Source organism: Rhipicephalus sanguineus, chromosome 11, assembly GCF_013339695.2.
Source record: "Rhipicephalus sanguineus isolate Rsan-2018 chromosome 11, BIME_Rsan_1.4, whole genome shotgun sequence".
NCBI classification, from domain to species: Eukaryota; Metazoa; Arthropoda; class Arachnida; order Ixodida; family Ixodidae; genus Rhipicephalus; species Rhipicephalus sanguineus.
Genome location: NC_051186.1, coordinates 92,963,763 through 93,021,497, shown reverse-complemented (window position 1 = coordinate 93,021,497; position 57,735 = coordinate 92,963,763). Strand labels below are relative to the sequence as shown.

The 57,735-nt window shown below is 45.1% G+C and overlaps 1 protein-coding gene and 1 long non-coding RNA gene across 4 annotated transcripts; both read left to right on the top strand.

Moving 5' to 3' along the window:
* Positions 1 to 792: 792 nt before the first annotated feature.
* LOC119375542 (uncharacterized) lies at positions 793 to 24,361 on the top strand. Of its 3 annotated transcripts, none has more exons than XM_037645740.2 (6): positions 793 to 845; positions 8,181 to 8,363; positions 9,465 to 9,610; positions 9,683 to 9,780; positions 11,029 to 11,115; positions 24,221 to 24,361. In XM_037645740.2, exons 2-6 carry the CDS (start codon positions 8,277 to 8,279, stop codon positions 24,238 to 24,240), a joined length of 438 nt encoding a protein of 145 aa, XP_037501668.1. In that variant the 5' UTR covers positions 793 to 845; positions 8,181 to 8,276; the 3' UTR covers positions 24,241 to 24,361. The 3 variants fall into 3 exon arrangements, with proteins under 3 accessions (XP_037501668.1, XP_037501666.1, XP_037501667.1); XM_037645738.2 differs by lacking the exon at positions 24,221 to 24,361 and adding an exon at positions 15,450 to 16,536; XM_037645739.1 differs by lacking the exon at positions 24,221 to 24,361 and adding an exon at positions 14,158 to 14,383.
* A 14,647-nt stretch (positions 24,362 to 39,008) lies between these two features.
* Positions 39,009 to 52,516, top strand: LOC119375543 (uncharacterized). Its single transcript, XR_005180379.2, has 6 exons — positions 39,009 to 39,119; positions 41,776 to 41,932; positions 45,290 to 45,435; positions 45,498 to 45,593; positions 47,055 to 47,144; positions 52,280 to 52,516. It is a non-coding gene; the product is annotated as an uncharacterized LOC119375543 (long non-coding RNA).
* The last annotated feature ends 5,219 nt before the right edge of the window (positions 52,517 to 57,735 follow it).

The following is a 57,735-nucleotide window of genomic DNA, read 5'->3' as shown; positions in this document are numbered from 1 at the left end:
GGTTCAAATTTTTTCAATGCACATCCCAGATTGCACTCTACAATTTTTCTTTTTACGAGTTTAGAATGGTCCGACGGGTAGTTAAGGATCAGCTTTATAAATGTGGGTTGGCCGTGCCTGCAGACCTGATCTGGCTAAGCTATCAATAATGGTTAAAAAAATTGTAATTGACAATCCTGGGCAATCTGCAACAAAAGTTTAACGTTATGTCAATTTGCAAAGCTTAAAACGCCTCCAACGCTCTGGGATAGTTTAGTAGAATTATAGAACAGCAGCGGATCATCGACTTATCAGAGCAGATACATTATAGATGACTTGGAGTGAACACCTTTGCGTTCAGCGGTGACACTTGCATATGATCGCTATTTTCTCCTAAGAGAAGCATTTTTAGACACAATTTTCGTAAAGCTACAACGTCATCTATTAGGAGTACATGTATGTATATTTGAGGCATAGAAATCGTTCGATGCAGAGCACGCAACAACACAAGCAAACGACGCCGGAAGTGTGTTTCGTGCATTTGCCTGCAAGCTGGATATTCTGCGTTGTTAACACATCTTCATGATAAAGCAAGGAATACAAAGCCTCAATGGTACGATACAAGGTGAGGCATATGTCGCTTTCGAAACGCTCTTCGCTTGCATATAAGCGTATTTCAGAGGAAGAACACATATTGTCTTCGCTCGTGGGCGTAGCACAGTGCGGCACAATGTGTGGACGCAATGGGCATAGCAGATGCGCGTGGTCGGACTGCAGAGGCGTTAGTGACCTACATAAATTGTCTCGCTATATAGAATTTAGTTACCTTTCGCGAGCGCACGTCGTACGTACCTGTACTCAATGCGGTAAGCATGTATAGCGCTACTTTTGTGGAGGGCCTCTCACTGTTATCATTTTTCTTGTCGTCAGTTCCGGCTCGTTTCTTTTACGGACAGTGGGTTCAAAAGATATAAGTGCAAACGCTTATTCAGTGCGCAGTAACTAACGTCCAGAATTTTGTAGCATGAATTATATTAAAACAGAGGTCTTAATTATCGCATAACTCTGTTACAATAGAGAGTTTTAGTTTAGCGCGCGCAAACCTGTACGTACGCAACGGCCTGCGCGCTGCGTACGTTAGAGTTGAGGCTGTCTCCTACATTTTTAGTTTACCGTACGCAACAACCGAAACGTGGACTGCGTCTAGGCGTCAGTGCCTTCGTCTCGGCGTGTTTTGCTGCGCCATCTAGTGGCTAAGAAATAAACTACAATATCCGATCATAGTTGACACAAGTCAAGGCACGAGACAAGGCAAGATTTTACGATGGCGCAAATTTTGTTGAGGTGATCGGTGGTGAACGGTGACGGTTGGTACGACTTCTACGAGGCGAGCAGCAGCGAGGGAGGAAAAATGCCTTCCGAGAGCGGTGGCTTTTGAAGGGCGACTGCAGTTTCGACGACATCGAATATCTCCTACATCTTTGCAGCGATCACTGTCCACTGCACTGGGTCCGCGAACGGATTCAAGCTACTCACGTAGGCAAGGAGCTCCAAATCGAGGGCAGTTCCGAAATGGACACGGTATTTATTCGCTGCCATGACCGCCGTGCTAGCCGTGCCGCTTGTGCTGCTGTCGGACGCAGCCATTTTGCTTGTCTCGACCGGTCGAGATCTCGCGAGAGAAGCGCCCGTAAGGTACGCAACGGCCGTAGCGGGCGCAACGTAAGCGCCGAGATCTAGCGTGCGCATCTCTTGCGCGCGCAAACGCACGCATCTCTCTTAGGTTAAGCGCATGCGCAGTCTTGCTCTCTCTCACCCGTTGCGTGCGCAAGGCCGTTGCGCGCGCTAAACTAAAACTCTCTAATTATTCATCCAGGCTGAACACAAGTACGTTGTACTGTACGTAACTGTAGAGGGTTTGATGTTCTGCATATATGTTATCATTTACTAAACTTAGCGCAAAATAACATGCACAGAGTGAAGTGGTAACATACACAGCGCAGACTATCAACTGAAATTTATTGAAGAACATTCACACATATATACACAATGAACAAGACACGTGATGAAAGAATAAAAACGAATTTTAGTGACTAGCACTCAAGTAATCTATTTCGATAGGGTGCAACACTATCGATGGCCTCGCGACACATGCCTCACCATATCTGTAGATACAGAACGCTTCCTCAATTTCTCGCTCCGTTTTTCCGTTAAATCTTGCCAGCACACTTGCTTCCGTCAGCCTGGGCGCGCAGCCGCAGTCCCTACAATGAAGCGAAAGGTTCGAACATGGTGGCCCATTCAAAGAGGCTCTGTGGTCAAATAACCTAGCTGCTTAAATAATAGGTTATTTGACCACAGAGCCTCTTTGAATGGACCACCATGTTCGAACCTTTCGCTTCATTGTAGGGACTGCGGCTGCGCGCCCAGGCTGACGGAAGCAAGTGTGCTGGCAAGATTTAACGGAAAAACGGAGCGAGAAATTGAGGAAGCGTTCTGTATCTACAGATGTGGTGAGGCATGTGTCGCGAGGCCATCGATAGTGTTGCACCCTATCGAAATAGATTACTTGAGTGCTAGTCACTAAAATTCGTTTTTATTCTTTCATCACGTGTCTTGTTCATTGTGTATATATGTGTGAATGTTCTTCAATAAATTTCAGTTGATAGTCTGCGCTGTGTATGTTACCACTTCACTCTGTGCGTGTTATTTTGCGCTAAGTTTAATAATGGAATATTACCAACTCGCCCAGCAAAACGTCCTTCTGATTATCATTTATGTGGTGCTGATTTTTTATTTCAGTACTGTTTAAAGGATCAATGGAAAACAAATTTATTTCTAGGTAATTGTTGCGTCATATCTCAATATCAGTCCTTATTGCAGAATGGAGTGTAGCGAAATGCACTCGTTCGTTAAGATCACACTTGTACACATTGCAGAAAATAAGCAAGCGATTACAATTACTTTTTTTAAAATGTAATCGATTGTGGTGGTCAGTTACAGCCGCAGACAAGTAACTAAGTAATTACAGAAAAGCTATCGATTACTTTTGGGTTACTTTCCTTGAAAATTTTATTGTCGTAACACAATGATACAAGCTTGCTCAAACTACCACGAACTGCTGTGGCTTGCCTGTTATAGAGAAGGCTGGAGGCTTGCGTGAAGGCTGGGAGGCTTACTGCGGCTTCTGTGCTATAGTGTTACACGTGTTAACTTTCAACAGGAGTTGTTTTTCAAAGTTGTCGTTTCTGATTCTTCCACGTTTCCTGGTTAAGGGGTCAACTGCTACACTGAAAGCTCTCTCGATGCATGTGCAGTAGGGAAGGGCGGTATTATGACGCAGGAGCACCTTGCGCATCAGCTCGTAGTTGCACAGTGCTTTGATGCTCGCGTCCATTTCCTCTATGAAGCGTCGCGCTTTGCTGTTGCTGGCGCTCGGGCAAGGCGTCGCAGGTAAGGCCAAGAAAACGGTGAAGAAATAGGCTCTGTCAGAGACTCCCCGTCTGACAGTATGGGGTGTCTCTACAGAGCGGTCGCACGTTTTTTGGATGTGAACTGCCACAGAAGACTCGTTACAACTTGATTTTGGAAAAAAAGTTATTGATTACCGGTAATCAATTAGAAGAATATGTATTCCATTTGCTCAGAGGTTTGCAGTTTCGAAAAATTAATCGATTATATTATGAAAGTGCAACAAAATGTATTTGATTACAAGTAAATGATTAATTATAACGTGCGTACGACCCTGCTTCAGATGGAGCACTCAGAATTTCTTGTGTGCTTTCTACAGACGGGACAAGTACACGGCAATACTGAGGGATGGTGATTTGGACAGCTTCTAGCTTTAGATTTCATTAGTGCGTCTACATGTTGCGATGCAGTGCCAGCTCTGCGACTTACGAAATATCATCACAGTAAGAAAACTTGAAAACCCTAAAGCCAGGCAATTAAAGGATTGAAAGCGCGTGCATAATAATATAGCCAGAATTTGTAAACGAAATGAGAGGGGAAAACAAAGTTGTTAGGCGGTTCATCCCGCCTGTCCCACTTCCTGTGCAGGCATTTATTGCGAATTCATCATGAGGCAATTTGTCCATAGCTAAGGGTACACTCAAAACTAACGCGTTTCTAACTGTCGTTTATTCCATTTAATTTGTTTTTCACAGGAATTACAATTGCACGTTGTCAAAGGGGTCAAAGAAGAAGCCTTTACTTGATTACTTTGCACTTGAATACGTTGAAGTAAAGCACGTAGGCCAGACAAAATACCCATTGAGATAGTTGAAGAACTTCGATCAAAGTAAATAAAAATTCGTCACGAAGGCTGTCAACAAAAGTGGAAGACAGAAGAATAGCCAATGGACTGAAATTGATCTCTTTTACTCCTGCTGCGCAGATAAAGGAGACCTAAACAACGACCACAGTACAGAGCGATTCCTTTGTTACGTCATATGCCTGAAACAATGATCGTCCGCACAACAAAGAAAAAATTTTAACAAGTGCTGAAAATAAGAGGAGGCGATAGAGCGAGTGCTGTTCAGAAAAGGGCGCAATACCAGATCCCATATCGCAAGCATGACACAGTTTACGGAAACGTGTAAAGAATATAAAAAAAAAACATTCGCACGTTTGTTTAATCTACTATAGCATAGCTTTTGACTCCCTTGAACATTTAAAACTGAAGCCATATGATTGAAAATTGGGAATTTGCCTTACACTTCAGAACTCTATTAAAAGCCCCCCCCCCTCCCCACTGCTCCCAAAAAATTCCTTGCTACGGTCCTGCTCCCCATATACCCACACCTACTCAAAATGTACAAAGAAGTTGGTTCAACTCGCCACGTTTGATCATGGCAATAAAATAAGTTCGGTATTGGCCACTGATCGCCTACTGCTCCGCATGGTGTCGAATCCTACAGTGAGTGGGATCTGCCAAATTTTTTCTCGAAGAAAAGTTCCGAGATAAAGAACAAGGTGCGTCGCTTCCTGGTCAAGCAGGAACTTTTCTTTAAAAGTTTATTCCTGACAAATCCGCTACGATTTTTGGAGCCTCTCACTGCAAACTGATGGATAGGAGCTTCTCTTGATTTTTTTTCCTCTGGCAAAACATTATTCATGTGTTAATGTACAGTACTCACGGAATCAACCGACATCAATTTTTTAGTATAACGACAGGTATGCGCAATTGCTCGAGTTAACCACGTCATGTCGCGACAAGTCTAACCTCTAAGGATAATGTAGGCCCTGATTTAGGCGCTCGAGTCGGAATTACGCTGATATGACCCGAAATGAAGACTGTGTAAACGAAAGTATGAGGGTTACTTAGCCCTAAATTGTAGTGTTTCAATCCGTCAGTACTGTACCTACCAACACAACAAAATGCGAAAAATGATTGCCCTTAACTTAAGGAACCTGCGAAAAATTTTGTTCTGCGTAATTTCGTTATCCGCTAGAACACAACGTGTATAGGTGAATGCAGCTTCGATGAAAAATAAGTTGGTATTTTAAGGTACACCTCTCGTGTCGTTATACTGCATGGACGAGTTGAATTGAATTGATTTTATTCAAGTGCAAAAAGTTACACTTCGGAGAGGGAGGACTAAAGGCATTGACGCCTGACGAGGTCCTCCCACCTGAAACAACAACAGTTTGCACACAAGCACTGACAACAACAAAGGAAGCGACTGGAAACTTACACAAAAGAAGTAATAGTTCACGTACAACTTTGAATACATATAGAAAGATAAAATAACATTTTACAGGTAAATATAAAATCAAACGTATCATTGTTGAGGACGGAAATCATTGAACACAAATAGCGGGCAATATGCACTTAAAAAAAACTATGAAAGAAGTAGTTGACTTATTTGGCGCTTTATTATTTTTCCTAATTTTTCATTTCTTATTATTTCTTCTATACCTTTGTTGTTGTCCAAGAGTGTTGTAATCTGGTAGTGCAACGCTTGTGAACCATAGTTTGTCCTGATCCTGTTATTCCCGTAGCTAACATGGCGAAATGTATATGGCGGATGCGTTTGAGGGTCGTGTAAAGTGAGTGAAAAGGTAGTGTCGTTCTTAAGTGATGTGTCTCAAGAGCCAAGCGCAAGGTTTTCAAGTTGTGTATGTTTAGTATACCCAATTTGCTCCAGCGTTCGTTTGTACTGTCTCGATAATTCATATTACAGATGGCACGAATGGCTTTTTTCGTAAAACAAATAGTGATTGCAAGTTAAATTGCGTAGCGCTTCACCAGACCATTAGGCAGTAATGAAGGTATGATTGCACAAGAGTGCAGTACATTTGTTTCTTAAACCATAATGGCAATAAATTTCTCGTTTTGTAGATTATACCAATCGAACTGGATACTTCATAACACACATGATTAACGTGATCTGTCCAAGTTACCCTTTCGTTAAAAATTACACCTAAAAATCGTATGGAGTCCACGCGCGATAGAGCACTATTGCGAAAAGTAATATTGGGTTCATTGTCCTATAATCTTGTTTTTCGGCTCGAACAATATGAACCTGGACTTGTGCACATTGAGCTCTATTTTATTTGCTGTGAGCCATTTGGACAGTCCAGCCAGCCACGTAATTCGCGTCGCTCGCTACAGAATTTATATCACACACAGGAAAGAAAATATTTCTGTCATCGGCATACATGACCATTGAAGGAGTGCAAGGAATGTTGACTATATCATTAATATGCAAGAGAAAGAGCAGCGGCCCCAAGATTGAGCCCTGTGGTACGCCTGTGCGTATATCCAAGTAGCTAGATGAAACACCATTTACACTAGTACATTGTACTCTTGATGAGAAGTAGCTCTTGATCAAATCCAATGGGGTGCCTCTTATTCCATAGTATGGCAATTTAAGCAAGAGAACTTTATGATTAACTGAATCAAACGCCTTTTTTAGGTCCAGGAAGAGCCCTACTGTGAAACGTTTACCTTCTATGTTATTTATTATTGCATCCTTCACGCGAAGCAAGGCCCTTTCTGTTGATTTTCCCTTCTGGAATCTATACTGTTGGATTGATATTGCATTTATTTTCTCAAGGAAGCTAACTAAACACGTGTTGATAACATTTTCAGCAACTTTGCTGAAGACAGATAAAACAGAGATTGGGCGATAATTCGCAAATGAGTTTCGATCACCTCCGTTGCGTATAACAGAGACTCGTGCTATTTTCAGCTTATCGGGAAAAATTCCCATGGTTAGCATTTGGTTGCAAATATGTGATAGTGTCGGTGCTACTGTATCTGCGACGTATTTGAGTGCCTGCGATTTAATGCCATCACTTCCAGCCGAGCAGTTGTTGCGTAACTTCAATATTAACTGAGCTATTTCATTAGGTGATGTAGGCGAAAAAAAGATTGTCTTGAATGATTTATCTTTCAAATATAATAATACATCGTCCTCACCAACTTTTGTACTCCCTTCACCAATAGAGAGAAAGTGTTCATTAAATTTATTCGATAAGGTAATACCACAGTATATCCTACCTTCATCTTCTATTTGATGCAGAGATTGCTTGTTTGTTTTGCGCATGAAGACTATAAATGCTTTCCATATTTGTTCCGGCGTAAGTCTGTTAGAGAATACTTTGATATGGTAGTCCTCCTTCGCCTTTTTAATATCGGATGATTGTTTATTACGCATTCGCTTAAAAACCTTAAGAATATTTATGTCTCTATACTTTATGAAGTCAGCCTAAAGTTTAATATTGCTAACGATTCGTTTGTGCAATTCCTTATCTATCCAAGGTTGTCTACACGTCTTAAATTTAACATAGCTAACCAGGGGGAACGCGTTATTATACACTTTTAAAAAATTTTCTATGAAAATCGTGTAACTAATGTTTGGGTTACTTTCTGTATACGTCTGTCCAATCTTCTTCTTGTAATAAAGTCCGAAAACGTTGCAATGTATCGTCATTATTTTCCTATACATGACTGGTGATGTTTCAGGCGGCACATTCTTAATATGCGGAACAAAAACATAGAAAGGCAAATGATCACTCAAATCAGATACCATAACGCCCGAGTGCACATCACAAGGCAAAAGATCGGTGAAACACACATCTATTGCAGTTGAACTGTGAGCAGTAATACGAGTAGGAACATTGATAATGTGAGCACAACCATAGCAAGACATTACGCCAGGAAATGGCCAGGAAGCTTCTTTTCCTGTTGTCAGAGGAATGTGATTCGGAATACGCTACTCAGCTGGAGCTTTGAAGAAAAGAAAAATAAGAGCCCCTGGTTTCGCCAAGATTAAAGCTGCCAAAAGACAATGAAGCAGGACAACATCGCATTTGTCATCGTGACGCTATGGTTCAACGAATTGGTTACTTCGCAGGATTCTCCTAACATTGTCGAGGTAAAGTAAAATGAATTCGAGTTTTACTTGTCGGAGCAGTGTTGGACGCACGCAAAGGGCTTTATTATCACCGATTACATTTTACATGCAAAGAACGTCGTTGCAATGATACGAAACATAGCCAAACCACATACCAGACCCTGGGTTTATAATTCAACCGTGAACGGAAGCTTGTAGCTAACGGGAGGTAGCATCTGCGGATGGCGCCAGGGTCAAGAACCAAGCGAGATTCACAGTGTACGCACACACCGATCGCTTTGTGCGTTGTGTGTGCTTCACGCTTGTACTCCAGTTTTCAGCGCTTGTCTCTGCCAAGGTATTGCTTAACTGTAACTAGGTCAGATTCTGATAATATAGCGCTCTGTAGGGAAAATTACCAGATGCATCGTTGACGAAGACTGAGTGTGGCAATGCCTATTTGCTCGTGAACACTGAATTCCAGAATTCAGGGTGATACCAGAGAAGTGATGGCTTCACAATAACAGAAGAAAGCTTGGGGCATCGAGCACTTTAGTAAGCAATACGTGTATGGGAGAGCTGTGTGGACCTATATATATATATATATATATATATATATATATATATATATATATATATATATATATATATATATATATATAAGTCCAAAATAAAGAAATAAAGGCGAACGCGCATCGTGAGTAATAAGTGGAGACCCGCTCTGCGATGCTTCTTTACAATGCAGAGAGACCATTGTAAACGAGCATGACAGCGCGAGTTCCCTCTTCTTGTCGCGTTCCGCGTTCGCGTTAAGGCTACTTAAATGGATGACAGTAAGGTCGGAAAAATTAAAGCGGGGACTCCATACTGCGGTGTTACCGGATGGTACGTTGGCAGTGTTGGGAATTACATTCTTCAACAATACATATGGCAATAGGAGCTGACATTACGCATGACTTCTGTTCGTACAATCTGTTAATTAAAGAACTATCAAATGTGATCGAGATAAGAGGTAAACCTCATTATTTCAATGGGACAGCAAGAACAATGATGTCAAATGTTGAAGAAAAATGTTTTGGGTGCTTGAATAAGATTACGTGCTGTTCGTTCATGCGGTCTTTTGCTGCTTTATGGTATTCGCAGCTTCTCGATAGAAAAGAGGCGATATGGACGTACATGACGACATCAACACATAGAAGATATGACTGCAAAGCGGATGTCATTGATGATATAAACCACGATTATGTCCTCTTTCGAAGTTTTTTCGGCTACAGAAGCGTTATAAAAAGGTACGCTTCATCTTCTTACAAATTTATGCGTTTTTTTGAAGCACTGAATGTGAAATTGTAGTTTTCTCGCAGCGATTGGCAGCAGTTCCTCGAAGGGCGCCTGTGGTACAGCGAAGCTAGAAATAATCCAAGGAACCATGCGTACAATGCCATGAACGTCAGCTACCGAGGTATGCTAATAGCAGCGGAATTGATATTGTGTTGCACAACATTACGGGACCTTCTATCCCCTTTATCGATGTTTGCCCTTCCTTGTTGGAAATTTATTGCGCTGTGCAGCTGAAAGCTGCTTCCTCTAAATCTTTCACACAGAGTGCTGTACAGGTTCTTCCACTGATATTATTTTTTGCAATTATATGCTGTAACTGTCCATTCAGTGTGTTTCTCGCGAAATGCGTAGTCGTTAGGGCCTGTATATGTGTGCATATTTTAAATACGTAAGCATTTCTATTAGGACGCACCAAGAAAATTGCCCGTCCGTCTTTTTGTCACGTAAGATGATCACCACCATAAGAATAAGCGAAAAAAATTCACTCCGGTCGCGAAGCTTCAAATGGGGTCCCATACATAGAAGGCGAGTGCCTTAATAACTAGACTACACAATTTCTGTCTTTCGTTCGTGGTGCACAACATATAATTACTTAATGTATACACAGAGCCGCCAAAATAACCAAAGCCGCCTCTATAAGCACACCGCAAACCTTACAAACCTGTTTCACAGAAACAAATAAAAAAAAGGCTCTTTTCTAAGAGTCTTCATAAGCTCTTCATAAGCAATGAATAGCAGCCTGCATGGAACGGTAGTGTGCAGAAACACCCTTGTTCTCTCTCGTGTTTGCGCTCAGTACCATAATGAACACTTCGTTGAGAAATATTCGCAATAAACTGACCTAGGAAGTTCTCAAAGTTTAGAAATCACTATTTCTCACTTCGCACGTACTAGCTTAAGAACGCTTTTACGGAAACTATTGCTTCTAAACAGCTCTACAGAAGGCTGCTTTAAACGTGTGTTCTAGACTGAATGTTTTGTCAAAAGCAAGGTAACATGCTGCTCCGGTTTCGGAAATATAACATTTTAACCACAACAAACCTTCGATTACTTCAAAGGAAGTGTATGTGACATTGATACTGATTTCTATGCGGTCTTCTGCAGCAAATGAACATGCACGTCGGATAGAAACGTTGGGGACGATATGTGAACACTTGTAGAATGGCCTCAGCTAGCGTTTAAGAAATGAAAGGCAAATATACCTGATATGAAACGCATACCTGTAAGCATACACAGCCTTCTACTTTAAAGAGTTTTCTGTGAGAAATCCAGACCCGACCAGAGCACCCTAGTCGTTCATTTACGGGAGCAGTGTCTCATTCTGCAGGCGCCATTAGATAAATTACAAACTGTTTTATATGCCCTGCAGGCGCCACTCCTTATACGACGGAAGTATTAACTTATCTAAGTCCGAACAAGGAGTGTGGTGTAGTTTCAGTTATTGATCTCACGACTGGTAAGTATATGCTCCATTTATTACATCAGACGTGGCATTGTTCTCCAATCAAAGTTTTTACCTTTCATTGGTTAGAGAAAAGCTTGGCTCAACAGAAAAATATTGTGCCGCTTTCGAACTAACATCTGAGTTTCCTGCGTGAGCAACTGTGTGAAACTGAAACAAGTATACAATAAGCCGTTCCCTCGCAGGCGTCTTAGCTACGTCATTTTTTCTTGAACTTAGTTACACAACCGCCTTAGTCACCGTTGCTTGTAATCTTAATGCAGTCGACGTCATCAGTGCAATTCTTTTTAACACAGCTGAGAAAAAATTACACCATTTCCCGCTCAAGGGGACCATGAGGCGATGCGAAGCCCGAGCACTTGCACGATCGCGTTCCGTTGGCGTTCGTTGGGCATGCTACCGACCTCGCGTCGTGGAACGCGAAGAGGAACGCTACGCGCGTGTTGTCTTCCCTCTAGCCTGGCCGTTAATTCTCACAGGGGGAGCGGGGAACGCGGTCGACAGGCGCGCGAGAGGGGGCAGCGTAGGAGAAGAGAGAGAAGGGGGAGGGGACGCGCATGCGATGGCGCTCATCACGGCGTTGCGCAGGAGAGAATTTCGGCATGTCTATCCCGCGTTTCAGAGGAAGAGTGGAGAAGGAGATGGGAGAGGGGAAATGGAAAGGGGGAGGGGAGAGAGAAAGTGGAGCTGGGAAGTGTAGAGGAGGAGTGGTGAGGCGAAGTGGAGAGGAGGTGTGTGGAGAGAGTATGCGCATGCGCAGTAAGGGTGGTCACGGCGCACACCACCACCACCACCGGTTTGAACTCCGCTATAAGATGCTTCGCACCTAAACCCCCCAGGACTCCTTATGCATCCGCCTAAGTCAACTCGAAGGCGAAATCCGTCTTCTTCTTTTTCTTCTAAGTCGATGTATTGAACCCCCGCCGCGCCCCTTCCGAATGCTTTCTGCAACTAACGTGGTTTTGCAATGCCTCCAGGATCGGGGACATGATAATCCTTCTGCACCTCACCTTGTTTTGCGCTGCCTCCGGGATCGGCCCACCTTTGACGAAGCAATGATGTGATGTGATGGCATCACATATTTTGCAGATCTGTGACGACGCGTTTACATTATATGGTGACGTCCTCACGTGATGATTTTTTGTATCTCTCGTACTGACGCCGCCGACGGGGGACGCCGGTCAATTTTCGCATTTGATGAGGCATCTAAATCTTTCGCCTTAGTATCATTCCCACCATTCACATTTTTCAATGTAAGGCTATCGTAAGCTACATCTTACCGGCATCAAAGTACTGATAGGTGGCCTGAGTGCGAGGTAGTGCATCCTATAATACTTTTTATTTTCAGTGGGACAGTCGGAAGTATTTCGGCTAGAGGAGATGGCGTAGTACATTTGTAAGATGCTTAGCAGCCTTCGGTGCATGAGGCATCATTTCGCCCACGAAAGATTTTCACTACCGCCTTGTTTTTGGTATACAAACAGCATTGTAGACCGATGAACCGAGTGCTCTTATGCTAGATGCCCCGAAGTAAACGTCTTTATAATTACGATAACAATTCTATGGGCTCTCTCGGCGGGCATTTTGCTGTCGCCCTTGGCGTCGGCAGTCTTCGTCGCGTTCTGTATAAAGTCGTAATCGATGACATCGCCTCGCGCATCGTATGTTCTACGCGCGAGTACACGGGCTGGGGACGAACGCGGCTGAAGCAGAGATGAGACAAACCTGGTCATTGCCGTCGCACGAAGGGTGCATGCGATAACATCGCCCCGAGTGCGAGGCGTGCACTAGATGGCTCCTCAAGCAGGGAGGAAGCGCCCCGGCCGTCTTTAGGCGAAGAAGCGTCGGTGAGGGCGGGTGGGGGCTGCGTCGCTCGAGCAGCAACTGCGAACTTTGCTCGTAAGGGCGCGGTCACAAGCGCTGGCGCGCGCACTACCTCGACGGTCATCAGAAGATGGCTCGGGAACTAGCTGTGCTCTCAATGCTTACTTCGCGCTTAGAGGACTGACAGCGCGAAACCCGCTTCGGTCCCTGGGGCGGCCGTATACCCTTAAATCAGCGTGTTGTTCAGTTATGCGGATTATAACATCCGAATTCATTGCTATCGCATTCATTCGTTGGCCCTTGCGGCTAAACATTTTTTTTGTACAAAAACAATCAACAAAGCAGATGCAACACACAAAAGCAGAGGTTGTTTGTGCTTTTGCGTGTTTCTTGTGCATCGTATTTTGGGTTTTTTGACAAGGCCCATGAACCAGCAGTCCCAGATATCGTTTCTTCTGCAGTAAATTTCTATTATTTCTGAGGTGCAAGCTCGAGCGCATGTGCTGTGGCTTACATATTCCGTGGCGCCTTGGGCTGCAAGGCCAAACACTACATTCGATCGATGACTCGCTCCTTCGCAAAACATTTCCCAAGATTTCTATGAACATGGAACCAGGTTGTTGCTCCTAGGGATTGTTCTCCATTGCCTTCCAGTGACCAAACATATGTCGAACGTTCACGACGGCCTGTGGAACAATAAGACGTTAATCAGGTTCAGAACAGTGTTCCAAATAACAGTGTCACGAATACAGGCCGAAGTTTTGGCATTAAAGATGCCCTTAAGTGCCTAAGGCAGGAACATTCCAAATTCAGGCATAGCGTTGTCTTAATCAAGTACAATGGCATGTTCGTAAACCACGGCTGTTTTATGTATGGAATGGGCGAAACAGAGTATCGCGTTAAAGAATATCAATACCATCTGAAAGGCAGCAACTGATAGGCAGCAAATGCAGATTGCCCCTATATAATTTGACAGGGCCTTGCTAGGAACATGAGAGGACTATTTGTTTTTGCAGTCTTCATACTGCACTCACCTGCTTAGAACACTGTTCGTTAGGCTATGATCAGGTAATGAACACCTTTATTTTGAACGCTTCCTGCATGCTTCTAAGCAGTGCCCAAATTGCCCCAGTTTTCAGTTGCCAAGAAACCTGGCATAAATATTTGGCTATGCCACTGCTGTGTACTCTGGTTTTTTTTTTTAAACTTCAGCGGACATATCAGTGTCAAACACACTCCAGCAGCGTAACATGGATCCACTCGTCCACTGCTGAACAGAAGTCCTTTCGTGATCTTTTGCTTTGGACATTGTTCAAGAGCGTGAGACATACGGTAAGGTTCAATAAAATTCCAAACGAAAGCAGCTGACAACGAAAAGGATTGTTCACCAGGTCCACATTATCTGGTGTGCTTCCGCCAATGCTTCCACATATCGTAAAAGTAAGGAACCGATTGTGGCTTCGGAAGAAAAAGAGCGCTCCATAAAAGTAGTTTTGTGTGCTTTAATGAATATTGGTATGGGAAGAAGTAACGAGTTTCATGCGCTTTATTCAATATATGGGAACTAGCAACCACAGTAGAAATTGAACGGTACAATAAAAGAGTGTTAAATCACTTCTTCAAACCTAAAATTTTGAAGCGTCACAAAAAAAGAACTCATTTGCACACACTGCGCGGCTTTCTATGCAGCATCACATTGATCTCAGCTTACACATTTCACTGTAGTTCCAATTTATACAAGGAAACTATTGCGAAGTAGTTATGCGGGCATCTAATTCACTTTTACGTAGAGTCAATATCTTTAGGGTTTGCCCTTTTCATTTCAGCTAAAATAAGCTTTCATTTGCTGTTTAACAAATAATGAAAACTTACAATACTGGCTTCCGTTGCGCGCTCCTCCCAGATCCTTCAGTGGGAGCCGTGCCCTCCGCCCCCCCCCCCCCCTCTTAACAGCACGAGCGCGACGATAGTTTCGAACAGTTCTTTCTAAATGCAAAAATAAAACGAACACTAAGCGATCAGTTTCAATCGCACAATGTTGGATAACTGTACGTACACACTTTTGCCGTGATCGCACATTTCAATCAGCTAATGGTACGCATCAGAAGTTTATTTCTATTGAGCGTACATAGCATGTCAGCTTCAAAAAGGATTGCGCGAAAAAACAAGGGACCCTTAAAAACCGAGTTACGAATACGCAGGCCAAGAATGTACGAATGAATTTCATCAGGGGTGTAGTCAGAAATGTTCTTCGGAGGGGTGGGAGCGGGGAGGGGGGTGTTCAATCAAGCTGTATGCGCATGTGTGTGTGTGTTTGTACGTGCGCGTTTATATAACCATACGTTAAACTGAAAATTTTCGGAGGGGGTAGGGGTCACCGCTCTCCCCCCCCCCCCGAGATTTTTCAGTTTTGCATACCTGCTCCTCCTGGCTACGCCGGTGGGTGCTATCTCACCTAGCTGAGAAATTTATGTGACAAACACATCTTATTACTTTGTTTTCAGGCACAGCAGAGATCACGCATGAATTGCGGGTGAAAAATTCTTCGATAGCAGTAGTCACTGCTAATCCGTGTTTTAAGGCAGTACGAGATAGCTGTACAAGGAAAACAAGCTCGGCTCACCTACGTACCAATATGCCAAGATATACTTATAGGAAAAGACAATATCATACCTGGTCGTCCTATCGAAACAGCTCTAAGCTCAGGCCATCCGAAGACCAGACCAGCCATCTTCAAACCAACCAATGTCCTGCTGCTCTGCCAGCTTCCATCGGAGCCTAAGTCTTTCCGTGCGCGGTTGTCCTGCCAATTGCTCGGAGTTCTTTCGATCCCCCACCCACTAATCTCAAGAAGAGGAAAGCGGCTTTGAATGCAAAAGACTGCGCATGCGTCCGCGGTTAAAAAAATCTAGCCGTCTTACGAGCGACTATGCAGTTGCAATTAGCTGCTTTACAAAAACGACGGCCACTACGGTAAAGAGATAAACATTTAATTTAGCCATTAAAGCTGGAGAGCTTTGCCTGAAAACATGTGCTTCTGTATTTCCGCGCCGTACGGAAGGTGGGAATGGGACAGGCGCATGATAGAATGAGATAATTATAAACCGTTTCTTATAGATGAATATAACGCTACTCCGCTGTCGCCATACACGTAAGTAAATTTGGCGCAACAAAGCGTGCAATACAACACAATGTAGCACAATTTCGATCACAACTAAGTATGTTACCTACACTTTTAGCAAAGATAAAAACTGAAAATGCAGAGGAAGAGATAATGGTGTTGTGTCTTTTTTTCCATATAATACAGATATTTATAATTCGTATGGGAAATTGAACGTTTCCACACGAAATGCGAAAGGGCTTACGGTTGCTGAAAAATTGCCCTATACTTATGTGCAACCAAAGGGAACTCGTTTAGTGATCGAACAGTTGGCGTGGTTGAACTTGCATCGTAATGCATGGGTGATCGTGCTGTTGTATGTATTAATGTGAAGTGCATGTTGTTCTTTAACGTGTAACGTGAGCTGACCATTTTCGACTGCAGCGGAATAAAAACGCAGGTGAATAAACGACCTCCTTGAAACAGTCGCTACGTTTCTTCCTTTTCCCAGGGCTGAGCAAATATACTTCGAAATTGTATCGCGATACGATACAAGATGCTTAGGCAAGAAGAATTTGAGATACAGATACAAGATACCACCGCAATAATCGTATCCGATATGATACTTGCCAATTGTATCTTAAGATAAGACATTAGCAAATTTATTAAGGATCCATATAATGTAGCAGCAAACCTGTATGCACAAAAATGTCAGCTTAAAAATGTCTTACTTGTGACCAACTTTATTTCATTTCAATGAAATGTTTGCCAGCATCCCAAAAGTTTTCTCCTTCTTGCTCTAGGTACATTAGTTTCATTCTGAAGCAACTTATTGATGTTTGTATCAGATGTTTAACACGACAGTTCTTTACACACTTTGTTGACGGCGGTTCTTGCTTGTAATTTTTGCAATTGATGGGAGTCGCTGCTCAGCTTGCCGGCCAGCTAGCGGGTTACCTCCTCAACACAAGAACTCCAATAAGAAGCCTTCGCACGATGGCACAAATACTGGTGTTGAGTTTGACCTTGTCCGTGAAAGACAGTTTACGCAATAGCGGATCAGGACACATTGAACAGTGTATACGTAGAAGACATAAACCTGCAACGACTTTAAAATTCTACTTATCCTCTAGCGTAAAGCGTTCCTTATTGATAACCGCTAGAAAACTATAGCGCCATAACCATGGTTATGGTGCTCAACTTCCGTACGCTCAACACGCTGTACGCGGATAGCGGCGATCACAGACGTCGGGCGTCAACTAGACATCACGGAACACGTCGTCTTTTATATATCAGTGAACGAACCTTGTAGCGTTATCGCTGGTGCTCGCTTAAGCTCCCGAATAAACTCAACTACTCGCGTCCTGCGCGTAATCTTAACAGAGCAATCTGAAACAATCTCGCAGCTTCCAAGGCATTGCTAATAAATTTTTGCGGATTAAAACCGATCAAAGAAATAAGAGCGAGCGCCAGTGTAGTTGCACAAAGCGTGGCAGAACACCGCTGCTGTTCGCGCATTTACCATACCTCTGATTACATGGCGAGTAGTAATAGTAAAATAAATTTAGGGGGTCTAAAAAAGGAAAATGAAAAAAAAACGCGCTTCCATATCAAACATTCTCAGTGAATAAGTACAGAAACACGACACTGGCTGCACCCCTAATAGCTTTGACAATTAAGCCGCAAGTACCGTCGATTTACATGATACAGTCGAAACCCGCGATAACGAAATCCCGAGGGAACGAAATTCTCACCGCAACGAAATATTTTCGGAGCACCGGCGAACGCCCATAGGAGTCAATGCATTTCGTAACTTGCGACTACGAAAGATATTGATACCGCAGTCCCTCATTAACGAAATTTTGAAACACGAGTGCGCAAATAATCTACTCTCGCAACATTAACTACATTCGAAAACTGCTGAAATACATTCATGCTGCACCTAAATTGTGCAAAACTATCGCTACAGCGCACTTGAGAAGAAGCCGCCATCATTGTTTACAAAAAAACATAAAGATGGCGACAATGCTGATGATGATGGCTTGCCGAGACACCTGCTCGTTATCGCGGACTACGTAGCCAAATCCACACATCCTCATGGAGTTTCATTCGTGTTTTGGCTCCGTGCTCGGCTTTGTCGGCTTTGTCCTTTCGGCTTCGTTCTTGGCTTTGTCGGCTTTGTTCGATTTCGCTGCCTGCGAAGATGCCGCCTCCAACGAAAAAGCGGAAGTTCATCACGCTGGAAGATAAGGCTGCAATCATCAGTGAGGTGGAAAAGGGGAGGGAAAAAATGGACATTGCCGAAGAATTGGGCGTTGCGTGCAGCTCGCTGTCCACGATTCTGCGCTGATTCAGCGGAGCCGGAAGAAGGTTCGCCTGTGTATAGGCGCACTTGATGACGGTACTGGTGACAGCGCAGTGCCGCCCTCACTGACCAGTGCATGGGGCGAACTTTGTGCCGTGACAAACGAGATTCCCGATTGAGAGGCATGAAATTGCTGCATGGTAAGGCCCGCCAAAGCAAACTTAGAGACTTTTGGAAATAAAATGTGTTTTTTGTAAATTCCACGTCTTTTCTACCGCATTCTCACACCAACGAAATTCCCTCAAGAGCGAAATTTTGTGCTTTCCCCGGCGATTTCGTTATTGCGGGTTTCAACTGTAAAGCAAGACAATAGACAGCTCAGTGCCTATGGAAAATTGCCCGAAACGGCTCGTTGGGAAGCTCATAAGAAAAACGGAGCATTTGGTATAACTATGTTTATTGAATCCGCATCCTAACACCTTTAAGATGGCTCCCAATAATCATGATTATTTTAATGCAAATTACATTTCGCTATTTCGCTAAGCGGTAAGCAGAATGTTTGGTACTGTATACTCAAGGCACGCCCTCAATATGATATAGTTGCTTTACAAATCGCATTGCCAGAATGGTGAACTCAGTGAAATATAAATGTGTTAAGTAGCAGAAAGAACGTAGACAGCTAAAAGTGGGAAAGAAGCAGAGAGCTTATTTGGGCAGTACGTTACGAAAGACATATTGCACTGACCAAACCGCTAAAAACCAGCACAGATACCTAGGTAATGTAATGGGATGCAAAAAAGGACAGCTAAAAGCACTTGCGCTAACAATCAAACCATGATTCCAAAAATGTTTTGAATAAAGATAGCAGGAAGAAAAAGATACAGTACGCCAAAATGTCTTTGGTTAGATAAACGCTTGCTCTGTTACATCTAGCATCGGTGCCGCTGGCGCTATAGTTGTTAGAATCTTATTTGCGTACAAGTCAATGTTGTCGCGTATAAATCATACTTAGATCCACGAGATCCTTTAAATCGCTAATGTGTGAAAGCTACCACCCTCAAAGCAACCGCATTCTTGCATCCTTTAGATTTCGTAACGAAGCACCAAGCAAGAGAAACGTCGATAACGACACTAGCGGCACCAGAATTTTCGAGATCGACGCCACACGCTTTGGAGTACGCGGAGCAGGAAACTGGCTAAAAGCAAGTGTGATGGCAGTGACCCAACGTAAAAGAACAGAAATCGAGAAAACAATTGGCCGCGTATCTGCGTGTTTCGCTGCAAATGTCGTGTAAAGACGATAGAAGAGGCGCTGTGTGAGATATGGACGCCATCTGGCAATACGTCGGGAAACATGAGTGCTGTGTTGCGTGCTGGTAGTCCCGGCGCAGCAGCAGGCGAAGACCTTTGCAGAGAAACGTCCGCACTCAACGAGTACTATCCACACACTCTTTTATTTACACGTCGCCTGGGTAAAACAGGAACGCCAGAGCGGCGCCCACAACCGGCAGCCTGAAGGCCGCCCACAACGCTGCTTTTTCATTTTTTAAATATTTTTTTTCACCTTCTTGGCCTTCTCAAAACTAAAGTTTTTCAACACCAACTCATGGCATTCGTACAGTGCAATACAGAACCGAAACCGAAACACAACAATGAGCTCGTGCGAAGGGCACGGAGGAAGGCAAATTTCAGCGCAGTCGCATTTTCAGCTTTGTTGAAACAGCGCTTACTAGACGACGACGAAGTAAAAGAAGGCACAGGACAGGCAGCGCCTGTCCTGTGCCTTCTTTTACTTCGTCGTCGTCTAGTGAGTGCTGTTTCAACAAAGATGAGCGCATACCAACTCGCTCAAGCTTCCATTCTTATGCATTTTCAGTGCAGCTTAAGAAACTAGGGTCCTTAAAATTACGTATGTATGCATTTTCTATTAAAGGAACATGCCTCCTAATACTTACCTAGTGATGTTGCACCTCAGATATGCATGATATTTACTTTTTGATCGACAACGTTCACAAGTATGAACAGCCGTACCAGTTCAAGACGGCTGGCCCTTGGGCAAGTGGTTCAACTTTGGCCGAGTGGCTGAATCGAGGGACGTGCCGACAAACAGAAAGACAGACAGGCAGAAAGACAGACCAAAATTTTTGCGTTTAAGTTCCCCAAGAAAGACTATCGTCTTTAATAAAACGTACATGAACTGGGCGTAGACGCTCGTGTGCTTGTTTCTGTCGAGACTGCGTGAGTGCTGTCACGTGACTGTGCTCCACTAATAAGAAAGCGCTGACCTCATCGCGCTGCCCTTACTGAAAGACTCTCGGGCAAAGATAAAATTATGTGATTGTCCTTAGTTTAGCCCAGGGGGCTGAATAGCGCAGTACCAGCTTGAGAAGCGGAGTTCAGCCACCATTTATTGTTTCGTACGGTGTTTTTTAGCAGCATATTTTATCTTAAATACACGACACATTATTGAATGTATCGGAAATACAGATACTGATACATGTCGTGCGAGACGTATCGCGATACAGATACAAGATACCCAAAGAGTATCTAAGATAGTGTCTAAGATACATGTATCTTCGATACTGCCCAGCACTGCATTTTCCTTTGTTTCTTTTTGTTTGACATAAGCGTACTCTTCCCCTGTGCAACAGGAGAGAGGGGATCTAGCGTGCGGAATAATGCTGCCGAGGAAATTCACTGTTACCCTGGCGAAGACAGGTAATACACTTGTCGAAACATTCGGTCCAACGACGTTCACTCAGTGCGAGCATTTGCGGCATTGACTATACCAGTGGTTCTCAGCCATCGATGTGTCGGCGAACCCTTGTGCACTGGTCGAAGTGATGGCGGACCCCTTGAGGTGACGAACCAATGGGGGGGGGGAGGTGTCTGATGTAGCAGGCTTAGTTTTAAATTGAGGCGTTGGGGCAGTCGAGGCGATCTTGTACAGACTGTTGCTGCAGTTCCTGGAGCAGGACCTAGAACTGGGAATAAGTGAAAACTCGCCTTCCAAAACTTCTTTTTTGCGCGGGCGATGGGATTATATATCGCTATCTGGAAGACACGTGAAATGGCAATTATGAAAGGAAAGCGAACTTAGCAAACAATGTGTGCGGATGGAAAAACGCGCTTAGAGGGGTCTTCGAACGCCGCGTCAAATAACACCTAATGACAACGGCGATAATTTGCGCAGCGCCTCCTTACGCCTACGTTTACAGAGGGCGGGCAATTTTCTCTGACACGTCACATATAGTGTCCCCGTAGATGCTCCCGCAAAAACCAGAGTGGCACCTGTCTTTTTCTTGCGCCTTTGGCATCGCTATACTACATCACAATGGCGTGGTACAATATGACGCCACATGTTGCACCTAGCCGCTGGAAAGCTAACACGCAAGTGATGGCGCAATGCGGTTTCCGTGTTCTTCCATGGCCTCAAAGATGTGGCCGCACCACAATATATGTAGCCTCCAACACACTGTACAACAATACCTAATACCAAAACGCCAGCTCCACCTAAGTAAACAATTTTCATACACCTCGGCGAAGATCGAGGGGCCTGTCCTCCTATTAAGCACGATCTTTGCGCACGCCTCCGACAACACATGAAGTGTTCTCTGCACACGCACCCAGAATGTAGTGGACAACAGAAACGGGAAGCCTATATCTAAAATCAACCAAATAAATAGGCACGAACACCAAAATGCTGCGGGGAGAGGTTACAACAATAGCCTCAACTATTACCCTTGGTTCACCATTACTGGTTGCTGCTGGAAGTGCTCATGGTGCGCGCTATGTATGTCATCCTCCTTTGTGTGCGCGGAGACTCGGCGACGTAAGTGCGCGTCATAGCTACGCGATTTATTTGGTGACAACCAAGCGATTTCAATTATTGGCCTTGTATGGAAGCGTTAGAACTCTGTAATGGGCCGTTCTCTAGAGCGGCTTCTAAGGCGTCGTCCTCTTCGCCTCTTCTCTGAGGGCACGCCCATCATGCTGAGAATCCGTGCTCCGTCTTGACTGTCGCCGTGGTGCATCGTCGCCTTGTGCCGTCAATAAACGCCTTTACATCCTGCAGCGAAACTATGAATGCGATGGCGACGTGTCGTAATTACAGCGAAACTATGAATGCGATGGCGACGTGTCGTAATGTTATCCGAACTATGGCTAGCAACTGACTTTTTGATCCGATCTCGCGTAACTCTACAAAACGCTAGTGCACATAAATATGGCCGCTTCCGGGAGAGAAGCGGTTCTCGTGCATTTTGTCGTATCACTGGTCACAGCACGAAGCGGTGACATCACATAGTGTAGAAGGGTATACGTGCAGTTTGCTTATGTCTGCGGAGATAGCTCGCGCGCCAGCGCTCCCGACCGCGCCATTATAGTGAATGTTCGCAGTTTCACTCGAGCCACGCATTCCCTCTCCAATGGCGTCCCTTTATGCTTCTTCGCCCAGCGAAAGACAGGCCAGGCGTTTCCTTTGTGGTTGAGGAGCAATCAGCGGCAGGCCTCACACGCGGGTAGATGTGTTTGTATGTGCCCTCCGTGCGACGGAGGTGGCCAGCTTGTTTCAAATCTGCTTCAGCTGTGTTCCTCGCCAGCGCTCGCCAGCTTTTACTCGCGGGTACACTGCAAACTGGTTTGAGCCTTTTAGGGAGTTTCGGGCTCGACGCATAATGTGCATCCAAAAGGTCCCTGTCACCAAATGCTTGTTTTTAAGAGACGATAGTCTTTCTTGGGATACTTAAACGGAAAAATTTTGGGCTGTCTTTCTGTCTGTCTTTCTGTTTGTCGGCATGTCACTCGTTTCAGCCACATGGTCAAAGTTGAACCACTTGCCCAAGAGCCAGCCATCTTGAACGGCTGACTAGGTTCATACTTGCGTACATTGTCGATCAAAAAGCAAACATTACGTATATCTGAGGCGCAAAATCACTAGGTAAGTATTAGGTGGTGTGTTCCTTTAATACAAAATGCATACATACGTCATTTTAAAGACCTTAGTTTCTTAAGCTGTGCTGAAAATGTGACTGCGCTGAAACTTGCCTTCCTCCGTGCCCTCTGCACGAGCTCATTCTTGTGTTTCGGTTTCGGTTCTGTATTGCACTGTACGAATGCCATGGGGCGCCGCTCTGGCATTCCTGTTTTACCCAGGCGACGTGTAAATAAAAGAGTGTGTGGGGAGTACTCGTTGAGTGCAGACGTTTCTTCTGCTTCAGCGCTTCGCGCCAAACCGCGTGTGCGGGCTGGCTGGCGTCCCCGCCGGTCGCGTTGGTCACCGCCGGTCTTCGCCTGCTTCTGCGCCGGGTCTACCAGCCCGCAACACAGCACTCATGTTTTCCGATGTATTTCAAGATGGCGTCCATATCTCACGCAGCGCCTCTTCTATCGTCTTTAGACGACATTTGCAGCGAAGCACGCAGATAAGCGGCCAATTTTCTCATGAGTGGCCCAATGAGCAGTTTTACGCTATTTTCCCATAGGCACTGAATTTAATTGTCGTAGCTCTTAGGGGTTACTCGCCGCGGTGGTCTAGTGGTTATAGTGCTTGACTGCTGACCCTAGGTCGCGGTGGCCGCATTTCAATGGAAGGAAAATGCTAGAGACCACTGTGCTGATATTTAAGTTTTAGAACCCCAGGTGGTCGATATTTCCGGAGCCATCCATTACAGCGTCTCTCATAATCAATTATATCGTGGTTTTGTGGCGTAAACGCATAAATTATTATGAGCTCTTGTAGGTGCCGCCTGCATCGTGTTTCTATACATATTCGCTGTGTATGATACGGAAGCGCTTTTCTATTTTACTTAGATATATTTCGTTTCTTTGTTTAGGCTTGCCTAATTTCTTTCACTATTACTAATCACCAGGTAATCGGAGCTATAGGTGACAATAGTGTGAACAGCGGTGGTATCCTGCGCCGCTTTGTGCAACTGTACAATACGTCTGAAACGTTCCTGGGCTGCACATGTTCTAGTGACGTATACCTACCCGGTGATCCGTTATTGCGAAAGCCGCTGCCAGCGAAATCTATAAAGAGCTCTCATGTTAAGCAGCTAGAGCAACACCAATATGTTTTTTCGCAATGAAAATGATAAAATTGAGCAAGAAGTAAAAAACTTTTGAGACACTAAGATACATTTCATTCAAAGGAAACAAAATTGGTCCCAGTTAATCCATTTTCAAGCGAACATTTTTGTGCATAGGCATTGAATGCTACATTATATAGATAAGAGATATATAATAACAAATTTGCGCATGTATCGAATTATTTTAAGATACAATTGCAATATACCTTATCGGATACAGTCAGTGTTGTAGTATCTTGTATCTGTATCTGAAATACTTTTTGCCTGGGTATCTTCTATCGTATCGCGATACAATTTTAAAGTATCTTTGCCAAGCAATGGTGAAATCCTCCTACTCTCCCATGCCCATTTTCGTCCACACGAAGGAGTTGATCATGAGAGCGCCGAGGCGTAGGCGGCTAGATAGATAGATAGATAGATAGATAGATAGATAGATAGATAGATAGATAGATAGATAGATAGATAGATAGATAGATAGATAGATAGATAGATAGATAGATAGATAGATAGATAGATAGATAGATAGATAGAAATGCTCAAGGTGGCTAAGGTTCGATTAGAAATGCTTCGCATTTAATAAGACCAGAAATTACAATCTCCCCAATACTGTTCTTCTAAGCATGCGGTATAAGTATATAAACAACGAGACTGGAAGAAGCAGGAAGAAAAGTGTAAAGAGAATATCTCAGCAACCTGCCATTTGCAGATGGGATATTGCTCTTTGGAGACAATGGCAACGCATTGCAAAATATGGTTGAGTACTTAAAACTGGAAAATATTATAGCAGGGCTCAAAATCTATATGGTATGGGGCCTCAGGGCCAGCGGTCGGCCAGTGCCTTTAGCAAGAACATGCTTGTCAACCAGAACAAGCACGTTTACTGGCCAAGATTCGAGCCAGACTGCAAAGCTGCCTTGGGGAGCAGACTCGCACAGAGTAAGAGTGCGAAGCAGGCTGCTCTTCATTCTCTTCTGCTGCTTTTTCCCCGCTTGGCACATGTATTCGGGCCTATAAGAATACCACTTCGCAGAAATGAGCCATTCACCTGTTTAGTGGAAGCGGACAGCATTTTCAGATGGGTAAAAAATGCTTTCATCGAGTACTGTCCTGCACATGCTCAATCCAGCTCGACCAGTAATTCTGTCGATTGACGCGTCCGACTGTGAGCTGGGAGCAGTCCTGCAGCAAAGAAATGGCCACGAGCTCCGCACAGTCGCTTTCGCTTCTCGTAAACTGAGTTCTGCGGAGAAAAATATTCAGGATGTGAACTAGAAGCATTGGCATGTATCTGGAGATTTGAGCGATGACGCGCGCATCTTTGGTGTCCCCATTTCACAGTCCGAACAGACCACCAGGTGCTGGTGTCCTTGCTGTAATCTCACGGACGTGGAAGACGCCCACTCCGAATCACACGCTGGAGTGCACCACTGCTTTGGCTTAATTTCACTGTCGAATACCGCACCGAGTCCAGGAACACAGTAGCAGATACACTTTCTTGGCTGCCAGCGCTAACCCCAGATGCAGAGCTCGCTAAGGAGGAAGAAGTCTTCTCATTGGCGGAGCCAGCCTGTGTGACAAAGGAGGAGTTCAGGCAGGCCGTCCTCGACGATGTTGGCCTGGAAACCGCAAGTTCGTTCGTGATGAGTTCCTGCCTGCACCACAAGTCCATACCGGAAGAGGCGAAACCATTCTACCCTATCCGGGAATAAATTTGTTTTTGAGAGCCTGCAACTATGTGCAGAGCGCCTCGTTGTTCCTTCCTCCCTCAAGGCTTAGATCATCTGCACCATGCACGAGACGCGTCAGGGTATCACGCGCACTAAGGCACGACTTCGTGAGCAGTTCTAGTGGCCACGAATGAACGAGGAAGTGGAAGAGACAGTGACAAACTGCCACATCTGCCTGGATTAAGATAATTTGCTATGATGTCACCAGTGCCATCACAACTTGCTGAATGCGCAGGACGATTAAGGCAGAAGCTTGGCCTAGACATTGTCCCTTGGAGAATGCAACTCACAACAGCAGGTCTAACACTTATTGATTACCACTCTAAAGAGCCGGAGGTATATTTTTGCAGCGAAGTATCCCCAAACTCAGTAAAATACATTTTGACGAGTGTTTTGCCCGCGAAGGCTACTGCAGGACATGGTTTGCGACCATGGGCCTCAGTTCGCTTCTCGTGATTTATCACCTTCCTGCAAATTACAGCCATGCTTCTTTCAAATTCTTCAGTGCACTACCCCCAGATGAATGGGTAAATGGAATGGTTGAAGCGGAGATTGGAAAACTTTATTCAAGTTTCACTTCTCGAAAGACGACCACTCCGGCAAGCAGTCACAGAATCACCTGCCATTTACGGGCGTACTCCGTGGGCCACCAGCGGGGTTTCTCCAGCAGTTCTGCTGCATGGTAGAGTGCCCCGAGCCAGTCTGAATGTCGCGGGACTCTCAGCATCAGTCTTTGCTAAAGACGCAGCTAAGGAGTTGGCACGACTCCGTCGAAGGGCCCACCGTCAACAGCGGAGCAGCATGTGGTACACGGACAAAAGGAGAGCTGCCAAGAAGACAAAGAAACGTACATGGAATGCGTCCAACCGTCTGTGGAATGCTGTGGAATGCCTCCAAGCTTTTCCAGCGTTCTGGATAGGGGCACGTGTGACCCAAACGAACGTAGTGCCGTACCGCAGCCACCTGTGCCGCAGCTTCCTGTTCGATTGCCCCAACCTGCCGTGCTGATTGCCAACCTGCCGTGTCACACGGGCCGCAGCCGTGGTCTGCTGGCGTACTGCAACCTGCCGTGTTACCGCCGCTTTTCCACGGGCCGCAGCCACGCTCTCCTGGCGTACTAAAGCAGCGGTCTACGATCCCATTGCCATCCACGGCAGTGAGACGTAGCGAGCGGCCGACGGGAGAGCACCGGCCACCTGCCTGGCTATTTGTCCCCCAGATCAGTTATTTGGCCATCTGGGGCCGTATTCACAAAACTCACTTACGATCAAATTTTCACGTAAGAGAAATTTTGTCGCGTAAGTCGATTCACGGAGCGACAAAGAAAACGTCGCAAGAGGCCATTGTTATCAGATAGGCGCTGCGATAAAGCGCGCTAGACTGTCCAGGAACATGTCAGCGATGATTATGCGGTTGCTAAATTTGCTGACCTCACCGGAAAAGGCTCGAAAGTGGATTCACGGAGCAAAAATATGCGCAAAAGAGCATGCCTATGAGAAAAATGAAGAGTGCTCCCCCTTAACAACAACATGAAGGTTTAGCAGATGCAACCGCGGCGGGGTATATAGGTGCCGCGGCTTTCGAGCCTTTTCGAGCTTGTTCACGGCCACGCAAGGTTGCATAATGATTGCAGGTATGTTTTACTTCATTTCGGCGCTTTCAGTTTTGTGTGTTGTTGCCTTGTACACAATGGACAATATTTATACTCGGAGTCGTCCAATAAGCTTGGAGCCGCAGTAATCAAACAAGCCTATTCGGCATTAATAGCGAAAAATTATCAATGCAAAAGGCCTGTGTGTGGATTAAAACCGAAGTGCTGTGCGAATGGTCGCTGAAGTCGAAAGCGGCGCGGTATATGCGACACTTTTTTATTATGTTGTTCTGTTTTGTCCCACTTCTTCCAATGAAGCGTCTAACTTATGATGGCGTACGCAGCATTGGTCGAAATTACCAGCAAATAGGTTCCGAGGAGCGCTTCAGATGCAAGCTATTGTAAATAAAATTAAGCTGAATATTCCAGTTAGCTGTTATTAAAGCCTATTATATGGTTCCACAACTTTAGTTGAACTGGCTTTAACTTCCCAATAGACACTATCTGAAATACAGCTGTCGCTATACACTTCGGGCTGATAAAGAATGGGCGCGCACAGTGCAAATCACAGCGTTTTAGAGATGTAGCTTGATTATTGATGAAATCACCAACAAATAGGGCTTTTTAGGCCTGCAATGTTCGGAAACTAAAGCGGAACGCGTTTATATGGCAAGCAGTCAGGAAGAAATGGATCTACCAATTTTAAGTGACACCGAACGTGTGTGCGAAAGTTCACGGCTCTAGAGTATAAAAGAACCTTTTCCGAATTCATCTCCTTTGAGAATTATGTGGCACTTTAATGGGCGTGAGAATATGAAATATAGGTAGTTTTACCCGCTGCTATATATTTTGCTCGAGGCAGCGAAAGTTTGCACAGGAAATCATCGCGTAGCCAAGGCGAAACCCCCGCTGCAGCTCCCTATCGTAGCAGACGACAAGCGCTCGCAGACTTGGGGTTAAGCACCGCTTGTGATTGGTTGGGAAGCAGTACTCTCTAGATGAGGTCATCTTACGACGTTGACATACTCACTTCTTTCATGGCGCACTCCTGTTGTGTTCGTCCTATTTTCCCTTTGGCCCATAAGATAAATTTTTATCTCGCCGTGAAAAACGTGCAGGAGTTTTTTAAGACCTCTCTTAGCGCTTGCCCCTGCTGCACAGTTCGCGAAAAGAACATGGCGACGGAAACAGTGTGTGTGGGTGCCGATTTTTGCGAACGCTTCTCGCTTGAGTTCCTTCAGCATCTGACTGAATTTGTTGCGAATACCTTTGCTTTTTCGGTGTGTGCAAGCCCTGTGAAAACCAACGGCAGTGTCTCTCGGTGGGCGGTGAACCGTAGCGAAGTCTGTAGCTTGGTGTGGTTATGAAGCGGAGATCAGCGGCTCAGTACTGAGGGTAACTAGTACTCGAGGAGCCTGTAATTGTTGTTGAGAGCCGGCAACAGTTCATTTGCTTCGCTCTCCAGTCTCTCTGTTATATGCAGTGCGGCATTTTGAATTGACAGCATTTGGGCACGTTACTTGAGTGATTCCTGGTACGTACTGCAACTCACGAACTACGCTTCGTATTGGGTTTTTGCTTCGCAACTGGTTAGACCACGCGCTTCTATTTTCTTGTGAGCAGCCCAGGAAAATGCTGTGTTCGGGAGTGAAGCGATGTACGTTGTGAACAGTGGTGCTGCATTGACATTTACAAGACTTGTGAAGAGGCTATGCTCGTGTGAAAGAAGATTAAAAGACAGCGTTGACGATATTGGTATGCCCTACGAAGTTGCGATGGTGCTTTACGAGGACTTTGAAGATTTGGCGCTGGGTTTGGCGTTTGTTTTTTAACTCGTTACTTCTCCTTCTTGTGATAGCCGTAATTCGAACATCATAATGTGTCGAAGCGAAGTCGCGTGCAGATACATGCTGCTGCTTTGGCAGCATGCCTTGACTGTTCTGCGGTGAAAACTAGGAGTTATACTTGGCAGTGAGGGCACGTGGATGTCACGTTTTCCTCCGGAAAGAACGCACTTTTCACCGGTAACCTGCCTTGGATGCAGTCGTAGACCAGCACCTGCTAACTATAGATTTGGAGTCCATCTGTGCCGTCGTTTTGCACGGCACTGGAGCCTTGGCCCACGGCGAGGTCTCACGCTTCACCAGTAGACGTACACGTCTTGCTAACTTTGCATTTCTAAGTCAACGGCAGCTTGCAGTCCACATACGTCTTTTGCCTGTTGGCAGCAGAGCACATTCAATTCCTGATGACGCTGACAGATTCTAATGGTTCTGCCACCGGGGAGTTGAACTGGTGCAACTAATTTCGTTGCCATTGGTGTAGTGCTATAACGTTTGTACGTTTTTCAGCCCAGCGGATGTAATGTTACCTCATATTAGGTACTAGTATACCAGTATCAAAAATGCATGTATATATTTTCCAATTTGAGCAAATACATCGGCAGTTTTAGGATTTCACTTAAGCAGGCATTTATCTGATTATTAAGAGGAGTCTGTCTACTTACCGTGCTTTATAGTTGTGAGAAAAATATTTGATGCGAAATTATTTTCCAGGAGCCATATATTACACTTTCAGGAATTCCCTTTATTTTGCAAAAATAGTTGTGTAGAAGATTACCGCTGTGGCAGCATAAGGATACAGATATTGCAGTATGTAAAGCTTGCATGGGGCTTCAGTTTTTTTTTCAACGTGAATATAGCATAATTGATAGGTTTGACTAGATTATACTAGAACAGGGGAGCGGTCGGAACGGCCGAAGCACCAACGTAGAGAAAGTGAAGCCCAAACAGGGTGAATCCGCTTGCGGCGCTGCGATCGGTATTCTGCAATGTGTCGTCGTTTAAGAGTAGCGCGCAGCTCCACCAAAATGGTGCAGGGGTAGAATTCCCGCTTGCCACTAAAAAGACCCGGGTTCGAATCACAGCTGTAGATGGTGAGTCTTTATTCTTAGTGTCACCTTTCCTAGTTGTATTGGTTTTCTTTGTTTTTTAAAACTAGCTCCTGTTGCTACGTATTGCCACAAAAAGCAACGTAAAAGGGGAAATCTAGCTTCGAGTCTCGTATTCGCAAAAATTTTAGAGGCCATACTTCACGTTTTTGTTGAATCCCGGGTGGAGGTGCTGCAAATAACTACACGCTCACTGTCAAACTTATTCTATTTTACTTCACATATTGCGTTACTTTTTGAAGTCTGACTGGCAGCAATGGTTCTTCTTTCACGGCAGACCTGGACGGTGCTTGGCGTTCACCTTACTCTCTTCTTACCTACCTATTTTGAGAAGCCTAATTCTCACTCGATAAGCTGCGCATGTTCGTCTGTGTGAACGAACTAAATATATAAAACGCTTCTTTACGAAATTCAATATTGAACGTTTCGTTGTCGGAGAGAATCTTACTTTGTAAAGCTGATTATAAAATTTGTTGTCTGCATCATTACTCTAGAAAAGTTTGTCGAAAGATGACAAGCAGCTTAAAGGGGTACTGACACCAAATTTCGCGGCCGAGGTAGCCTGCGGGATCGATTGCAGTGAAGATGTGTATGTCATGTGCAAAATACCAACAGCGAGTATAGCTTGGAATTTATTTTAAATGAATTTTGAAGTCCTCGCGCTACTGACATCCTCGCGCTACTGACATCGTCAAAGGAGACCCTTGGGGACCCCCTACTTCCCTCACGTGACCACGCTGCTACAAGTTATGATGACGACATAGCCGGCATGTTTTTTGCCGCGTTCGCTCCGGAAGCCTACTTCTCGGCAGCTGCTCGGGAACCGCGCGGAAGTGCGTCAAACTTCTGTGGGCTGACGTGATCGAGCGCTGCACCCGCTAGGTGGTGATCAATCTCCTTTGCCGCGCCACAGCCAAGTTTTAAAGTGACATACCTACAAGGCCATTAAACCAACGTTATTGCAGTTCGCAGGCCATAAGAATTAGGTAAAGGTACCTATAGAACACGTTAGCCTATGTGGGAGGTGTTGCTTGGCGTGTAATATTATCACGCTCGCTTATTTGTTTATTTGAACTCGTCGTCTGGCGTTTTTGTCACGCATTCTCATGTCTCATATTGGCGTCACGCAGGTCCCACGTTTGATGCTCATAAGCCGAGCAGGCTGTACGCTTAGAACTCCAGCCCGCGCTTACCCGTTAACGCCACCATCGCCGAAGCGCTAATTCGTCTGTCCGAGCAAGCGAAACGCCAGCGTCGGAAGCTAGAGGCATCGCGCTCGGAGCAGCAAACAGTAGAAAAACAGCAGTACAAAGGAGACCGTCAAACAGAAAATAGATAATCATAAAACAAATCAGATAATCACAAGAAAAGAACAATAGGATATAAGATATCACATAATCACGCGAAAAGAACGCAGAAGAGCAGATGAACGGAAGAGAAGAACACAAAACAGGAAACAAATACAAGATAAACACAAGGAATGCTGCGCAGTTCGTACAGCTTCCACTTTAGTTGGAACTGGGTTTGATTTTCTGTGTTATCGCGCTTCACCCATAAAAGCTATTACCACCGCTCGGCGCAGGCCGTGTCGCAATGCTTGGGAAACTTCTCAATGCCATTGGACTATTGTGATGCGATTGCGCCCGTGACGCGAGTGGTCCAGATTGTTCTGGAGCTAGCGCGAGCACCAGCGATAACGCAGGAATATTCGCTCACTCATGTATAAATGACGACGTGTTCTGCGGAAGATCAGATTATCGACAAGCGACGTCCGTGATTGCCGTTATCATGGCAGAGCGCGTGTTGCTTGTACATTGAGTCTTTTCCTGGGCACAAGTTCGCCAAGTGAAAACAGTTTCATCTTTGCCGATTTGAGTTTTACGTCCTTCGCCGTCACAACCACGTGACAATATTTTAACAATGTGAGTTCATGTCTAGAGCACTTATTATGAATCAGTAAGCAACAATTAATAAAGACGATAGTCTTTCTTGGGGAACTTAAATGCAGAAATTTCGGTCTGTTTTTTCTGTTTGTCGGCACGTCACCCGATTCAGCCAACCGGCCAAAGTTGAACCACTTGCTTACCGCCCACCCATCTTGAACTGGTACGGCTGTTCATACTTGTGAACGTTGTCGATCAAAAAGTAAATATTACGCATATCTGAGGCGTAACATCATTAGGTAAGTATTAGGTGGTGTGTTCCTTTAATAGAAAATACATAGATACGCAATTTTAAAGACCTTGCGTTTAACGTTGAGACAGTAACGCGTTTAATAAAAGATTGCCACAGCTGAAGCGATCAGCGGTCCAAGCCGAGCAAGCGCGAGTGCCAACAACAACCGTCTTCGTCTTCTTCTTTCGCAGGCGTTCTTGTCTGCGCCCTACCATATTGTGCCTCGATGCGTGCGTAAACGCGCATCAAGGCACCCTACCCTACCATGTTACAAATCACTCCCCCGCGGAAAAGGAGCCATCCTGGCGACCTAAGGAAGAGGTACAACTGGTGGGTCATAATGCGGCTTCAGTCGATCGACGTGAACAGTCTCGCGGCCGCGACGACGGCGGTCCGTAGAATATTGAACAGGCTCAGTAATATAGTTAACTGGGGATGCTTGACGTAGGACGCGGTAGGGGCCTTCGTACTTAGGCAGTAGCTTTGTGGAAATGCCAAGAGCGGAGGAGGGAACGCGAAGCCACACCAACGTCCAGGCGAATACGACTGAGGAGGCAGGTTTTCGTCGTGACGGTCCTTCTGGCCCTACTCGCCCTACCTTGTTACAACCCTAGTTTCTTAAGGTGCGCTGAAAATGCGACTGCGCTGAAACTTGTCTTCCTCCGTGCCCTCTGCACAAGCTCATGTTGTGTTTCGGTTTCGGTACAGTATTGCATTGTACGAGTGACAGGGGGCGCCGCTCTGGCATTCCTGTTTTACCCAGGCGACGTGTAAGTAAGAGAGTTTGTGGAGAGTACTCGTTGAGTGCGGACGTTTCTTCTCCTTCGGACCATCGCGCCAAACAGCGTGTTCGGGCTGGCCGGCGTCCCCACCGGCCGCGTTGGTCACCGCCGGTCTTCGCCTGCCGCTGCGCCGGGACTACCAGCCCGCAACACAGCACTCATGTTTCCCGACGTATTGCCAGATGGCATCCATATCTCACGCAGCGCCTCTTCTATCGTCTTTAGACGACATTTGCAGCGAAGCACGCAGATACGCGGCCAATTTTTTAATATTGACGTACTAGAGTTCGAAAACATCAAGAGAGCGGTAATGACAACGCTGTAAACGAGCGATCAACACCAGCTTAATTAAGAAAGACGGCGCAAATTCCCACCGATGAAGAAAACATGACGTGGAATCTCATTTCGGTGTTGTCTAAGGGATGCGTAAGCGAGCAGTTTTATTGAAGGAATAGCTATATTTAGCAAAGCCACTATATGATAATGAAGCACGCCATATTGGAGGGCTCCGGATATTTCGACCACTTGGGGTTTTTTGATGTGCGCCTCAATCTAAGTACACTGTCCTCTGGCATTTTCGCCTACGACCACCGCGGTAGTCGCGGTGGCCGGGGGTCCGAAAATGCAACCAGTGAGGCGGAGATCGACACCGCACCCTCCGGTTATGCAGTCCAGTACCGTGAATACTGTATCGCAGCGGTGGTCATCGGCAACACTGTCATTAAGAAGCCCAGAGACAGTGGCTAATGACATGCTTTGCGGAGTCAACAAACTTGATTCAGCCGAGTGATGTTGAGGGCCGGAACGACCATTGCATTATCAGCCACGGATACAATGGTATAGGAAAGGGAGAAGTCGCGGTCCATCAGCACATTAGCTATATGAGACAAGAGGTAATCACCACCGGGATGATCACGTGAAGACAAAGTAAAGTACGTAGCAGCTGGGGGCGGCATGCGGACGTGATGGCGAGATCGCAAGCGTGGAGGTAGGTCGGCTTGAATATAAGAAAGATGTGGCAAATCAAGCTGAAGAGCACCATTCGAGCAATCATCGAACGCCGAATAACGACAACATGCAAGCCGAGGATGAGGTCGCGCGTACACTTCTCAATGACGGTAAATTCGACGGAAGTAGGACGACGATCTACACAAACAAGGGCGATGCACATCACAAAGCGGCAGCGGTTCCTCCATCAGCGACGCCGTGTGCAAGAAGCGGCAGGCGTGAGTACCTTATGCTAGCGGCGGCAAAAATTTGCACTCATCATTGATATAACCAGTTCTTTGTGGATAAGTGCGGAAATAGTCACGCCATCAACATCAGTGGCAATCAGGTTTGGTCTCATGTTCAACGTCAAGAGAAGTATCGTGGAAGAAGTTCGCAGATGTCCTACGCACTTCATTTTGTGCATTTGTACTTTTGTAATGCTGCCCTTCATTTTGAAGCAAAGCAAAAGACGAAAGACACAGAAGAAGACTTAATACCACCAGAGCTGTCTTCTTCTGTGTATTTCGTCTTTTGCGCTGTTTCAAAATCAACCCAAACCAACCATCCCAACTCTCCCGTTTCCTGTTATGCTGCCACCACCTTTCCCTATTATTAAAGACATCAAGTAATATTCGAAGAACAAAAAAAAACCTACTCAATGTCCCACACAAGTGAGTCCACTCACTGTATGTCATGGGTCACTTCACTTGCTTGCGCTGAGAAATTGCCTAAAACATAAGCAAGTAAGGATCAGGTCATCTTTATTTTCATCGGACGCCACAAGCAGCCTGATTCTGTTTAGATTAAAGTGATTTCCTTCCACTTCGGTGCTTTCGTTTCTTGCTTAAATGGTAGCGTCTGTGAGCTGTGGCGATGGTCCTCGTTCGAATCTAACTCGTACTGCCTTTGTCATTCCTTCTGAGTTACATGAGCTTGGTCCTGTTGTTTATTCTCTTTGGCCTTTATTTACCTTTTCTCTCTCTGCAGCTTTTGTTTTTATGGAAGTTCCTATCCTAGTTTTCTTTTCTTAGCCCTTACACGGGTGCCTTCAACGCCACTTGTCCGGACTGCGCTGAGTGCAGTAGCTTAGATCACATGCTCTGGTGGTGCCCGTCATTGCAGCGACCTGAACGATTCACTGAATCATGGCACGAATAAGCAAAAGAGCGCAATATGAGCGAGGAATAAGGAACAGTGACCTTTTGTGATAAGCAAGTGCGTTGGAAATACCACGCTCGTACTTCGAAACCCCTGCTTTCTTTCGATTCTGGTCATTCTCAAATAACAAAAAGAATGGTGTTGCCTTTTCAACCCTCAAGCCTGCAATAACCATGTCGTGTGACCGTAAGATGCGAAAGAGTGGTAAAACACAGATCTTCAGGCTAAAAGAAGCCAGATATCCGGACAATCTGGTATTGGTGTCCTGTCAGAAGCTTATGGGAGAGTTGAAGTGTACCTTGAAGGGTAAACACACGGCACCAGCGAGAGAAAAAGGGGAGAAAAAAATTCTGTTTTACCACAGTTTAACCAACTATCGCATAAGCTGAAAAAGGTGGGATCGTGTCATTGCGTTGATGTGTTTTTTTTCAGCCAAGAATAAAGTAGTCAATATCTGCCCAGCGGTTCGAAAATGTGCAGAAAAAGGCCCAACGGGAAAATACATCCGTATCCTAATAAGCACACTAATTTATTTCTGTCATGTGCCATTAATGTTGTGTACAGCATCCCCCTGGCGTGTGGAAGTGTGTACATAAGTTAATAGAATCGATGTGCAAACAAGCGCCTCAGGGAGCGTCAAGATGCCCTTAGAGGCAATGTTTGCTCGACGCACTTGACCATACATTGCCGAGATGGCGGGTGTACCACGGAATTTTCTCGAAAAAATATTCTTTTCCGCCTTAACAGCCAATTTACATGTGAAATTTTTTAGGCCTACAAAATACAGAATACAGGTCGTGATTTCGTAACTCAGCCCTCAGTCACCCTTCACGAGAAAGGAGGAATTTCCTTTTTAGACTGCTGTAATGGTTGACAGCCCACGTTAAGATCAGTTTCCTTTTGTCTAACCAAAAGTGATCGTCATGAGATTTTTGTTTTGGGCCTTGTGAGAACATGCTCCGATAATAGTATTTTAAGGTGTTCTTTCAATAAAAAATTCAGTTGAAAGACAGCGCTCGTGCTGTGTACACTTTTTCTGAGTCCTCGTTAATTTTGTGCTCTGTTGTTTATACCAGCTATGAATCCATAACAACTTGCCCAGTTCTCAATCTGAGTCGCTAAACATGAATGCAATTCCACGGTCAGGAGTTCCCATTTACTGCCGCAGCTCGGGGCTCTTCAGAGGGCCCACCATGCGGCGGTGAGTCCTGCTCTTCCCATCACCACGTGGAAACGACCCGCGTTGCTGCGGCGATCAAGTAGTACTTCTGAGGTCCTCAAAAAAGCCCTTTGTCTGTCTGTCTTCTTAACTACCTTCAGCAGTTCAGAACCCCAAAGACCCATCTGCTCACGTATGCTAAGTAATTTTGCAATATTTATCAATAACTCAAATCAAAATCTAACCTCATATAAAATATACATACCTAGAATAATGTCTGCATAGATATAAATTCTTTAGGTACACACGGTAGAGGGGACGTGGTGCAAGGCGCAATCGTTTACGATAATATTGTAAGCTGAACTTCGCTCTTGCTGCCTCTTACGGACGCACTTTGCACAAAAAGTCTTGCATGTGGACGCCAGACTTTGTTACACCCCTTGATTAGGCGGCAGTACCCAGTCGGATTCCTGGGGCCGCAGAATACCGCATCAGAAATACCGCACAAAGCCACGGACAAACTGTAGTAGCTCTTTTGGTGCACCACCAGACTCTGGCTGTGGTCCAGATACCGTCTCAGAGTTGACAGAACGCAAGAACCTAAATGCTCAACTTCAGGTAGGTAAATACGCAAGAACTTGCGTATTTACCTACCTGGTAAATAGGAAGCGTTTTGGAAGCGTTCTTCATTAACGGGAAAAGAGATAGCTGTGTAAGTGAGGCCTCGGTATCGCTCTACGGTGCGGAAGTGTCTTTTTTGATGAATAAGGTGCGTTAGCACGTGATGTTCCTCGATCTGTCTGTGCAGCTGTGCGCAGCCACGGGGTGTCTGCGCAGTACGGGTTTCCCTATTTAACCGATGCTCTACGTGCAATAAAAACAGTTGGTAGTGTGCGCTCGATCTGTTGAAGTGTTCCTTCTTTGTGTTGTCATTTTCTAGTTTAGCGCAAATTTTCCTGCATTGCACACATACATCTGCTGATTTCATCAAAAATTACGTAAAAACAAACAAAGTTGCTTTGAAGAACTCCGGGGAACATTTATTGAAAAGCTGTGAAATATAAGCTGATATGGTAGAGAATTTGTGAGAACACTAAATGTTTGGTATTCACCCGCGCTTGTGCCGCTGAAAGTCGTCGGCGCTGTTTGAACCATCGAAAAAGAGACTTCTTGCGGAAGCGCGGAAGGGCACTGCAGCGCTTGAACGAGGGTGTTCCCTCCTTCATTGGCAGAAGGGCAGACTAAATGGCACTTTTTTTTGCCGCGACTAGCGGACACTTTGCCCTTGTGAATGCACGTCTGGGTTCACCTGGGTTTGAAACCTATCGGTCTGAGTCATCCATTCACAGCACGCGGACATCATGTGAGTGTGATGAGCCCTTCGAGCACTTCCATTGCTTCCAGCGCCCCGGCGTTTGCGTGTGTCGCTGTCGTCTCGTTTGCATTTTAAAGATGCGGTTTAGCGAAGTTTGGACCGCTCGAATCTTCGATATGGTTCGCTCAGTGACTCCTGCCGATCGTTGGCGGTGACCAAGGCGTGATTTTGCGTGGTGTATGTTCGGCGCTCCGTAAGTTGACACAGGCCGCAGATTAAAATAAAAGATAGGTGGGGCTTTGTTAACATGGTGCGATTGTTAACTCTTTGTATCCTAGCGTCCACACATGTGGACAGAACATATTAACACATTTTTCTTAGGCTAGCCAACGCCTTGCTTTAAACAGATTTGAAAATCTGGCATTACTCCTGTATGGAGTAATGCCACCGTTTCAAATCGATCTTAAGGCAAGACATTGGCTAATTCACTAATATGTTCACTAATATGTTCTGTCTACATATGTGAACGCTGAGAACACAAAGGGTTAATTGTGCGCCGCCGAACGAAGGCTTTCGGACATACAAAAAAAGGCAGCGACGCGAGCGCTGCATATCGCCATTGTTTAAGATACGTCCTGTTTTCCTCTTGTGTTCGATTATTAGATTAGTGGTTGTTACCATTGTGCCTACTGCACCTGCTAATGTGCGGTCTATCGAAGTACTTTAATGCTGCCGCCACCACAGTTTCTCTGCAGTCCCGCGTGCGAGGTCACGATATGCGCCTGGTTTCGTAGGCGATTTGATGAACTACAAATTTCATCGTGGGTATGCAGGTAAGGCTGACAGCTTGATGGGCGTCATCTTACCGTGAATCCGATATGTGAATTTACGCGAACTAGTCTGTTCTACAATTTTACAGCGTAATCTTTTATAAATTCTGGACAACAGTCGATTGTGGTGATGTAGTTGCCGCCGCCGCCACCGGTGCCCATCACAGATATCGCGAAGCATGAGAAATTAAGAAAATATGGCGTACGCTAACCCCGAACTCCTGCACAAGGTTTATGCGAGATTTATGCGGAAATACAGTAAACTAAAGCATGTTCAATATGCGCGAGTATAGCCAACTTAGAACATATGCTCCGGCGGTGCCTCACGTTACGTGGCGGCGAAGTCCTCACGCCATCCAATTGGGAGGATATTATTACCAGCTCCGGATTCTAAGGACAGCTCTGGGCAGTCCAACAGGCCTGCGGCGCAGCAGACAGACTTGCTCTTTCTGTTCCGATCGAAGAGCGGCCCGCTAGATGCTAGAGCGAGTTGGAGGCACCTTCATAAAGTTTCTTCCATCCATCCAGCCTGGTTTCCATCAGGATTTCAACTAAGCACTCCAAGTGGCAGTCGAGTGTTCCATCATGGAGCCACGCCTGTTCTTTTTTAGGAACTGGCTCGCCAGGTTCTTAAGCTGGGGCGAAGTCCCGCGCCGTAACGTTAGTTCCAGAGGCTACCGCTACAGGTGCAGCTGTGCAATAGTTCATAGGTCACCCGATGGCGCGCCATCTAACCTAACGCGCGCGCTACTTAGCGCAGCTACTCCACATGAATACCTTGAAGGCGATGGAAGCGGCGGCTAGAACTCGTAGGACAGCAGCGGCGCGGGCCCGCTGTCAGGACTCTGCGGTGCGAGCTCGCGAGGCCGAAGAAAGACGCCTGCGTCGTGCGGACCTCGAGAAGAAGGCTCGCGAAGCGGAGGCGGCACGTAAGCGGCGGCAAGAGAACCTCGAAGTGGAGCGGGAAGCGGCGGTTAAGCGCCGAAAGCGGTCGCAAGCCGAAGCTGGCGGCGCCGACGTGAGCTTCAAGGGCGAGTTCCTTGACCGATCGTTCGGCCACAGCTGCAAGGTATGCGACCGCTTGTGGCTCGAAAGATTAACAGGTTTTCCCGATCTTCTCCGAGCCAGCTCCTCAATCATCATTCACTTCGTGGATTTGGCGTGATTTTTTTTATTTCATGGTAATAATTACAAAAGAATTTCTGTAAACGAAGTGAACGAAAAGAGCCAATGAGACATCTACAAGCTCAAAGCAAATGTTGCAAATATACAAGCTCAAAAAGCACGTTTCACTACAAGGGATTCATCAGCAGCGCATACCAATCCGGCTGAAACGGCGGCTAGCGTTTCATAAACTCATTCAGCTTTCAAGTCTCCCGCATAAAACCGCAATGGTACAGTTGGTTCCGCATGCTTCTTTAACATCCGAAGGTTCTATAAACTGTACATGCCTATTAGTAAAAGCATGTTAACAGGCACATCATTCCTGTTGGATGGCAGTAGATAACGTATAGTATGAGAACTTAAATCAAGTCGTTTTTTGAAACCCCTTTGGAGAACATGCCAATATAGGATGTCGTCCTTGCAGCTAAGAAAGCGACGCTCTATAGTTGCTGGAACGACACCGAGGCAACAATGACTGAATATAATAAGATGCGTTTCCTGATTTACCAGGCTTTTGCATGTAGTGTTTTCGTATGCACTTTCTAGAAAAATGCCTTGGAGTTTCTGTAAATTTATTCGTGTTTAGAAACAACGCCTTCTAAAGTCAGAGGATTTTAGCTTCTTTTTTTATCTGCTGTCTTTGTAAAATTTACTAAAGCACACCACGGCCAAAATATTTCGTGCCGTGATGTACTCATGTGTTCATGTTCACATGGACACAAGCAGAACCTCATAAGAGGTGTTGCCCCAGCCTCAACCTCAAAGATTGAGGCTGGGGCAAAACGTCGAGATTGGGCGAAAGTGAAAAATGCGCGCATGAATACGCTGCTAAAGGTAAAAAAACGCTACCTATATACAAAAGCACTGTCGTGAAGAAAACAACTCGTTTTGTCGAAAACTTTTCTCCAGCGACATGTCCAGTTCAAGGACTCCACATCAATTTGATATCAGAAGTGTCCTGTCCTGTAGTGCCACAAATTCCTGACTACTAATAAGAAAAACTGTATTACGAAAATAAGCGGGTGCTTTACCAGCAACATCAGATATTTATGAAGGGCTGATCTCATAAGGCCTCTGGGCTTCCGTTACGTGGCAGAACTTGAGGAAGCAGATTCTATCTGCACCAATGCATGCGGAAATGGATGGTGTTAAATGTACTGATGCCTCTGTACGTATATTTCTATACGTATTATAAGTATCTAGATACTGGAATTGATGAAAACGTGCCCAATAACAACGTGCCTAAATTATATTTTGACTTGTATTACGTGCAACCAATGATTTTTAAAAAATTGTTCAGCTTCTAAGAAATATGAATGCATCTATAAAGAGAATGTAGCGTTACCAGTGCTGTAAGCATGCGGGTATTTGGCTCTACGTTGATATAATGCCGCTGGCGCCTTACAACCGTTATAAAGCTGCTCCGACCATTAGGTTCTTTATTAGATGTTGATATGTGTCACGCGAGTCTAATGCTCGGCTGCTGTCTTTACAGGCTTTAGGGAAGTAACTCACCTTTACACCAGAGCAAGAGCGAGGTGCTCGCGATGCAGAAGGACGGAATTATTTCAGCATTTCTATGCGTGTTCATAATTGCCCCGTTCCTATCACACGGTCGGACTGCCTCGAAAGTCACCCCTGACATGACGAAGGTAGGCTTCGTTAAAAATTTTGCACAGCGTTAAAAATTATTCGAACACTCCTCGGAGCGATGTATCAGCTCACGTACCGCTCATGTTCTTCAGAATTTATTTTTTTGGAATGTCTAGAAGCAGGAACGTCACCATTATGGTAGGTATTAAATAAATAAGTGTATATAAAAGCCATGACAACAGCTGTCCTGTTTGTTTGCCAGGTGTTCCTGGTAGAGTAACAAAAAATTTCACCATCTCCCACTAAACGGAACCATGTAGGAATTCGAAGGAGCGCATGCGTCGACTTATAGTTTCGTTGATCAATGGCACCTTGCCCGATGTTAACGCGTCCTTGCAAGTGGAGCACACCATGAATTCACTGTAGTTGCTGTTGCTGTCACTCGTCCCGAACTCTTATTGGAGCACACCACGCGAGTTCATCGCGCGTCTGCAGCATCTCGTTCCCCGACGCCATCACGTGATTACTAAGAGAGTGTGATGTGGAGAGGCCACAGCGTCTTATCCAGCCCCTTACACAGGCCCGAACGCGCTAACGCGTGCCAGCACACGTGGTTTTGTCTGCATTACGCCAAGATAGGACAGCATACGGGAGCCCGGGCCCCTAAAGTGCTGTGCACGTATTATCATCAAGGCGGTCAGATAATAACACGAAGAAGACTTCTCCTTGGCGCGAGCGCGCCCTCAATATGTTACAGATAGCTCCGGTAGGTTTTAGAAAGCGGTCGGTCACCAATGGAACTACGGACAAAGCCCAGCGCAAAAGCTGCGTAGCATCTAATAAAAGCGGTGGGCTGGAAGAATGAAGCATAAAACAAGTCTGTATGGCTCCCCGTACGTGAAATTAGATTGCGCGCAATGCTATATAAACAGCGCATCGTACAAACCAGGCACCAGCAGAATTTCATTCGGCTATTATTCGTAAAGGTAATTCACAGCGTTCCTGTGTATTAAAGCAAAGAAGATCGTTAAAGCCTGCACCAAAAGCCGACTCTTAAATGAGCAAGACAGTGCACGAAGAGTTGTGATCACACATCTCCAAGATAAACTAAATTTTAGAAATATAGTTGTGCTCACCATCAGCCGCCTTATAAGACGTACCAATGAATTCGACATGTCGCATATTTCGAGGGGAGTACTGAGACCAAGACAAATAGTTGCACCAGATGTCAGTATCCCCTCCGCTTACTCATCAATCCCAATCATGTTATGAGCATGACAAATCTGTCGATTCAGGCAAAATTTTTATATATAGCTTCATCAATACTCCTCCTTAGGGTTTCTGCAATTAAACATCAGTGGGCCCAGATAATAGTCCATCACTGCCGATCTCCTGATGAGGTGCTAATTGGGGCATTTTACTTAGGCAAGAGCAACGAAAGTAGACCATTTTATATGTAACAGTGAGTTAAGAAATAAGAGATAGAAACGGAGAGAACTGAAAACTTTCGACAATTCATATCCTCAGTTTGCTCTTGAAGGTATTGCTTGCGCATACCTTTTGCTTTTCAGGACCTAAACAGCAGAACTGAACATTCTACAAATGAAAACCATGTCGTTTTTTATTATTGTAGTACACATTCGATCAATAATCATTACTTTATTGTCATTTGCTTAGAGTCATATCTCCAGTTCGTAATATTAGGTGCTGAACTGCTGTACTTCTTATACATTCTTGTATTTTTTTCTGTACGTATTGCGCTGCTATACTCCTTGCCACAGTACATTGAAGATATCAGTTTGGAGTAGCTTTTATGTTATTGTTTGGTTGGTGTTACAATAACATCATTTTAACAGCGAAACTGTTTAAGCTAGCCGTAATGTGTCCGACCCTATCTCGAAAAAATAGGCCACAGTAATTGTGTAAATCCCACCACTCACCAATCGTCCACTAAAAAACGAAGAATACAACAGTTAGCCCAACAAACGGGTATGTGCCACAGAAATTTGTGCGGCCTATCAGAAAATTATCATCATCATAAACGGGCATGTGCCACAGAAAGTGGGTAAATACCAACACTCACTACTATTCCACCAAAAAAAGCAATAGTTAGCCCAACACAAGGAAGTGGGAATGACAACGGCGGCTGCGAGGAAGGCAGCTCCAGCTCGTGCCTCGCGCAGGGCTGGCGATGTGGCTGCAGCGCTGGACATTCCTCTTCACTACAAATCAAAGAATATAACAGTACAATGCACGCTGCAGTGAAAATACACGAGAGGGCGCATAAGCGCGTTCAGGACAACACATTCTCTTTCTGCCATAGGTGAAAAAAACCAAACGAGAACGCGCTCGTGCAAAATGCATTTATAGGCGCGTTCTAGACCACGCATCCTCTTTCTGCCATGGATAAAAAAACCAAACGTGAACGCGCTCTCGCCCGCGAAAGGCAACGTCGACGCAGACAAGCTTCCCCGGAGACGAGAGCTTGGGAAGCAGCGGCAAAGCGGCAACGCCGACAACAAGCTGCTACTCCGGAGGCGAGAGCGCGTACATCGGTCTAGCAATGCGCGAATATGAAACAAAGTAGAACAACCCCTCCGTACTAGTCGGTGACTTTAACGTAGATATCATGGACAACGACTGGCTTGTGCGGTATATGACGTCTCGAGACGCTCTACGATGCGTTAAAATTGATGACTGGAAACAATCAACAACCACCAGGCGGACGTGCATAGACCTTGTGTTTGTCAACTTCTGGCTAGATCCGATCGAAAAACTATTGGCTCTACATTTCACGGACCATAGAGCAGTAATATTGAAGGGAAAATGGAATCCGCAACTCAACACGACATACCATTTATGACTAAAAACATTGTATAAAACTGTTCAACGCGTTGTCACTCACTTACATTTGCGAGTGGGCAATGTCACGGGTGATTTACGGTTACTCCGAACGATCCCAGTGTTTCGCCCATTCTTCATCATTAACTTCTTGACGATGCGGTGGTTTTTTTACTGTTCGTTCAGTCTTTTGCATTTCATTGTTTGAATGTACATCATGAGAGGCAGCCCTACAGGCACTTGCTTCACTTCATCGTCTTTCTGTCTACCTGTCATCATGTCAGATGCAGTAAGAAATAATCAAGAATAAGTGATGAAATTGATTCGCTCTCATATGCATATCATTAGGTATATGGTGCCTGGAGATATTAAAGTGCACTTACTTATTGGTATATAATCATTATAATTTGATATCATTGTGATTGAGATATGTCAAGTTCAAATGCATTGTGCCTGTGTAGATGCGGAAACAATGAATCAATATCCCACTGCATAAGCGAGCCCTGTCGGTCTTTGTGTAAGATGAAAATTACGTTCATTCATTCACCTGCACTGTATTTTTTTTGCACTCACAGTTTCTGAATACAAGCGATCCAATATGGTCTTACCTAACGACATCACAGAAGAGAGAGTATGATTGCAAAGTGGACGTTATTGATGATATATTCAACGAGGACGTGCTTTTCCGGAGATACCTTGCTTATCGAAAAGTCATAATCAGGTAATTTTCAAATGCATAGCACCGCGTATTTCCTTCATCAACCTAACCATACTCTTCTTCAGTGAATGGGTGCAGTTTCTCGATGGAGACATACTATAAAAGCGCTCGATACCAAACCGAGATCAAGGCATACAACGCAATGAACGTGAGCTACCGAGGTAAGTTTGTCACGGCTGCTCTTGTCTATTTCGTCTCTGTTTTGCGTACGCATTTTTAGCTCCAGGTGCTTCTAAAAAACACATATTTGTCGTCCTTCATTAGAGCACGGTAGAAATTGGCCTACTATGACGCGTGCTAAGTGCTGCGGTAATATGAAGCATTTCTGCAATTTTAGCGCACCGCCGACTATACGCAGCGCAGGCAGCTAATCCACGGCGTTATCATTTAATCGCCATAACAACGAACACACTTTTGTTTTGACCGAATATTTTTGCGCGCCTTGCGTAAGTTATGCAAAGCGCTTGTCCTTGTTGGGGTTCTGACGTGCCAAAGTCACGATGTAATTGTGAGTGCCCTCTTAGTGGAGGGCTGCTGAAATACGCACCGTCTGATGTTCTGTGCACAGAAGTCTCCGTACATGGGCCTCTAGCATTTCGGCTACATCGAAATATGCAAAGCGCGTAGTCTGGAGACCTCAGGACACGATGCCAAGAAATGAACAATCTCGCTTTTATTTTGGCAACACTGGAGGTGAACGAAATGAAAAACGAACGCTACGGCATGGATAATGACGGTGTCAAGGAGAAAAATAGGCTTTCCATTTTGCTTGTGAAGGCGTCGAACACGGAGACGTGCCCCAACGCTCGTATCTGGCGACTGTTGCCTCGAATAGTTATCATGCGCCGCAGTGGTGCAGTCGTTAAGGTGCTTGGCTGATGACCAGAAAGACGCGGGTTCGATCGCCACCACGGCGAACGCGTTTTGATGGCAGCTGCAGTTATAGAGGCCCGTGCACTGGTCAATACGCGGCACGTAAGAGACGAGAGGTAAGAATTATTATCAATTACACGAAGTTGGCCGTACCAGCTGCGTAGGTTTCTTAAATTTGGTGTCATTGAATCGTTGCACGCCGGTAAACTTTGAGAAAATTCTTGAAGCTAACCATCGGTAGATCTAACACGTAAGGGCCATAAATATATCCCGCATTCTTATGCCTCCTAACCTCGATTTGCATGTGACACTAAATAATCTTGTTCCTTTGCCATGCTTATGCATTTGTAGATTTTGTGTTACGCCCATTCTTGGTACGCCGAAATAGATTCCTATGAACGATTTATGCGTTTTGCGTCTGTGAAAAAACTTGGTAGTTGAGTTTTCCTTATAGGAGAATGATGTAGGATGTGGCGTATTGCTTACTTCCGAGAAACCTAATTAGCGCTCAAGAGATCTCAAACAAAACCAAGAAACATCTGTTTACACCAACATGACTGTGCTCGAGCTTGTGCGTCTGGGTGCAATGTAGTACTATCATTGGGACGAAGAAACAGCAATAGAAATAACCCACTGCGAGGAACTAAGGGGGACAGGAGTTAAGCAAGTTTCTTGTTAAGGCATCGTAGCATGACGCAAAGCCTGCAATTTAGTCCGGTGGCCACACAATTCTCTGATCTCTATTGCAGAACATGGGACTCCTTTAGACAGCGAAACGTTAGTATACCAGAGCGCGGACAATATGTGCGGTATATTTGCAGTTGAAGACACGGTAAATGGTAAGTACATTTTTTATTTTGCATAGCAGAATGAAATATCGTGAAAAGAGAAATTTTGATTAATGACAATTATACCGTTGTACATCAATATTTATAAATGTATCTGCACATCCTCGAAAAACGAATCACCATTCTAGAGTGGCTGATATTCACCACGCTAAGCGCAGAAAAAACGAAGTAACATTAAAATACTGCTGCTTTCGCAGTGCCTGCGACCGCAACACAGTACGTAGTGGTGCTGACCTACTCATATAACGCCTACGATATGGTTCTAAGAAGTGTTGTACGAGCTGGAGGTCGTGGTTTCGGAACAGCCGCAAGGATAACGTCTCGGTGTGGCCAAATCGCAACAAAATGCCATTGCGAAGGGATGTGCAGCTGCAGCATTTTTTAAAAATGGCATCGCAGTTTGGATATTTCTCCAGGCAACACAGATTATATTATACCAGTAAGGAATACCTGTCAAATTCCACACGCTACCGGAAAATACTTCTGATAATATATACATGTATGAGAGACAACGTGGCTATGACTGATGCGTTCTCCTACCAAGTGATACACGTCGTCGTCACGGTGGCCATGAGTGATCGTTGTTGCCTCGTGACTGATCCGCTTCAGGTCTTGAACTAATTTCGAGATGCCTAGAATTTTTTTTTCAAAAGTCTGCCCTTAGGCATAATATTTATTCAGAAATACACATATAAATTTGCTTCGTGTATGAAGTCCAGTAACGAGCGGTGGTGAGGTCCACTAATCCAGCGGTCAAGGTCGGGTGGTCGGCCAGGCCTGAGGCCTGTTGCACGTAGGTGACGACGACGGCTTAATTGTAGACCCGTGCATGTCCACAATAGGTGTGTGACAGTTACATCGCTGATTGGAGCGTCGCAAAATGGGCACGATGTACCATACGGGCCGCGGTACTTTTGCGCCCAAGGGTGGTCACGGATGGGGTAAGTGCAACCCCAACACGAAGCCTCCGCAACGTAACCTCCTCTCGGCGGGTTAAACCACCAGGGAGGTCTGACCCACACGGAGGTATAAGAGCTCGTGTGGTACGTCGGAGGCTTTCTTTTTCCCGTAGCATCTGTCCTTGAGCATCCTCAGGAAAATGCGGTAGTGGGTGCGGTGTGACTTGTGGGTGGGTTGCCAAATCAGCTTTGACAAGGTCCGGCAAAGCGGCCCGAGGCACCCACTGAACACGTATCCGTACAGATGAGGAGGCAGCAAGATGGTGAATACTATCCGAGAGTGACGTAGACCGATACACTCGTCGTATATCGTGGATAGCTTGCGTCGAGTCCGTACGAATGATGAGCTGAGAGCATCTGTCAGGTATAAGAAAAGGTATCAGTGCTGCCAATCCGTCACGTATGGCAGCCAGCTCAGCAAGGTGAGCCGGTGGTGCGGGATCCGCAAAATACGAGCATGTCTGGCAAGCCTCTGGTATTGATGGACATACAAGAGCGGTGTGAATGGTGGTGCCACTCACACTGGCATCAGTATAGGCGACGAGAGTGGCGGTATCTTGGTGATCGGCACGAAGCAAACGGGAAACTTGGGCGTTCGCCTGGCGTGGAACCGGGTTGTAAAGGCGACCAAGAGGTTTGTTTTCAGTGAGTTGCATTTTGTTCCACGGGGCAATAATGCTCGTCTCTGAAGGGGAATGGTGAACTTCTTGGCCCATGTACCGCGCCAATGCAGCAACCGAACAGAACGTTGATGGCTTGAGGTTGCGCGCACAGCGACGCTGGTGTACTAACTCGTCAATGGTATTTAGTTGGGACTCCTGCTGCAGTACTGTTAACGGAGTGATACGTGGCAGTCCAGTTATGGCCCGCATGGCTTCGTGGTTAATCGCCTCTAGACGTGCCCACTCTGCCAGCGTGAGGTGATGAAACTGGGCGCGGTAGACGAGCCTCGGTTGCAATATCGAACGGACAAGGAGGCGAGCCATGTTGGAGTTAGCGCCACCAGATTTCTTCGCAATCCGTCGTATGAGATGGATAGTTTCTGATGCCTGCTGTTTGGCACTTTTGACCCAAGGTCCTGCAGATCCGGTGGCGTGAATTTCCAGGCCAAGCACACGGATATTCGAAGTTTCATGTAGCGGCTGCTGATCCAAAATTAACTGCAGAGGCCGAACTCCCAGTATACGACGTCCATACTTGTTCGCAACCGACATAAACTTCGTTTTTTCTTTGGAGATTTCTAGCCCAATCTGGGTGCACCAGTTATGAGGTTATGTCGAGGGCCTCTTGCAAAGCTTGTTCTTGACAGCTGATTTCAGGGTGCACTGACCAAAGGGTGATGTCATCTGCATACATGATGTATTTTGCGTGGTGTATTAGCGCCAGCTTCCATCCCAGTGGGAGGAGGGCCACGTTAAAAAGAACTGGTGCTGGCACAGATCCCTGTGGGACACCTCTATTGGATACAAACCGTCCAACTTGTTGACCTGCTAGGCGAATGGAAAAGCTGCGATCGTGGAGAAAGGCTTTCACAAACGCGCAGACTCGACTGGGGAATTGGAGCCAGTGAAGAATTTCCACAATAGCATCATTGCTCACATGATCATATGCTTTGCGAATGTCCATAGACAGAATGGTGCGAATCCGTCGAGAGCGACCTCCAACAAGAACCATGGATGAGAGGTAAGCGAAGCCATCCTCAGTGCCCAGATGCGGACGGAACCCAATTTGGCCAGGGTGATACCAGGAGTATCTCTCGAGCCACCACGTGATGCGTGTCGCTAGCATACGCTCTGTCAGTTTACCCAATGTTGAAGTGAGAGCTATCGGGCGCATGTGTGTGATATTTCCTGGAGGCTTTCCTGGTTTGGGAATGGGAACCATTTCTGCATGTCGCTAAGAGTCAGGAATGGCTGATGTAGACCAAGCTTTGTTTATGGCCTCTAACAGGACATGTAGAACCTTGCCTTCAGTGTTTTTGTAAAGTTCATAAGGTATGCCATCCGGCCCGGGTGCTTTGCTCGGTTTTGATTGGTCTATTGCTGATAAGAATTCGGCCATAGTGAAGTCAGCCTGTATGCCCTCTATATCGGCGAGAGTAGGAAGCGTACCTGCATATGCTGGCAAGCAGTTCTGAGCAGTGAATGGAGGCGGTGCCATGTCTAACGCAGGAAAGAATGTGTGGGCAACGATATCGGCGAATGCTGCTGGAGTCTGGCCAGAGGCTAACAGGGCGCAGGCTGCGGGGTCAGGAGGCCGCCGACCGCGTTCCATGGCCTAGAATTGATAGCTGCACTGCAACGTTATCACGACGCCAATAATAGCACTGACGCGGTAGCAGGGGTGGAGAATAGCAGAACAAAAAGCACCAGGCCGCGGCTGTCGACTGCCCAGTGACTTTCCAGCCAGTCAATCCCGGAATGACTCGGCCGCTAGCAGGTACACCACCGGGCCTTCAAGCTGGTAGTTTAAAGGCCACTTGGTCTTTGTCTTGTACAGCTGTACTAGGCTTCAGTGACAGCAGATCGCCCATCTGTCAACAGTGACGGCTCGAACCACCGCCAAACGAACATCATTTCCAGTCTTCATGGCTTGTGCTCCTGCTAGGCTGAAGGCGCTGGATTGCTGAAGATACGAGCTCATTTGGGTTGAGGCTATTGACAGTAACACTATCGTGTTACTGTGAATAGCCTCAGTGACACAAGAATCGATTCACGTAATTTCCGTCAAAGAACTCACGTCAAAAGAAGGGCGGTCTGGTAGGTCACGAAGAATTACAGCAAAAAAAGAAAAAAGGAATTCGGCAGATCCCACGCCTTGTGGGAATCGGTTTCGTGCGAAGCAGTCAGTGATTAACTGTTTATACTTCATTTTTTTAGCTTTGAGCCAAGCGTTACGAGCTGGATCGACGTGTTTTTGTAAGTGTGCACATGGTGGGCTTACCGGGAACGCCGACTACACTGGCGTTTAAACGGTAACTTATGGTCTGACGTAACGTCAGCGCTCACGTTAGAGCAAAGACGTCACTATTATCTAAACGAAGTGCACTTTACCTCAACCTTTCCACAGCAAGTCAGTTAGAACAGAGCAGAACCCGCCACGGTGGTATAGTGGTTACGGCGCTCGACTGCTGACCCGCACGTCGCGGGATCGAATCCCGGCCGCGGCGGCTGCATTTTCGATGGAGGCGAAAATGTTTGAGGCCCGTGTGCTTAGATTTAGGTGCACGTTAAAGAACCCCAGGTGGTCAAAATTTCCGGAGCCCTCAACTACGGCGTCTCTCATAATCATATCGTGGTTTCGGGACGTTAAACCCGAGATATTAGAGCAGAACAGGGAATAACCATAATTTTGTGTTCACTGATTCAACTGGCAAGAGGAGGATCAGAGACGATAATAGGATATTGCGCTTATTGTGCTCAGCCAGCACAGATCAGTGCTTTCTAGGCATTCTATGCAATAGTCCTTGCAGAGAAAAAAAAAGAGCAGTGTGTAAATGTATGAGGGGACGTATATCGCACGTGACGATTGTTTGTGCCTTGCAAAGGCACACGTGTGGACGCAGTTTTGCTTCGAGTGTACAAAGAATGTAGCTCAAACTGATTGCGCCTGCACGCGAAGTTGCGATGCTAGTGTGAAACTGGTGTTAGCTTGCAGCCTCCAAAATGTTGTGTCTCGTGCCGAGCTAGTTCATGTCTGAGAAATATGTGGTCCTTTTTTGAAGCGCGTAACCCACATCTTCTTATTTTGGAAAATGTATATTTAAATATGCAAATGAATGCTGTTGGAAATAATTTGTTATAATGGAAATGGAAAGTGGCATACAGATTCGCCTAGCAAATATCTTGCTCATTTTGGAAACTAAGAGGGTTATTTTAGTGGCTGGAAGCGAACGTACCCATGGTTGATTACCAACAACGATGTTCTCTACGTTTGTATAACTTCCGCCGCCTAAACGTTCGTTTATCAGCTGCTGTAAATTTCCTTCCGCCAAATTCACATCACTTTTTTAATTTGATGGAGCTCGTTTAACTTGAAGAAAACAGGCATCCTTTTAAATAAGTACCAATATTAGCGAGTAGCTAAAAGTACGGTTAGTGTGTTTTAAATTGCTTTGTTGCACGTTAACGGCCTGTATCAATTATTTGAAATGATTTTTTTTCGCAGATGGACAACAAATCACGTATGAACTGCGGGTGAAAAATTCTTCAAGAGAAGCAGCCAATCGTACTGACTGTTTTCAAACGTTCACTAAAATTGCCAGAAAACAAGCTAAAGTCACGTACCTACCAGACTGCCAAGACATACTGATAGGAATTAACAATATCATCCCTGGCGGTAGCCCAGATAATGGAGCCGTGGGCTTAATTTACTTTATGAACGCAGAACCTCCTGTCCACACTCATATTAGTTAAATTTTAGTTAAAAATAAATGCAACTAAAACAAAAGCCGTAGTTTTTCATTCGAAAGGTCAACAAGTTACTTTGGAGAATAACATTGTATTTAGAGGCTCAGATATAGAAATAGTGACGTCAGTGAAAGTACTTGGGGTACATTTCTCCAGTTCTTTGCAATGGGATGACCACGTCAATTATATTCAATTAAAATTAAGCCGGATAACTGGAATATTCAGCCGTATCCGGTACCTCATCCCCAACTCGGTGAAGTTATTGATATACAAATCACTGTTTAGTTCTTATCTTAGTTATTGCTATTTGGTTTGGGGAACAACTACAGAAACAAACTTAACAAAATTACTGAGGATACAGAAGAAAATACTGAGGCTGATAGACAACGCTATAGTTTCAGCACCTAGCGACCCACTGTTTAAAAATATAAGATAATCAAAGTGAATGACCTATATCAATACAGACTACTACGAGAGTACTGTCTTAGCTGCAAACGCTCAAACTCTTTGTTTACAGATATGGCGAATCTTTGCTTAAAGGAAAAGGCTTATGAAACTCGAAATACAGAAATGTGGAACGTTCCTTACTTTCGTACTAATTATGGTTTTCAGATGCTTCGATGTACTCTTCCGCGAATTCTAAATAATTACATTAGCAAAGGTATAGATGTGTCTCATTTAAGTGTCGCTGAATTAACGGCTCTTTTTGCTGTATAAGCAATGTAGCAATTATTTGGGTGCAGAAGATTGCAGCAGGTTTCTTTGTTGTATAAGCTATGTATAAAAAGTGTATGATACTGTGATGTCCTTTCAGCTGCTGCCATTGTTCACAAAGGGGGCGGAGGATCCCTCAAGCCGTCATTACGGCTTTTCCCTCCGCCTCCTGTTACACTGTACTGTGACGAAATAAAGCAATCAATCAATCAATCAATCAATATTACCCTTAAAGGCAACCAACTGCAAATGAAAAGAGTATTTGTTCCTTCGTGGACGATTTGAACTGTAATCTTTGTCTCTACTTGGCTAGATACGAAGACAAGGTCGCTTTCCACTCGACACACTTCGGGTGTTTCATTACCTGCGTGTGAAAATAAAACCACAAAGAGGCTTTGGCGTCGAGACACGATAATAAAAATTTGGCTGTGACACATCCAAAACGAGAAAGTTCGTTGACTCATTATTGAAGCAAACTTTGTAAAACGCCACCAGTGAGACCAGAAGGGCATTCCTGTCGTGTAAAGTATTCACACTCAGTACGCCCGGTGGGGAATAGTGATCGAACGTTTGATTGACAGATGGCTTTCAACATCGAACTGCAGCCCATAGGCCATAATAATTAGGCAAACAATCCTTTTATGCAGGTTAGCCTGCGTGCGACGTGTTGAAGTAAAAAGCATCCAGTGATGTCAGATAACCAGAACAGTTATTATGCAGCGGTAACCAATGTTTATTATAATAGCTATGTTGTATCTCGCAAGGTGGCTGCAAGAGGGTCGAATCTACGACGCGTAAGCAAGCCTAATGCTTGCGAAGCGAAACGTAGTTGTTTGTAATTGTACAATAATTGACAAGTTTAAGACAAATGCGCTTCTTTGGCACACGTTACGTCACAGCGATGCGTGATGCCCTAATCATGGTTTGCATGTTCGTAATATGCATTTCATTGGTGCATCGGTAAGCGCCTGTAGCTGTGGCAGCGAAGCAGCATGGCAGCGCCCATGCTTCGATCCGAACTGGCGCTTGCTATTTTGCCGCTGTCCTGACAGCAATAAATAAACAGTGGAGTCGGCTACCGTTCTGTGCCATCTCACGCCGAGTGCAAAGTGTCAAGCACGCTTTGTTCTTAATAATGAGATGAGCTGTTTGTTGAGCCAAGCATGCTAAGCTCGTCCCGAATAGTTGAGAATAAATCTTGGAAATAGTCCAAAATAATCACGAATACATATACTGTCGAAGCGTCAGTGCCCAAATATGACTAAAAACAAGCGTTGACTTACAACTTACGGGCCATGCAGGGCACAACGACGACTTTATAATTGCGAGACGCCAACGCGTGCCCTATACCTGAAAGGTCATAAAAACAACTTAAACAAGCTATACCTTAGTTATGCCATTAATTATTGCGTCAGACCATCTATCTTAATTATCAGAAGCCAAACACGACGACCTAAAACAGCTCTGCAGCCGATTGACTTCATTATAATTTTCTCCCTCTGCACGATGAAGCGGTTGAATATTACCTGCCATTTGATGGTCCAACGGGGTAGTACCGTTCCATAATTTTAGCACTATTGCTACTTTTGACGTTATATACAGCAGCATTACTAAAATAAGTGGCAAGCAGTTGTATGAATTGCATTATCTGCTGCGAAAAGGCCCCCGCTGGAGTCCTCCGCTGAAGTGCTATGCAGTGAAGGCGAGGCAAAGGAAAACATCCTACGACCTTGTGGTTGTTCAGTAGGAAAATGTTTTTCTCGTTTAAAACAAAAAGTACTCATTTCCAACTTCCCGTACATCATAACCACAAAACATACTACACAATGATGTAAAGGTAATATTTTTACTTGTAACGCTACATTGTGAAAATGAAGCCACAATATGGGCCAAAAGGCCATTTTTTCCAACTTTGTCACAATAATGTGTCAACGTTTGTTCTTCTTTAGATCCCCCAGTATTTTTATCATAGGAGCCTACAAAGCCCTCATTGTGACTCCATTACTCGCGAAAAAATCGGCGCTCTTTCTAAGAAACGCTAAACGATCAGCTTCTTGCGACTTATCGTCAAGGCAAAAAATAATGAAAGTTAAAACAAAATTCTATAAACTACCAAAGTCATGAAAGAGCAGCGCCTTGAAATTAAGAAAAAAATTGTTTCCCCATGATGGCTCAAATCAGTAATTTTATATGAATGGCTATGTACGACACAGTTTCACTTCCGTGCCCCAAGTTCGAAGCGCCCCCTAGGCAACGCAGATTTTCTCCCGAAATATAACGCCTCAATAACAACTTCTGAAATTCACACATACCAGCCCAATTTATTTCAGCATGATCAGAAATGGTCGAAAATCGACCTGGTACACTTGATATGGAATGATCCATATATATATATATATATATATATATATATATATATATATATATATATATATATATCATATATATATATATATATATATATATATATATACGCGTATACTTGGTACTCTGGCGGTACTCCAGTCAACCGTTTTGTAGTAGAATCAGCAGTCAAGACCCAAAGAAGACACCTCCTTGAAACACGCAACCTAGGACGTTGTTTATAGAAAGTAAGGAAGCTCTGCTTTGTTATATACCTCTTTCCTGTAGTAAGGATTACACGGAGGAATATTTAGCGCAGAGCGACACAGAGACGAAAAGAGAGGACACAACACGTGCGTGCATTACCAACAGGCTGAATTTCGCCCTTGTGTAAGGAGTAAGTTAGATAAACGGGCTGTTGCAAGGATGGCAGGTTAAGAGCAGCGTAATCTTAAACTGAAAGGCAGCCACGGGTGGCTGGTGTTCTATTGCAGATCGTGTGGATGTGGACCCATCTTTCAGCATACAAGATGTCAAACAACGGTAATAAACTAAGCAGATTTTTGAGAGAAGCTGAAAAGATTGCAAAGTTAGGCGCCAAATGTGTTAGCGCTCGCTCCATCACTGTCCTTTTCGGGTGAAGAATTGACACTCCCGCACATACAGTAGCCTGTGACTCGATTAGCATTTGTGTATGTACCGTCAAAAGAAGGGATAAAAAGGACGCATCTTTGCACATGACATATTGGTGCAGCGTGTGGGCATCATCACTGTATCAACATGTGACTCCAGTGCAATATGCCATTTTGTTGAATGTTAGCGCACGTGGCCTTCTTTTACATCCTTGTATCGTTTCTGCGCAAAATATTCCTTACCAAATGTAAGAATTTAAAACACCTTCTGAAGAAGGTTCAAGTTAACAACCGGAGGTGACCGAGACCGTGATATGAAATGTAGAAATAACTGCACTAGTTGTAGCATCGTTTGCAAGGTTAAAAAGTTCGCTTTAGCAAAATATGTATATTGGGAAAAGAGGACAAACAATTCATTCAGGTTAAAGGGGTATCGCGCAGGCACGGCGAGAGAATTACCAAAAGCCATAGCACAGGTTTTAGTGTGGCATGTCACAATTTGGATTACATTCAACTTTACACACTCCATTGAAACTTCCGGTTGCCAATATAGAGCCGCATCTCATTCACAGGTTGAATACCCCCTGCCAAATTGGTATAAACGTCTGAAAGGGAGCGCTTAAATATGTCCGAAATGAAGTCATCGTCACATGCGCGTTTCAAGCTATGCGCTTAATTATTCTAACTTTGTCTTATACCGTACAGGTAGTTAACATGCAAATGTCACTGCAGCGAGGACTTGCGCGTGGTGTCACAGTCTACCGGGCATATTGTTCACCATCTGAGGACCCTTAGCACAACTTCCAAGCAGTCTATGCCGACGCGAATTGTCTTCAATGCGCTACTCGCTTTGTGCGCTTAGGCCATGTTATTTGCCCACTATATGAGCGCGCTGTTTCATATAGACATGGCTTCGTTATGTACAACTGCAGTGTTTTCCCCTTAGCCGCAGGTTGATTGGTAAGAGAATAGGCAGAAGCGTAGCCAGAAATGTTTTTCGGGGGGGGGGGGGGTTCAACCATTTTTTTCTTATGTTCGCGCATGCATTTGTATGTGTGCGTGTATATATACAAATTTTGGAGGGGGAGTGTTTCAACCCCCCCCCCCCCCTGGCTACTCCCCTGAGAATATGGTATATAGTAATATTAGAAATATAAACTTACAGTTTCGCAGCAAGAGCTAAGCAATAAATGTAGTAGAACCAATCTGAAATGTTACACAAAAGTAAGACTAAGCAGCTAAACCCTTTAAAACACTCCTCAGCAGCCTCTGAAAATACAAAAGAAAGGAGCGCGTTATTTTGTTCTGGCGTTCCTCGTCTTTATGGCGCACTTCGTAACGCAAGAACAGTGATTCACGTGACGTCATTACGGTACACACTCTCTATTGGTCCATGTGAGCAATATAAAAGTTGTGATATGCCTCGTACACTGCTTTGCTATGCAGCCGCCCACCCGGTCTTCCTTGTTTCGCATGACTATCGGGCGCCATCAACTGATTTCACTTCAGTCTTTGTGTTTCCGAC

Bases quoted from the DNA above. Each gene is read 5' to 3' on its own strand.
- LOC119375542 (XM_037645738.2), top strand. From the start codon at position 8,277: ATGAAGCAGGACAACATCGCATTTGTCATCGTGACGCTATGGTTCAAC. The intron at 9,611-9,682 runs GTACGCTTCATC...GTTTTCTCGCAG, and splicing joins TACAGAAGCGTTATAAAAAG to CGATTGGCAGCAGTTCCTCG. The intron at 11,116-15,449 runs GTAAGTATATGC...CTTTGTTTTCAG, and splicing joins AGTTATTGATCTCACGACTG to GCACAGCAGAGATCACGCAT.